A 63371-nucleotide genomic window follows, 5' to 3' on the forward strand; every position below is an offset into this window, starting at 1 on the left:
CTAAAGGTCCCGGGTTTCGGCACCAAATCTGTTATGCGGCCCGAAGAAGGAACCGAAATATCGTGGGAGAGCGTATCCTTCCTCAGCTCCGCACAACGACACAAATTGAATTTGACCCGAGACCAAAAATAAATAAACGACTAAGATGCAAATACTTCGAATATAAATACTCACAACTATTTATTATGTTACTTTCGTCTTTCCTATTTATCGACACCTTTTACAATTTCGGGTTCTAGTTCCTTCCCCTCTTGGTTTCCCAGGTGCTCTCCGACTAGTTCAGCTATGTCTCTTATTTTTATACTATCCAAAATTTGGTTTCCAAGGGACTATTCTCGTGACCAACGCCACCGCATTTGGGGAGGGCCGACGACTAACCTCGGGACCTGATTCGCCCACCAGGCCCCCAAGAATTAATGTTCTTAGCAACCTGGTTAAGAAACAAGCCCGGAGTTGTCTCGGTTTCCAAACACGTAGACGTTGACACTTGACTAATCCCTTAGGATTTTTCTATTGTCTTGAAAACTAACTCCAAAATATTTCTTATTAATCCGAGACATAAACTGAACTAGTAACAAAGGCAAACAACATTAAATGACCGCAAAGCCAAAACTTGCCCGTTTATGAATTCCTAGTAAACAATAACAAATCTACATTGAAAAACCCATTAGTAAAACATGCCCGTTCTGGATTTCCTAGTGAATAGAGTTGTATGCATTGTGAACATACAACTGCTATTGAACTATGCATGTTTTATAAATATAAAAATTGGCTATCATAACAGTACGGTTACCATGACGTGGACGGGTATTTTTAAACATACCTTGCTCTACTGAATTAGAAAAAAAAGTCGCAGTAAATTGATCGTTGCTAATTATTACAGTGAAAAATAGCTCGCTATTCTTTGCGTCGATCGATACTTTTCCCTCTTACGCGAATCAAGTTAATCTCCACATTTCGGACCTCACAACGTTCAATTTTGGTTACTAAGATTTCGTTTCAATTCCAAAATCCCGGCATCATGCATTCTAGGTATTCTGGTAAAATTTAAAAGTTCTCGAGTACCCACTACAACACGACCTTGACCTCGTCAAGTGACGCAGAAATATAGGGGTTCGAACCGTTCGATTCTCGCGCAGTGGGCGGACTAGATCGGAATCCTCTATGACGACGGAATCTTCGAGCAGCATCGGTATCCCGCGTATGAACGCAATATCAAATAGACGACGTGTCAAGGTCATTCCCGTTGTAATCGAGGATGACGGCGCTTTAATTGGAAATTCATCAGAAGCAGTGCCATGAAGAACTGGCGTGCGACACATTGCGTCCCTTTAATATTACAACTCAATGTATAGCTCATCCCCTCCCGCCCCCCCCCCTCTCTCACCATCTCTCTCGCGTTGTAGTTCTCTCTACGGCAAGTCGTCACAAACCGACACATCAAGCGTATTATCCTATTCAATCGTTCGAGTAATGATATTTTTTCTCGTAAGGGAAAACGCTTCTCGCAGCGATGCCAGGAAAAACATATCTATATATCGGAAAATTCTCTTTCATATCGGACTTACGTTCCCGCGGCCCCGAGGGTCGTAAGACAAGATCCAATGATCTGGCTTCAATTAATAAACCGGTCCAATAAACCGAGTCCAACATCCTAAGTATATGAAACCATGGTTTTCAGTGACAAACAGTGTTTGCGGACGATCAATTGGAAATTAAAAAAACCCATAGAAATATCAAAGAAATTGATGGCTAGATACATACCAACAAAACGTCAATGCATTCAACGATAAATACAGTTGACGGATCAGTTGGGGCTGATTGAATCCACCCGGTTTATGTAAAAATCGGGATTACGCGTCTCATGTACATGGTGGACCGTAAACTATTTCGTAAAAATATCACGATTGGATGAAAATCCGGATTAGACTAATCTGCGGATTAAGCTGTTTCCGACTGAACATTGTAATTTGGAATATTTTTTTTTTCGGTTAAATTGTTGGTTTTTACCGATTACATTTTTCAGGGATAATCGCGTAGTTCAACAGTAATTTCTGCCGACTCGTAGCAGGTAATTCTGTTTGTAGTCGTGGAACTGTAAATACAGCCGCGCGGCGGTCTACTACGACGACAACGACGAATGGAATGAGGCACTAAACCTTGGCGCGCGCGAGTAATGCTGAAAATTAATTCTACAACATCATCAAATAAGTGCGCGGCGTTATAACGCAATTAGCGGCCTTGTTACTGAAATAAAAAGCTCGATAATTCCCAATTTTAGACTCGGTACATGACGTTTAGCCGGCCATGTACGGTCTCCGGGGATGAAAGATAAATATTCAAGAGTAATGTTGTAATGTGGCAGACCCCCGTGTTGTTGTTGCATGTGTTCGATAATGATCATTAATTGGATTTCTAAATCCTGCCGTATTGAACACACGAAATCCATCGGGATTTAAACGACTCAAATCGTCGCCGCCATTTTGGAATTGACGGACGTATGCATGCGTACATACGCAATGCATAGATATAAGCGAACGAGAATGCCGACTCCTCAAATATCCGCCAGGTGCCGCTAGTAAGTCCCGACGACCCTATTTTCAACGAAAAAACGAATTATTTAGAAAACAAAGTTTCTCAATTCCTCAATTTGATGTTGTTTTTTTTCCTTAGCTACCTTTGACAAGTCCTCGACCCCCGATTACTGTCAACCCAACGATGACTTGCTTAGCTTACAGAAGTCTTGCACATAGCCGTGCGATCTTTTTCGACGTGACTAAGCCAGATTGGTTGGCAAACACAACATAGGATTTACATGACAGACCGTCGAAGTTTATAAATCCGCTGATTATCTTTTGTTGTAATGTTCGACAAGCCCCCATCGCTGGTTGGCAAACAAAGACGTCACATGCAAGATCTACCCAAAATCACTCCGCGGTGCGACGCACAACGCGGTCACCATCGGGTTTGACAATTTCAGTCGGTGACCTTGAAGACAAATGTCGAACGATTGTCCAGAAATAGAATGTAAATAACGTCCATATTTATGTTTCTTCCAGCCGCAACACGTAGACGTCTGGTCTGCTACAGGTAGTTCCAGTAATTCGCGTCTATGGATAGAAGCAGTTTTTGTTGTTGGCTTCGTGTATTTCACCAATAAACCATCGCACATTCGATGGATGATACGCGTATATTAAAGTATAATTCTATAGACAAAGGAATTTATTTTCAATATGAAAAACATTTGTATATATACACGTATATATTATAATATATATATATTTATATTTATGTTATCATTATCAACGTTTGTTTATAATCTTTACATATTACAATAATTTTTGAATGGTTTAGTATATTTTGATCTACACGGAGTTGAAAAACGTGAAAATTAAAATCGTGTTTTTTTTATTTAGAAAAAAATGTGGTATTATTATCGGTAGCGGGGAACTATCGGAGCCGTCCCCGTCCAGTCCAGTAGGCGGGACATTACGCAATTCGAAAATGAAAACGATTATGATAATAACTAGATGATGATGATAATTAACGCTATCATCGCAAGTGTATATGTTCGTCACAGTTACAAGCGGAGCTGTTAATTTAACCGTTTTAAAAATTGATGAAACGTACACATTTACAATGCTCGCGAAATAACACTTATGTAATATCGTTAGTCGATAAAGCAAGTATTTCCGACGTTCAAGTATATTACGTTATGCTAGATATTATAGACAGCATGGAGCTAGGCCTAAAACCTGTTTTAGAAAAAATGCCGCATACTAACACAGCCCAGATGAGAGCCGTGCCATCGTGCACGCGATTCACCAAATTCTCAAATATATAGACTTTATAAACGTTTTAAGCAAAAACAGGGTCCAGTTCCACTGTTCTGGGTTAATTTTGACTCTGAATTAACTCATTGAAAATTGACTAACTTTAACACAGAGTTAACTCTAACCCACAACTGTGGAACTGGGTCCAGGCAGGGAGATTTTATAAGTGAAAGATTCGTTCTTTTTCCACCGAACACATGTCTGTGTATATACGCTACCTAAAGCTGGGCACACCATCACATCGCTCCCAAGATCTAAGCAGCTCAGATTTATACCGAACGATTCAGACAAAGCGAACAGAGACATTCATCATTTTCATTCCAACCGATTCAGATCATTCGATCACGCTACATCGCTACATACGCGCGCAAAGTCTACTGATTCATTCATCTTCCTAAGGCATGAAAACAAACTTCGACAGTCGTTCTGGCTAGCACAGTCAAGGCGAACTCCGGGTTTTGTCGTTTAGTCGACTAATGGTCGGAGCTGATAACCGAACGCACTATAATTCGGTCGTAACGCATTTCAGAGTCGGCCATTTTGTAACTAGGTCCGAACTACAGCGACCGTGCTCCGTTGCGTGGTTCAATGTTTCCGGACTATAGTCCCGACTAACTGACATTCGGTTTTACTTAGATCGCGAAAAGTCGACTTACTCCGATAACCGAAGTTCGCACTATCTGATATAATGTATATCTCGGAGAAAGCAATTTAAAAAAAAATGAATTTCAAGTTAGCAAGAAAAATGATTTCCCGAAATTCTCGTAGTTAAAGCTCAACGATTAATAAATACCTCGTAAAATCAGTGAAATTGATAAGAATAGTGGAACTCGATTTTCTTGGTAAAAATAATATGTATTATTCATTCGAACTAGCATAACGTTACATTTCGATGGAGATATTTAGGGTTCATTTTGTTCAACCCGATATGCGTACATGTAATGTAATATCCTATTAAGACCATCTCAAATTAGACTACTTTCCCAAGTAATCGCGTGGTGCATTCAAGTCTTCTCGAGTTGGTGGTTAGGCTGGCGGGGGTTGAAGTGCTGGTATATACTTCATGCAAATCGACGAGGCTCGGGCGTTAACGAGTATAAACGGCGTCACAATATACAAACATGGCATATTCCTCCTACAAATCCGCCGCATACACAGATCCGAGATGCATTTACGAACGAATGCAATCGATTATCATTAAGGCGACATGTCTGGGGGGATGTAAACATAAATCATAATACAAAACATTCATTCGGAATCACAGATCCAACATACAAGCAAATAGACACTTAAAACGCTTGATTTGATATATGCGTGGCCATAACGTCTAATTCGTCCGTCATTCGCCATCATATCACAAATTAGATCGACGTGTGCGCGGTGGATTTAACTTTGTTTATAGATATTAAATGGAATAGACTTACTACAGCGTATGTATGTTTATATGTATATATGTATGTGTATATGTACACGTATATGCGATTAAAATTTACGGATATCAAATCTGCATTTTCAAATTCACAAGGAGATGATACAAAAAATGATGATATAATATATATAACGTCTTTTGGTCGATTAAGAAACGTTCTGCACAAGACACTTATGCGCGTAGAGATATTCCATGTTTTTTTTCTCATTGCAATAACGATCAAAGCAACATCTTTCCTTTGAACAGAAGTCCGTCTATTAATTCAAATCTGTTTGATCAACCCTAATCTGCTTGCTAAAACGAATTGACAATTCGTTATGGCAGTCTATGGCCAGAGACCGATACGCTGCATCGTTGCGTAATACGTTTCGCTGTAACCATTAACCGTATTCGAACAACGACTCTTTTAAATCGTAAAGCACCATCAACTTTATCTCAATAACGACATTCGTCCATTAGCTATCATCATCATTGATAGTTCTACGCTCGTCGTTTTCGTTGTTATCCGAACGCGTTTGTGCATCGTCACTTGTAGCCGTTGTCGTCGTTGTCGAATCAATTTTATCGATTTTATTCGCTGCAGTGGAATCGTCCGTTACTACTTTCGCATCCTGAGTTGTGACGTTTTCAACAGGTTCTTGTGACGTCACGCTGCGCCTTTGCTGCTGCTGCTGCTGCTGCTGCTGCTGCTGCTGCTGCTGCTGCTGCTGCTGCTGCTGCTGCTGCTGCTGCTGCTGCTGCTGCTGCTGCTGCTGCTGCTGCTGCTGCTGCTGCTGCTGCTGCTGCTGCTGCTGCTGCTGCTGCTGCTGCTGCTGCTGCTGTTTTGTCGTGACGTCAACGCCGTTCGGTTCGAACGCCACTAACGGAACGCCCGGACGTGTAATGACGTCATCGGGAGCATCCGCTATCGGGGCCGTATCGTCTGAATACGGCAAAGAGTCTCCATCGGAATTTTTCTCGAGATCTCCATTTTCCATGTGATGCATATATTCTTGTTGAAGATCGTAGTCTGTAAAATATAAAACATTTGCTCATTATATGCGGCGCTTGTGAAGATAGGCTAACCGTGGGTGGAAAATGATGGTTTTAAATAATATCGAAATGAAAATGTCATTAGTTCATTTCAACTTTGGGGAATTGGGAAACCGATTTTACTATTTCAATCTAGGAATTCATCTTATCGCAAGCTATGGTCCACAAGGATGAACATCAGTACGTTTTCGTTAGTTGTCGACAATTATTCGGAGATAATAATCGAACGCACTTTAGTTCGGTCTTACCGCATTTCACAGTGTCGGCCATGTTAGGTCCGAACTAACAGCGGCCGTGCTCAACCGCGTAGTCGACTCAACTGCTATGTCCGGACTATAGTTCCGACTTACTGACATTCGGTTTAACTTAGTTCGCGAATAGTCGACTAACTTCGATAACCGAAGTTCGTCCATAGGCTCGCTGATAGTTACTCGGTCGCTGCGGTCTCATAAAAATTGAAACGTTAATGATATCAGGCGGCGTATCTAATATGTATAATTTATTGTCCATCTCTCATCGTATTATCGAACGTAAAGACGTGTTTGCATTATAAAGGCAGCGGCAGCCTTGCTGAGACGCCTCCATGGTGACACGGAAGTAACCGGTGGTTGCCATGGCCAGAGATGGGCATTGGAAGATAGCTGTCGGTGGTGGGATGCAGCGCATCCGTTGATATATCGGTTTTCATTTAGCCGGTTTACCGGTTCCCCACTCCATCACCGACCGATGCTGCAGCGATATTTTTCTGCCGAGTCTATTAGTTGAATGGGAAATGCATTTACATTCGCTAACAGTATCCGAATCGACACCATTTCGAAGCATCGGCCGCAGAATAGTTCCACACGATACATATGGTAATGACAATGAACATTTGCGAGGGATCGCATTATATGCAATCCGTATATCTAGGGATTACTTCCATTTATGACATCTATTTCGGCAAATGCCGGTCAGAATCATAATCCAGCTATATTAGCGGTAAATTATCGCCCGGTTTACTCGAAATGTTCACTAAGGTTAATCTCAAGCGGTTTCGTGGAAATGTTTAAGGCTGAAATCGGTTTAGTTTGAATTGTTGCCGGCATCAAAAACCTGAAGTTACAAATAGCAATCAAAGCGAGCATTTGAGTTTGACTTTTTGCGAAACTGTAAAAGTTAATAAAGTTGATGTATATTACTATTTATTTGATTTGGGATGTTTATTTTGGACATAAAAGCCACACTCTGGTACACCCCTCATATACGAGGTAACCAATGAAAGCCACTAATACTGTTAAAAAAATTAACTGGATATGATTCCCTTGTCGCGCAAGCATTACCGAATCGCGTTAGGCAAAATATTGGGCCTAATTTACTGAACGCAAAAACCGGAATTGAAATTGATCCACAGAATTCCCTGGGCCGCAAACATCTCTACAGATGCCGTCACTAATTGTTCGTCGGATCATGAAATATTCAACCGACGCTCCGACACAGAACAAAAGGCAATTTTCCGGCAATATTGTTAATTTAGCCGGCTCTAAAACCTATAGTTCGCTCATAATTTGTCTTGACAAATGCGTCCCCAGCATCATAGCTATTCTTATACTGTGCCACGAACACTGAATTCTGGACCTTCGTTCCAAAGTCGTGACTTCAAATCTTAGCCTTAAGTCGTTAGATTGCCTATACAACTAAGAAGGCTTTAATCTCGTTTTAAATCTAAGTCATTACTGTGCAAATTACCCCAATTAGACCCTACTATCTTGAAGGTATTTTTGCAACAAATTCCATTTAAATTCAAACACGCTATAGTGCGGTCGCTTCTTCGGATCCGCGCATTTTCAATAAGAGTGGTTTATTTTTCTCATCCGATTTTTCAATTTGATGGTTCTTGATTCGAATAATACATAAACGATATCATCGAGGCATATTTCTTATCTTAGACGAGGAGCATCAAATGTAATTAAGCAGTCAACACTTTTTGACTTTCTTAGTGTAATTAAAAAGTTTAAAAAAAACGAAAAACTGCCAGGGACGAGCAATGGGAATGTTCGGGTACGAACGAGGAATTGCGCTGTATCACTCTTCGTTATTGCTAAACATGATTTATAAATCATGATGACATTTTAATTGCATAATAATAGCTCATTTCCAGCGTCGGCGACACTTTCGAAGTCATTAATCTATATGCGAGCATCTTCCCGCAAACGAGCGAAATGATTGCGTCGTCTGACAAGACGCTTGATACGTGCACCTCGCTTTATCGCGGATAGCTCAATATAATGATGGAATAAGTCTCGACAACTTAACCCGTCGTCGCTGTTAATTATTTTGTCGTCGTATCGACTTTTCAATTTTCTTCACGGTTGGAATTCTGGATTTCTAGAGTTTAATTAGACTTCGGAATGAAACATTTTGTCCTAGATATCTTTTAATATCCGAACCGCATGCACGAAGACTAATGTAGCTCATCAATGGATTCCGTTCATTTATATTCTTTTCTAGTTCATCGAAATCTTTTGATTACACACAGTGTAATCCTCCCCGAGCAGCTCATGTCACATTTCACGAATTGCTGTATACAGCATATAGAATATCGTATTGAATCGTGTTGGGCTCGTACGCATTTACGATCTACGGCCAAATTCCCACAGTGTCGCGACTCAAGCCTACGCACACAGCAAGAACAAACCTCGAAACAAGAAACACTTTATGCGTTTTGTTGTTTAGATCGTCTGCTATCGCACACGATGAAACAAGGATCGTACCTTAAAGCCCAACGCACACGACATAGGGAAACACGAAAAAACATCTTCTGTTTCCTCCATACATTGTGCGCGCGTTGGCCTTTGATAAATCAGTTTACGAATTAAAGCAAAATATAGTTTAAAACCAACAGACAAACTCGGTTGATAGTGGTGAATTCTCAGCTTCAATATAACCGGGTTCTCAATTGGACAGAGGTAGAGTTTATCATTAGGGATTTGGTATTAAGATCGTTGGTTTATTCATTAATGCTTCGCATGAATAAATCACGAATTGACTGTCACTCCCGGGTTTAATTAACGTTGTACATTATTTGCAAGATAATTAACTTAATCGGGGGAGTAGTCAGTGCTTATCAGCGATGAGAACCCTGCGTTCGACTGTGGCAATCGAGTATTCCGCTTGTGGCAAACGAGGATCCACCAGGTGGCGTTAGTGTGCATTCGGACGTCAAGTCCAAGTTCACAAATTCTAGGAATGGTGAGTAAAATCAGGCTTTATAAAATCAAGAGACCAAGATTTGCCTAATTCCTGATGTGGGAGGCTAAAACTCTAGATTTAATACATCGAAAGATAGTTATCGTATGATACGCACGCCATCTAGTGGGATAACTGGCGGCAGGTCGCTTTGAACTTCCGCGATGGGGTTATAAATACGACGACCCCCTTACGGAAATGATTACCCCGTCAATTGAAGCACGCGCGTCTTTAAATAGATTTCCTCTTGTGAAATTGTCTCTAACAATAACCATCATATTCTGCTTATAGTCATAGATATATAGACAGAGAGGAATAGATTAAGACTTCATCGATCGGGACGCGGACGTCGCTCCGGACAAACGGATACATATAATGAAATTATTCGGTCATTTGATATAAAACTACGCGTAATAAGACGCTTTATTCACGGCCATTACCTAACGAACGAATGGACTTCACGCCGCCGAAGACACAGGCCGATTGTATATACGGCCGGTCAGCTCGTATGTATGCGCCTGGAATAACTAATTAGAAATCCCCCGAAACGCGGATGATTTATTACTCTCAACCCGCCTTTGGCATCGCGCGATCGAGAAATGTCGAATTGACCGCGGAACGACTTGCGATCCAAGGACAACAACAACAACAACCACTAAATCCTGCGATTGCGGAGTATATTTCTTATTATGATAACTTTTCCTTGGAATTCAAGTTTTTTATTTCTCCTCAACGCAACTCAACGCAACTTGAATATAAACCAATGAACCGCAACACCAGCTAGCTGGCCTGACGAGCACTACAACCCCAGATAGCTGGCCCACGAGCACTACAACACCAGATAGCTGGCCCACGAACACTACAACACCAGATAGCTGGCCCACGAGCACTACAACCCCAGATAGCTGGCCCACGAACACTACAACACCAGATAGCTGGCCCACGAGCACTACAACGCCAGAAATAGCTGGCCCACCAGATAGCTGGCTTGATGAGCACTGCAACACCAGATAGCTGGCCCACGAGCACTACAACACCGGCTAGCTGGCCCACGAACACTACAACCCCAGATAGCTGGCCTACGAACACTACAACACCAGATAGCTGGCCCACGAACACTACAACACCAGATAGCTGGCCCACGAGCACTACAACGCCAGAAATAGCTGGCCCACCAGATAGCTGGCTTGATGAGCACTGCAACACCAGCTAGCCGGCTTCATGAGCACTACAACACCAGCTAGCTGGCTTGATGAGCACTACAACACCAGCTAGCTGGCTTGATGAGCACTCGGTCTTGCGTTATCGAAAATTAATTCATTATCAATCAACTTTGAATTGATCTTTAGACTCCCGAATCCATATATCACCTTCACAGGACCCACTAGAAATAAATCAAATTCATTGTTCTTTTCAGTGCTTGGTATAATTTTCATTAATAATTGATTTATTCGAGAGAAAACTTCATCACATTTCAACTGAAATGTAGACGAAATGGAATCTGGGAGACCGAACAACAACTAGTGACACCTGGCGGATCTTTGCGTGCCACGAGTGAAATCCCCGATTGCCACAGTAGCGTTGGAGGTTCCTCATTCCTTTCGCGGCGTTATTTTCTATAAACTAAAATGGACAGATTTTGGTAATGAGTTTCTAATGGTGAAATAGATTGCGCGTCAACACAGTTAGTTATGTTTTATTCATGGATTTCATTAACGGCTTCGGGATATGAAAAATATTTCCCCCGGGTATCTTTTTCTCTCAGCCGCTACATCCAGTATTAGTGCAGTGTGCAGCTAATCTATATCCAAAATTATCATACCGTGTTTGATTCGATTCTATTTTCGGTTGTCAGTTCTAAAACCGGGCAGGTGCAAACCTAGCGAGGTAAACAGCGAAAAACATGCATAAGACGATACAATGTCAAACGTGTTACGTATGAAATGCGTTCGTTAGAACGATGTCAAACGCATTTCGTAAGGTATGAATTGGGTTTCCGAAATTGCACAAAATAGACCAAAGTTTTGCACACGTGCTACCGTTCATTAAAAACACTATGCCCCTGTTTTAACTATATTATACGTATAGTCTCGCTATGATAACGGAAAATAGAGTCAGAAAAGTTTCAACACCAGGACCCAGTTCCACAGTTGTAAGTTAAGATTTGACTCGGAATTAAAACATCGAAAATAAACTAATCTTAACTCAGAGTTAACTCTAACTCACAACTGTGGAACCGGATCCTGAATTAACGACTTGTTCAAGCAAACTCTTCGGACATGTTAAGTTTTCAAGGTTAGCGTGGAATTCTATATCATCTGGAAGACCTGGCATTTTCTATTCGTCATAGGTCTACCAGAGACAACCATACAATGCAATGAAGATACAATATATATGCTTATGTATCTAATACATTCAATTCTGATAACAATTTATGAAACATTTATTTTGTCCTGTTGTAACGATGATATTACAATCCGAGAGTAAATGGAAAAAGGGCCCGAACAAGTTCGTTTAGTAAATAATTCATTTTCAGCATTCCTGGAGATGAATATTAGGATAAAGTAAAACCTTGAACAAAATCCATTAATTTAAGGAAACCTTTTCGGACTCATTGTTTTCTTTCTGCTCGTTGTATTATATTCTATACAACACTCGTTGTTGCGCCTGGCGATGGTCACTTCCTGCCCTTTCAAATTAAAATTTTTGATATCTAATATCAAATTTCGTTTTCGATATCAATAATTGGTACATATTTGGTTTTTAGTGCGCAGCGTCCGAGTGTGACTGTTATACAGCATGTTTTAATTGTAAAATTCGTCGCCTGTGTTTGCTCGGGTTGTATATGAAGTGTGCAGAAAAATCATGCAGGGCGCAACCAAGGACGCGCAATTGCCTTATTATTGAGTGTATGGCAAACAAGCGCATCGGCTTTCTTTCTTATATCCGCTCGGAAAATTATATCAGAACCATAATTAGGACTTCGAAAGCTTTTTACATAAAAATCTACGCACTCATTATAGAACTTTCACGTATTAGATAACGCATCGACCCAACCGGCTTCCCCGACCGGTGTTACTATGGTAATCGAGGATCCAGCAGGCTCGTCGATTGAAACTCGGTCAAAACTGATTCAAAATCAAGTATAAAAGAAAACTATACAAAACACCGAGTAATTAATTACCAATCTTTCGCAATCTTATGCTGTTTATACTTGAGATTCAAGGGTCAGTAATATAGCCATGACTTAGATTTAAGACCAGTCTGGGACCATCTTAGTTCCATCGCCAATCTATCACTAAAAGACGACTCGGTTGGGCCATGGTGCCATCTCTTATGCAGCTTGGTTCTTCTATAGGCTCTCTAACAAATTAAGACTAGTCTAATGAATAAAGGCCATAATTGGACTTAAAGTTATGGCTGTACAACTAGACGCCTTTTACAAAACATTCATTGATTGGAAAATGAACTAAAATCGACCGCTTTTAGGCAGGGCAGATGGATTACGGGAAATATTATATCATTAATCCGTTTCGACTTCGAGCGTTGGTTAAAACGAATTTCAACTGTTCAAATCAAATCCTCAAATATCTTACCTGCACAATCCTGGGGACAGTCGGCAGTTGGCTCGCCGGGATCGAGACCCAGGTTTACGCGGCAGCAGAAACTACAGCTATCGTAAATACGAAACAAACAAGCCGGCACCGAGAACAGAATGGAAGTAGACGACAGAAAAACTCGCACTTTAGCGCCACCTAGGTTGCCAACGTCACAATAAATATTGTTGCCGTAGATACTCGTACATTCAGCAGCGGATAACGGGAAATACTGGGACACAGCGTCGAGCATGATATATCCGAGATACACGTTGATAAATAGCAACGCCGCGCAGAAAATGGTTAATAGGCGAAACGGTCGGTTCATGACCAGGCAGTAGCGAGACATGTTTCCCCAGTCGCGGCCTTTCATCGCCAGTACGAAGTTAAACACGATGCCCGCCGGCTGGATGAGAAACGCTTCCAAAATCTCGTGTCTCGGGAACAGGCCCGGGTCGTAGGCCAACTGCGTCACGACGGTCACGAAGAGTATCATCGAGGATAGAAAGTGCGCTATGCCCGGCAGCCGCGCCGCTAGTCCGGTCAGCCTCTCCCCGCCGAAATATACCGTCCTGCCTTCCATGGTTGCGCGCACTGCAAACGTTCTCTCTCTCTCCTCTCAGGCAAAACCTGGAAAATCAATTGAAACGAAATAATGACGTGCAATTAGTAAGTTGAAATATTAAGTGTTTATTTTAGTTAAATCGGGTATTTTTAACTCTTTACGTGCCAACTTTATTAATTTCAAATCGCTAAGTGATCGAGTACGGAACAGGGGATGATGTCTGTTGTCGGAGCTCATTATGCGATATGCGTTCAGGACATCTTTTTTGTTATCCTCGGAAAAATTGCTTATCTTTTTCAAGTAACTCGAAACCTGGAAAGTAGTGTTTACGTGTGGTTCTGTTAGGGGCTAGATATCGACGATTCGTATCATATCTTGTAAATGTCTTTATCATAAGTCAAATCATTCATTCAGTACGTAAGATAATGAGGGAGTTCTTTGTCGGTAGATATACAAACATTATTTAACGATATATCGTTGTTTAAGAGAGACAGAGCTTTGAAAACCCTCCTAACTTCGTCTATGGGGAGCGTGGGATATTATTAATCATGCGAACAGCGTCGAGAATGCGTTTCTAATTTCACAGTCTAAAAGTTAAACACGATACGATACACAGATTAGACGCACTCCGGTTAATTAAAAAGCACACCCATACACGACATCGCGCTGAAACCAGGTTCGCTTTAATCGGATCGGCTTTTCGAGTTCGCCGAGAAACAACATTTGTTTCGAAAATTCAATGAGAATGCGACACGCCAGTCACTCTATTTTTCGTTAATAGTTAAGCGCAATAGAAATTAGTAACGTGTTTGAATCCTGGTGTAAGCAGTCAGTCAGTCAGTCGTCAGTCGTCAGTCGTCAGTCGTCAGTCGTCAGTCGTCAGTCGTCAGTCGTCAGTCGTCAGTCGTCAGTCGTCAGTCGTCAGTCAGTCAGTCAGTCAGTCAGTCAGTCAGTCAGTCAGTCAGTCAGTCAGTCAGTCAGTCAGTCAGTCAGTCAGTCAGTCCAGGGTTTATGTGTTTGAATCCTGGTGTTAGCAGTCGGGCTGTCTTTCACTGGTCTCTCATCCCAGCGTTCATAGATTTGAAGTCGTCCCTCGTCAAGCCAGGGTTCATGAGTCTGAATCCTGGTTTTAGCAGTGGTAGACTTTTAAGTATACTGTTCTTATCGACCCAGGTTTCATGGGCTTAGATCCTGTGGTAGCAGTCAGTCAGTATTTCACGCTCTGTCGACAGGGTTGATGGGTTCGAATCCCGGTGGCGGCACGGTTCTTCTATATGACCTTCCTTCTCTGCACCAAACGAGGCGAGAGAAACGTCAAAGTCACTAAAATGACCTGAATATAACATTCGGTGGATCGAGCTTGAAAAAAGAATACCCTGGCCTTGAAAGTACGTATCTAGTAGGATGGCCGATCGATTCGCTAGGGATCACCGAGCTGTACTAGTACACGCTCGGGTATCGAGTGCATTAAACGCACGATATACATGACGAATATCGTAATAATTCTGTATACGGATTATCGATTATCGATAACAGGTAAGGATGACGATGAGCAACGGCCGTAAAAATTCCTCGAATCAAATATCGCGAAAGTCCAAGAATCGAAATCGTCTGAGGAAGATTAGATATTCGAGGTGATAAAGGGAATCTCGGAAATAGCCGATAACTGTGGAACTGTGTTTCCTGGGGTCCACTGTGGAAATGGGTTCACTGTTATCCACAGCGGAATTGGTTCTACGGGTATCTACTGTAGAACTCGTTCCATTGGTGTGCATTGTGGAACCGAATCAACTGGGATCCTGAGCCGACGGGTATCCACAGTGGAACTTGGTCTACTGATGGCCACTATGGAGCTGGGCGCAGTCGTGGTCACTATGGAAGTTGGTGCAATGGCCTTCACCGTGGAAGAGGGTCCACTCGGGATCCACTGTAATCTAGAGTAGAACAAGATACCGAACTCTCAGTTTGAGAAAGAATTAGGAACGATATGGGAACCAACCAATTATTGAGATGGAAAACGCAGTATTTTAAAGGTTTTAGGGTCTGTTTCGCGATCCCTCGGGATTCACCTGTCATTCACCTATTCATCAATCAACTATACTAACAACGGGAAGCTTAAATCATCGAAGTATTCAATTCATTTCCAGCGATTTTTCTGCTACTCAATCATCATCTCGAAAATTTCCCCGTAAAAACACATCAACGTATCGTCTATTGACGAACAAGGCTCGTATTCATTCCTCCATCGCAGACTCGACAAAATCACAATTGCTTAAGTGTTTACTCAGAACGGGCAACGCGGATCAATTCTTCAGTCGTCCATCGCCGCGACTGTTTGCTCGGAGTCCTTTCAGAGATAAACACGACGGCAAACTCCGTCGCTCGTAGATCACACCGTCGTCCGTCGTCGACAATGCACGCCCTGTCGGCTGCTGACAAAACGCCTGTCGTTTCCGAGAGGAGTCGGGAAGATGCGTTACTTCGACGGGTATGACAAACACCGCCGATAATGAACGGCTTTGTCGTCGGTAAAACATATACGTTCTCTAAAGATTTCTGGTCGAATTTCGCGCCGTCCCTAATGGGAGCAGACGAGACTGTTCTCCGGTTGGAAAGTGACGCTTGATCGCGCAAACAATCCGCAGTAACTGGAAAACATCGCAATTCCCAAAAAGCCTGTCAGGTTAGATTCTAAGATTGTCACCAACGTCATTCCTTGTCAATAAGGTTAAAACCCACAATATACAAATTTAAAAGATTTGAACATATCTATTTCTTAAAAATTGAATCAACAGACACAACAATTCGGACTCTCTCTCTAGAGACCAAGTGTCGTAGTAGGTTTTAGTTTTACAATCTATTCTCTACGTCGGCGTTTGGCTTATTCTACTGTCTTGACAAAATGCCAGGTTCGCATTCCTAAAATGCGTTTAACTCGTCCCTTTTGAAGTCAATCGAAATACGATACGAAACTTTATTCGGAATTTGAAGCGCGCTATAAGCGCGTTTATCGATTTAGTTTGGATCCGACTCGATACGACTCTCAGGTGTCAGTCTGGATGCGTCCGGAAGATGAATCGATCTCGTAAAATACACACCATCATCACGCGAATTATAGATGTTCAAAGATGATGAGTTATTCAAGACTAACGGATTACGCAGACAACGACGGCGCATTTCTGTAATAACAGCGCCACCGTGCGGCCGCGATTAGCAGTAGTTCCCGACAGTTTGTTGACGTCATAAGAATCGTCGCGGGGTCTTCGCGGCGTCATTTCGTTCGCGAATTCTTCAATTCGATGACATTAAAATCAACGAGAACCACAGTAACGTTGAGATATCCGGAATCTTTCAAAGCATGACAGAAACGCGCCCGCTGTGGCCCATTATATACACTAATACATACATACATACATTCACTTCTTATTCAAGGCTGTCACAATCATCGTATACCCCGACAGCGGAGCGAACTAACCTTAATAGTTCAGGTTACAAAGTGCCCATAAAAACGTTCCGCAAGACACAAGTGCTTTGCTTTTCTCAAGGGCCTGGTGTCATGGAAACGGGGCATATATAGTAATTTAGGATATTTCCGTTTTGTACTGCGCGTGCTGCAAACTCATTTTACATAAAATTGAAAGCACTTTTATCGAATACGTACATTTATATAAATGCGTATCTATCTATATTTTACATTTTGTTGTTCTCAATTCTCTACATCCCTTTTCAGTTTAAACAAACCTTGCTCCCTGGCTTTATATAACAACACGATACATCCATTGTAATTCTACAAATAGTTCTATTTTTTTACAGTTTTCTATGTAATTTGAATGAATATACCCCGGTATAAGTGAATTTACTGTATCCGTATCGGAACTGATTTATGTGAAGAATACCCCGGAATATCTTCCGAAAATATGAGGAAATTGATCCCGTTTTTAGGAGGCAACGATTTGGTAAATTGATAGGCAATAACAAAGTATAGCAAGCTTTCACAAGACCACACCCCTTAAAGCTATCTATTCTGGGGAAATATCGGAATATTGTCGCTGGAGCGATTTTTTTTCCGGCTAGCGACTCAAAAAACAACATTAGAACATTGTGTTCTTAGAGTGCTTTTACCGAATATCGGAAATTATCGGTTTTAGACAAAATTTCTCGTGATTTTGAAATGATAAATGATTCAAATTGACGCAACGCGTTGTTTTAAGTGCTCGTTCCGAACATTGAAATTATTGTTTTGAAACGTTCTCTGATAAACCAGGCGCTGGGAACCTGTTTCTTTTCATAATTTAGAAAATTCCTATCGACAACTACGCGGGGTTTAATCAACCCACGGAAAATTCTAAAAAAATGTGGCATTATATCGAAGTGAAAAATATGTTGTATAAGAATTTGTTCGGCTTATTTTGGAACAGTGCTTCACGTCTTGGCGATAAACAACTCGTAAACGGCGCAATAAAACTGCCGCAACAATTCCTCCATTCCTACGAAGGCGAACGATTGATATGATGGATTTTATGATGAATATTCTATTAGGTTGATGCGTCGAGCTGGTATAAGGCTATCACACCGGATCAAAATATTTGGTATTGTTTACGAGACTAGTAGGGTGACTTATTCGAAAATCGATTCGACAAAGCCTAGGTCGTGCAGCAAGGGCAAACTTCGGTTATCGGAGTTAGTTGCCTATTTGCGAACTAAGTGAAACCGAATGTTATAGTTAGTCGGAACCACGCAACTGAGCACGGTCGCTGTAGTCCGGACCTAGTTACAAGATGGCCGACACTGTGAAATGCGTAAGACCGAACTAGAGCGCGGTAGTTCCGACCAGTAGTCGACTACTAACCATAACCCCAAATTCCTCCATGCATTTTTTTCACATGACGATGCCATATTATCTTCGGATGTTCGGATACCGAAAAATGATTTGTTGGCTAGAAATAAGATAATGAACTATAATCTAGCTCTTCAGAAGGACCAAATTCAGCTGTATGCTGCTTAACTTCGATATAAATAACAGTCGTATAGGTCCGCTTCGACTTCGAAAAATTGCATGCCATCGAATGTAACTGCATACATTCCGACGATCTCCGAAAAGCTTCGTCGCAAGTTACACAGGGCATTTTAAAGTAATTAACTTGTCAAACGGCATGTCGTTATCGATTTTCGCTCGGCTACTGAGAAGAGAGCTACAGCTTCCAGCGGAATTACTCTCGGCAATCTTCGAGTACGCGCATTATTGAAACGCTATATTCGTAAAGATTCAAGTGGATTCGACGCCTTTTAATTCGATCCCGACCGAAAATGTGATTATCCCCGTCAACCTAATTCATCCGTAACCATTGAAGAAACACTATTCCGTGCTGTAACGGTATAATAGAGAATCCCACACTGATAAAACGAGAGATGAAGTCCGAAAAATGTTTCCTATATAGCTGATGTGTTTTTATTCATTCGACTATAACCTAATAGTCATCTTCAGGAATATTGCTGAAGATGACTATTAGATTATAGTCGAAACGTCGAATGAATAAAACAACATCAGCTATATAGGAAACATTTTTCGGACTTCATCTCTCGTTTCATCAGTGTGGGATTCTCTACTAATTCATCCGTGTTAAACTTCTTTTTCTAACAGTGAGATATTCGGGTTTTTGTTGAGTAGACTGTTGTTTCTTTGTCATGCGAAGTACAACTGTTGTTACAAATGTGCCGGTAATGGTACTGTGGCAATCGAGGATCCACGGTTCCGCAGTTGTAAGTTAGAGTTAAAATTAGTTCATTTTAATGTGTTAACTCTGAATCACATCTTAACACAGAACTGTTGAACTGGGTCCAAACTTTTGGATATTTCTTTTTAATTGGAAATTTACATTATCAGTGGAGTCTACACTAAACAATAGGAAAATGAAGCTTGGAATTGGGTACGGTGATATTGGATTCAGGGGCTTGAATACTTAATTCAAAATAACTTTTGGTAACGTAAAACCGACTGATCGTCGCGCCATCTGTAGGGCAACGATTGCTCATTGGCTGACAGCTGCTATACTGTTTTAACTACACGTATCAGCCAATGAAATCACTCGGCCGTACCGAGGTACATCCTCTCTTTACATATTAAGGTATCACCCGAGATCTTACTTCAGTATTTACTTACACAGTATTTGATACAATCACGAAATTTCCGGCGTGTTTTAATTCGCTGACACATTATGTGTGATAGATACGTACAGGGCGTCGATTAATCAAATCAAGGTGCGACAAGCACTTGTTTTTCAACGGAAATGGGCTTCGTGTCTGGCATGTACAGTGAAGAATTACTATCCGACCTATACGATATACAGTCAACCCCCGATATACCGCCCACATCGGTGCAGAACGATTTTGGCGGTATATCGGGGGTGTCTTACTATGTATTTGTATAGAGATGTACATTAAACAACCCTGGTGGTAGGCGGGGGTGGCGGTATATGGGGGGGGGGTGGTATATCGCAGATACGATATATTTTATCCAGCGGCAAAAAATTACCATCGTTAATTCGCGTATCTAATTGGAGTTTATAATGACTGAGTCGTTGTTTGTTTGTGGCTGATGAATCGCGGAATGGCCATTAAAGTCGAAAGCGGTATTGTCGCTGGCAGGAAGCAATTTTAAATTTTGAGCCATTTCCCTTCGACTGATGACTTCGCGTGCGATCGATATAACGGTCTTGATGTTCGCGCAGAAACAGAAGAAGATATATGGTCGGCAGCGGAATTACTCGCGTTGTAAGTGTATATAGACGCTTGCAGTTTCTCCATCTAACCAACTGTACCGCGAGACATTTCGACGAATAAGCCGATTTCGAGCGCCTTAGATCTTTATTTCGCGTAGGCACGCAGTATATAAGGCTGCCTGGCGATCGTTATTTAAGTCGTACCCACTGAAAACGGATTTCACGATCCAGGCAACGATGTCGTCTGCGCGACGAGCGGAGAGCGGACGAAGTCTTGTTTTATTTACATATGACGATCATTATGCAGACGGCTTCTTTATCGTCAGGTGCGCCGCCGACGTCGCTGGGATCAGCAAGACGCAACTGTCAGATAAAGGTGTCTTTGATCGCTATAATCCATCGTCTTTCCATCGGGCGAATTATTCCGGCGACGGTAATCGGAATAAATTAACGAGTAAGCCAAACGTAAAGACGCTAGCAAGCTGGTCACGGAGATATTACATCATCATGTGTATATCGCAAAGAATGACCAAAACATCACTCAAGATCTAATACGTATTATGACCTTCGATGAGAGCATTTGGTAGAATTTTGAAAGGACATTCCAAGCAAGGCTGCATACCAAAAATGGGGATGCCTAATGACCAGCTTGCCAGGCAAGAACTTTGGGGCGACTGGGGCCAGTTCCATAGTCGAGACTTAAATTCAACGTGTAAAATCATGATGTTTTACATCTTAAAACTGGTACTTAGATTGGCTATATACAGAATTTTTGTGCTGGCCTTAACTGGTCTTAAGTATAAACTCTGACAATACAACTAGATCCCTTACGCCCACAAGTGATAAGGAGATGACTACGATTTCTCCGCGAACGTCGCCCCCGACCGACCTCGATCGCCGGGGAATGATCCCCGCACCAAGCCGCGTTAGTGCCCCCATAACGAATGATGATGTAGCGGTAATGTACCGTAAACGATCGACATAAAGGCTATCGACTATTTTCATTGAAACGCCCGTAAATGCTAATAAATAAATGAAAATTTGCGCAGGTTGATATTGTTGCATACGCGAATAGTGAACGACATCGGGTGTTTTGTTCGGTGATGGATCCAGTTGCACGAGTGAGTATATGTTAAATTATTCATTCATAAGCGGGTGTCTCCAACGTTCTTATCGATCCGAATTTTCGATGTTGCCAATCATTCAAAGTTTTCGTATCTTTCATCGGGTACGATGGCGGCCGCGTGGCGGAAGCGGAAGTTTGATTACAATCGCATTTCGAGATGATATTGTGAAAATGACGCGGCCATGTTTGCGCATGGGAATTTCCAATATGTAAACAAAAACAACAGTTTAATCGGAAAGCCAATAACGTTCGGTCATGTGGTTTTTCTTAAACCCGTCTCGAATCTAAGTTATGATTCTCTCCTGCTGGCGATGATTTGCCACGAAACGTTGGATGAAATGAGATACATCGTATAAACATCGCAAATTGTGGCTTTTTCTGGCTTGAATGCTATCAATTCTGAGCCACTGTGGAAGCTGCTTAGCCTCAAGGTGGAGCTGGCATGCACGCACTGGTCTTCACTTAAAAACTACATAGCGCATGCATGCCGACAGGGACACCCTTCCCACTGATCCACTGATCCTCCTGCCAACAGCAGCTACCTATTAAGCCCTCCAAACACTTAGAAAACACGCAATAATGTATCCAAAATAGACTGTAAAACCAAAGAGTGTCATCTATTGGGACGGGTAGTTATGAATTAAGCATGGCATTTTTCCGTTTCAGACCAGGATTTTTTTCCATGCAGTTGTGAGTTGAGGTATAAACTCTGAATTGATATTAGCTTATTTTCAATAAGTCGCATGTTAACTCGGAACAATGGAAATGGCAATAGAACATGTTCAGACGCACTCATAACGCACCGGACGTAAACAAAAACATGAAATGTGAAAAAAGATCCGAGGTGTCGCAAATGATCGACACAATTATTGGTGTGCGAATGTTTCATATTTTTTCTATCACCGGAACAAAAACGGTCTCTGTTAGAAACGTGTTTTCCGACTGGCGTGGTGCGTCTGGCGCTTTGCATTATTGATCGTTAAACATATCGCGCAATTTGTTGAATAGATTCGTAATAATTCTAAGTGATAAAAAGCAGTTTTTCCAGACGATGAAGAAATTCAAATTTTACACCTACATATCTTACCTCAAAATAAACACACGCTAATCACCGACAACGATATATTCAAACGTCGCTAAATCCTTTGCGTGCATCTTTATCGCCAGTAAGCTGCGCGATCGCAGTCGTCGCATCTCGTCGGCGTTCATTTTGAAAGCTAGCGCGCGCCAGAATCATCGCAGATGTAACACTACGCGCGAGGCGCGGAGGAGAGATGCGGCGGATCGATGGACGATGCTGCTGCAGACGATCACTCGCCTGGGAGCGCTTACGCGACGGACTGACGACGCTTTCCGACATTCAATACATACATCTTGCTTGTCCATGCCAGAAATTGGTGATCGCCTTCGCATATCTAGATACATATACGTGCATATACTTGCATTAATCTTATATATCAATTGGATCTTGCAGCGACTGTAGTCGGAATTATTAGATTATTCACCATTACGTTATATTCTTCATCACCTACATTACGGGTGACCGATAGATCTCCCCGGAGAATGCGGAGGACGTCACCGCCGCCCGACATTCGAGTCAGATGTAACAAAACTATGCAAACGCAATTACGACATTGCGTAATTTATGGACGTATATAAATACGACATATTGTACATGAATGCTGAATCTCTATGAGCTAATCAGTACGTTCGTAATCTATCACGAAACATTTTGGAAATGAGAGGAATTTCTCATCGGTTTGAATATGAATACATAGATAACGTAAGATAATGGTTCCACTTACACAGTTAAACTGAATTAAATTGATTCAAATACATAAGTACGATGAACGGTGGTTTGAGTTAAAATCAATATGAACCTGACTTTTTCATAGTTTTTAGACGTTTTGATGAAGCCGGGTTTATTCATTGCATCATTATACGGCGGCTGATATTTTTTGTTCAATATCCGAATTTTTTTTAACTTGATTTAGTTGAACGACTGTAAGCATCCGATATCTGGTTCGCGCTTTTACGATACATAACGACAGTACGACAAACGCCAATCCGTCAACGTATCAATTGAATTGTTGATATTCCCCAAGCTAATATCGAACCATAGTTGGCATGATAATTAAAGTACCATATGTCTGTAGTGGCCGACTTGGGCCATAACGTAGATTTCCTAATGCAAGAAGACACTCCAATGCTATAGAAGGTCAATTAAAGGAATGATGAAACCAAAAAGTATCTGTTTTGGCGAGCAGAATTTCTTGTTTTGGTATCGTGGTCAACATGAAATGTTATTTGAATGTTCTCTGGTTTTTGTGAACAGATTTCTACGATTTACATTACATTTAGGCAGGTTGCCCTAAGTTAACGCGTTAATTGAAAAATAAAACACCTGTGCTTTTTCCATCTAATTAAAAATCTGATAAATTTCTGATTATCCGACGCCGATATTAAACATAGACACACTTGCGCTGATAACGCAACCAGCTACAGGCTACAAATCGATCGGGCTGAATATAGGAAAACATTACGAAGAAGACGCCATGCAGCGATCGATTCGCGATATCGGCGTCGTATCTTTCATCGGGTACGATTGCGGCCGCGTGGCGGAAGCGGAAGTTTGATTACAATCGCATTTCGAGATGATATTGTGAAAATGACGCGGCCATGTTTGCGCATGGGAATTTCCAATATGTAAACAAAAACAACAGTTTAATCGGAAAGCCAATAACGTTCGGTCATGTGGTTTTTCTTAAACCCGTCTCGAATCTAAGTTATGATTCTCTCCTGCTGGCGATGATTTGCCACGAAACGTTGGATGAAATGAGATACATCGTATAAACATCGCAAATTGTGGCTTTTTCTGGCTTGAATGCTATCAATTCTGAGCCACTGTGGAAGCTGCTTAGCCTCAATGTGGAGCTGGCATGCACGCACTGGTCTTCAGTTTAAAACTAAACTGCAGGCATGCCGACAGGGACACCCTTCCCACTGATCCACTGATCCCTCTGCCAACAACAGCTACCTGTTATGCCCTCCAAACACTTAGCAAACACGCAATAATGTATCCAAAATAGACTGTAAAACCGAAGAGTGTCATCTATTGGGACGGGTAGTTATGAATTAAGCATGGCATTTTTCCGTTTCAGACCAGGATTTTTTTCCATGCAGTTGTGAGTTGAGGTATAAACTCTGAATTGATATTAGCTTATTTTCAATAAGTCGCATGTTAACTCGGAACAATGGAAATGGCAATAGAACATGTTCAGACGCACTCATAACGCACCGGACGTAAACAAAAAACATGAAATGTGAAAAAAGATCCGAGGTTTCGCAAATGATCGACACAATTATTGGTGTGCGAATGTTTCATATTTTTTCTATCACCTTAACAAAAACGGTCTCTGTTAGAAACGTGTTTTCCGACTGGCGTAGTGCGTCTGGCGCTTTGCATTATTGATCGTTAAACATATCGCGCAATTTGTTGAATAGATTCGTAATAATTCTAAGTGATAAAATGCAGTTTTTCCAGACGATGAAGAAATTCAAATTTTACACGTACATATCTTACCTCAAAATAAACACACGCTAATCACCGACAACGATATATTCAAACGTCGCTAAATCCTTTGCGTGCATCTTTATCGCCAGTAAGCTGCGCGATCGCAGTCGTCGCATCTCGTCGGCGTTCATTTTGAAAGCTAGCGCGCGCCAGAATCATCGCAGATGTAACACTACGCGCGAGGCGCGGAGGAGAGATGCGGCGGATCGATGGACGATGCTGCTGCAGACGATCACTCGCCTGGGAGCGCTTACGCGACGGACTGACGACGCTTTCCGACATTCAATACATACATCTTGCTTGTCCATGCCAGAAATTGGTGATCGCCTTCGCATATCTAGATACATATACGTGCATATACTTGCATTAATCTTATATATCAATTGGATCTTGCAGCGACTGTAGTCGGAATTATTAGATTATTCACCATTACGTTGTATTCTTCATCACCTACATTACGGGTGACCGATAGATCTCCCCGGAGAATGCGGAGGACGTCACCGCCGCCCGATATTCGAGTCAGATGTAACAAAACTATGCAAACGCAATTACGACATGGCGTAATTTATGGACGTATATATATATATATATACGACATATTGCACATGAATGCTGAATCTCTATGAGCAAATCAGTACGTTCGTAATCTATCACGAAACGTTTTGGAAATGAGAGGAATTTCTCATCGGTTAGAATATGAATACATAGATAACGTAAGATAATGGTTCCACTTACACAGTTAAAATGAATTAAATTGATTCAAATACATAAATACGATGAACGGTGGTTTGAGTTAAAATCAATATGAACCTGACTTTTTCATAGTTTTTAGACGTTTTGATGAAGCCGGGTTTATTCATTGCATCATTATACGGCGGCTGATATTTTTTGTTCAATATCCGAATTTTTTTTAACTTGATTTAGTTGAACGACTGTAAGCATCCGATATCTGGTTCGCGCTTTTACGATACATAACGACAGTACGACAAACGCCAATCCGTCAACGTATCAATTGAATTGTTGATATTCCCCAAGCTAATATCGAACCATAGTTGGCATGATAATTAAAGTACCATATGTCTGTAGTGGCCGACTTGGGCCATAACGTAGATTTCCTAATGCAAGAAGACACTCCAATGCTATAGAAGGTCAATTAAAGGAATGATGAAACCAAAAAGTATCTGTTTTGGCGAGCAGAATTTCTTGTTTTGGTATCGTGGTCAACATGAAATGTTATTTGAATGTTCTCTGGTTTTTGTGAACAGATTTCTACGATTTACATTACATTTAGGCAGGTTGCCCTAAGTTAACGCGTTAATTGAAAAATAAAACACCTGTGCTTTTTCCATCTAATTAAAAATCTGATAAATTTCTGATTATCCGACGCCGATATTAAACATAGACACACTTGCGCTGATAACGCAACCAGCTACAGGCTACAAATCGATCGGGCTGAATATAGGAAAACATTACGAAGAAGACGCCATGCAGCGATCGATTCGCGATATCGGCGTCTCATTAAAAGGAACGCCTGTTTCAATATTAATCCATTTCAGTTCGGTCGATTGACGATCAGAATAGACCACATCGATCCTGATATCGCGCGCTAACGATAATACCGCAGCCAGCAGCGGGACGCTGTTGATCCAATTATTTTCGCGTTGGTATGCGTAGGCGCTAGGACATAAAGACAGTCGTGCAATTTGTTGAACTGATTAGTACTATTTACGCAACAGCTGTCTGAGTGCTCGAATTCACACTAGTCATATCATGAAAACTAGGTTCGTCGATTGTGTTATCAAGGGTTTCTAGTCTGATGTGTGTAAACGGTGACTTATCATTTCTGTTTATAGTCGAGATATGTGGCAGAAAAGCCACGTGTATTTACATGTATTATCGATGTGATTTGGAGACTTTCAACCAAACTCACCGGGAATTAGTCATTCCCGACACCGGACTAATCTATAGCCAATTAGCCAATATTCTGATTATTTTTAAATTATTCATGTAAACCTCACAAATAATGCGGCATTGAGATGCTATCTTTTTTATATCCGGGCGTAATTCGTAGGCAGTTTACAGACATTCCCCAAGTGGATTCCCGTCATGGAACACCAGTCAGCCAACCATCGCGTATACTCAAAACGGCTGTCGACTTCATAAATAATGCTAATTTAATCAAAGGTTATTATCTTAAAAAATACCACAGAAGAGAGGTTGGCGCTGTCATCGTCTACACTTTTATGATGATCTCCAACATCTCCACCATCATCATCATCACCATCATCACAATCACTAACATCACCATCACCGCCATCCCGCGGATCACCTTTATCTTCTCTAGCATCACCATCACTCCCATCACCATCACCACTACCATCACTAACATCACCACCATCTCCATCATCACCACCTTCATCACTTTCACCACCAGCAACTTCATTATCATCACCATTACCTTCTCCAGCATCACCCTCACTAACATCTCCACCATATCCACCTTAACCTTCCCCGGCATCAGCATCACGAACATCTCCACCATCTCCATCTTTACCTTCTCCAGCATCAGCATCACGAACATCTCCACCATCTCCACCGTTACCTTCTCCAGCATCACCCTCACTAACATCTCCACCATCTCCACCATTACCTTCTCCAGCATCACCCTCACTAACATCTCCACCATCTCCACCGTTACCTTCTCCAGCATCACCCTCACTAACATCTCCACCATATCCACCTTAACCTTCCCCAGCATCACCATCGCTAACATCTCCACCATCTCCATCTTTACCTTCTCCAGCATCAGCATCACGAACATCTCCACCATCTCCACCGTTACCTTCTCCAGCATCACCCTCACTAACATCTCCACCATCTCCACCATTACCTTCTCCAGCATCACCCTCACTAACATCTCCACCATATCCACCTTAACCTTCTCCAGCATCAGCATCACGAACATCTCCACCATCTCCACCGTTACCTTCTCCAGCATCACCCTCACTAACATCTCCACCATCTCCATCTTTACCTTCTCCAGCATCAGCATCACGAACATCTCCACCATATCCACCGTTACCTTCTCCAGCATCACCCTCACTAACATCTCCACCATCTCCACCGTTACCTTCTCCAGCATCACCCTCACTAATATCTCCATCATCTCCACCATTACCTTCTCCAGCATCAGTATCACTAACATCTCCACCATCTCCACCGTTACCTTCTCAAGCATCATCACTATCACCGAAACCGTTTTAAAGCATAATCATTTTACCGTTAATACAATATACTCAATGTTCTCTTATGAATATACAATTTGTGACAGTAACACTTATCTGATTATATATCACTTTCTATGCCACCAATAACTTTTATAGATTTCTATTTTTCTGCCTTTTATTCGTAATGTAATCAAATTTCAGCGTTATTAGTCGAGTAACAGATGTTTTGTATATTAAACACATCGCGCCAGATTGTACCCCGAGTTTAATGACATTTTCCTCTCATTATCCGTATTCAATCGATACTTAGTAGTAGAGTTTATCAACAGATTTGAACAGTAATTAACATACCAGGTATATAGTTAGATATAGAGCCGTGTTGCTTCTTAATGTGGCGTATGCCGATCATATACATGAAAGCAGATTTACGAATTTCCGATAATAGCCGCAGTATATTATCAATACAAAGAACCTTAGTGATGAGATCGCTGCCTCCAAAGCCGCGCAGATACATGGAGGCCACCGCTATGAACATTTGTGTCCGAATTCCCCTCCCCGCCAAATGAGTTACCTCGTACTTCAAACTGGCTCGTATATAGCGTGGGTTCTGTTGGTTCGAACGAGCAGGAAAATGAAACAGATATTCAATTCTCCGTGCCAGAAACCGTGAAATTGCACCTTGGTATCTAATTCACAAAACATTTCACCCCTATGACCCCCGACCAAAAAATTACGAGGAGTTTTATTGCGTGGGAATCTAACAAAATGTCCGCTTTCGTGGAAATTGAACCCTCGGAAGAGATGACTTGCTACGGGACTGTCAAACATGTCTCATCGAAAATCGTTAACAAGTTTTGGATTGAACCGATTTTTCAGGTGCCTCATCAAAACGACATGGTTTGGTCGTTTGATGAATCACTGAAAATGAATCGGCATGTAGAAAATACTCGGTTCTGCCACTTATTGAGTTTGACGTCAAATATTAATTTGCCGCGTGACAAAGATTAAATTCTTGCAAGCGCTCCGAAAAACCATTTTGCCGCTTGCGCTTTTTCGTCGATCATACAGGGAATTTGCCAGTAACGGTTTGTACGTCGCAAAAAAAGAAAGCAACTACATCTCGACGACGGAAATAACCAGATAACGAAGTTACTGTTTTTTGGGGAATATGCTCAGTATCGAATTGTCACGTTCTCTAACGTTTGGTAATACTGCAAAAAAGTAACTAACTCAACGGAAATAACCGGATAACTAGGTTATTTTTATCATAGGCTCGTGCTGCGGCGGGCTGTCTCGACTGCCGCGAGTAATGAGACTGACAATCGGCAAATCGAATCTTCTGGCTGAACGACGATGGATCTCGACGATAGAAGCATCGCCAACCGACACTATTTCCACTGACAATCGAGGCGAAAGAGGCGTCCAGTGCTGTATAGACGAATGCGTATGTAAACATGCCCGTAGATATGCACGAACCACGAACTAAAACTATCGCCAGATTCAAAGAAAATGGATAAAAGACGTTCCCCGATCATCATCTGAACAACCACTGATGAGTGTGTGTGTGTTTTTTTTTCATATTGGAAAGAGTGTCGTTGGATCATTTCCTTACTTTCCCAGGCATATTTCCTTGATTCGTATTTCACGATAGTCGTTCAATCTCACGCATACAAATAGCTCAGCGCCAGGTTGTTTTTAGACAAGCAATAAGTTAACTAACCCCGCAGGGGTTGACCGAGTTTATAGACAATTCCGTTAGCCCACGGGTTTTAACTGAATATTGGTCTATAAAACCGGTACATTCAATCACAACGCGCAAACAGGGACTTGGTGAAAATGAAACCGACTACCAATATCCGCATTGACGCGATGTCACATGCAAAAAACAACGGATTTGATTATTGCTCTGACCATTGACTTCGTGGTCTGCCTAACAAAATTGAGAATGTTTTATGGACTGGATTTTGACCGCAACACGAAATAAAGCAGAGGTATTTTCCCAGGTTCATGTGCCATATACGATTTGTTCTATGCAGTCGATAGACAACCGACTACATTTTTGTTCCGAAGCGGAATAATTATGACAAATGTCAATCGTCTTCTTTCTATCGAATATATCGGTATTCGTGGAAATCTAATTAAAAACCTGAGTTCGTTAATCGACATGTTTTTCGTCACGTAGTAAGTAGCTGGCTTACAAGACCCGTTATTTTGAAATATCCCTATCATAGGGTGTATGGGGTTCAAATGATGATGGATATATAGGGGCCATCTGTCGCTCGGGGCCCAGTGCTTCGTGGTGTGGTACATCCGCAAACGTTTTTGAAATGTATCCCTGGTTGGTAACAGAGTCGAAAGCCTATAAATCCGTATCCAATTGTTTCTACCCGCTCCTGTAACGAGCGAAAATCGATCACGCTTCTCCACGACACGATGCCGAATGGACGAATAGCGTTTTGAAGACTTATTCGTGATCGGAATTTAAGAGCGTCGAAACAACGTCGAGACGAATAAATAATTTAGCGAGCATTCACTTTACGCGCTGACTGGCGAACGAAATGGGGATGATTTGATTTTTCTAGACATAGATAGAACTGATATATGCATATATACACACGAGCCAGAGCTATCGACGTGTCTGTGTAAAGACCGCTCGACTTTGATTTCATCAATGCCATCGTCATTGATTTTGACCGCGTCGCAATATACCGGCATCAGTCGCCATGCGGTAGTTCTCTCACACAGTATCGGAGCATAGTCGACGAGCAGTACTCACCACGCGGAATAAAAGCCAGATTGTGACTACTCGCTTGTGGCTGGTACGCGCTTCTGCGAGAGTTTGTCCGGTGCAATTCGATGGGAAAAAAAACGTCCGGATCTGTATCACAATCGACCGACGCCTTCGCGATTATACTGTAGATACTAAACCAGCTGAGCGTTTTGAGACACTTGATCGAATAGTTGAAGTTGCAAGGGTGATTACTTGATCTGTGGCGGCAGATGTGTTGGGATCGTCAGATGAAGTCATTTCGAGTTGATAATGCTTCGATATTAATCGCCAAATCAATCGTACTTATATGCATTTAAACTGTGTTGCCAGCGATTCGGAAATATAGACAATTTTCGTTTTATTTCGTATAAATATCGAAAAGAACTTTATTGGAAATGGTGCTGATACAAAGTCTGACGAGTGGTTTAGTAAACTTACGGCGGGCGTTGTTTCGCGTTAAGAAGATACACAGATCGCAGGATTACGGGGACGCCGGCGTTTCCGACCTTTCGCAATGTCTGTCGACGTTGGATCTAACCAGTTTGGGAATAGGAAGTATTTTAGGCGCCGGCGTGTACGTGGTAGCCGGGCAAGTAGCGAAAAGTATAGCAGGACCGGCAGTGATATTATCGTTCACAATAGCGGCTTTTGCGAGCGTCCTTTCTGGTAAGTCTTTCGAATATCCCCTGCTAATATTTCGAATAAGTTTTGTGAAAAACATAGTCTATTTTGATGAAAAAAAAACCTATACAGTGTGTTTTGGGGCGTTGGGCTTTGGCTGAGTAGCTTATTTCTACAAAATTCATAATTTGTCATTCTCGTTCTGGGATTTATCTATTCTGACTTGACAATCTGATAAAATGAAACACTAAGACATAAATGTCAAAGTAAGTAACGTTGATGATCAGAGAGTTCGCTCTAAAATATTCAACTCCGTGTATTTCAATGCTTGATTAAAAGGGGTTTAGATAAGAACCCGTCAAAAATGTAAACGGCAAATACATGTGCTCATTAAAGTTTAATTATGCTATCGATAACAGAACGGCGTGCTTCGAATAGGATTTCTCAATAATCAAACGGGTTTACGTGAAAGTACCAGCTCCATTTCTACACGTTCTGATTCTGTATCAGTATTCGTTATATTCACGTAATTCCTTCACAATACTCATCGCCCTGTCTCTTCGAATGAAAGTATGTTTCATTTGAATGACGCGTGATGTTCGCAGAAAACACGATTCGAACAAACAGATCAATTTGGCGAAACGAGTGACGTCAATGTGAAAAATTCGAAACGTACGTTGTAAACTAGCGCTGATCTATTTCATCTACGCTATCATTTTATTTGCCTAAACCTTTCTGAAGTTTAAAATTACTAATAAATACACTTTAGGCCGGGGTGGAGGCTCGATCGTGTATCTGTTGTTAAGTTGCCGTCTGAAGATGGATCTGTTTATAGTTTTAACTGTCATGTACGGTCTAGACCTATGTCGATGTTATGCTATATGTATTGTGTTCTTTCGATTCATTGTCATCAGCGTAGAACATAGGTTTTCCGAATGATATATAATTTATTGGACGAGATCAATGATATACAACCCGCATGGAACAGGTGTTTTGAGATGAAGAAACAATCTAACTTCGTTAACCCTTTATCCGCAACATACGCGTTCTGTGACAATCCCGCACTTCTAACAAAACATGTACTTCTCTGCTAACGGCTGCCGTGGAAACTGCGCTAGTAGTGGAACAAACCTAGTACGATTCTATTTAAACGATACCCGTTGATTACGATGATCTCCAGCATGTCCCAGCTAACATATCTATATCAATCAAGATTTGGATAATACGAAACCCGTTAAATAGGAGAATTTCACTTTTTCCCACAGGATTCGTATCAACAACGACGTTTCGTCGTATCAACAACGACGTTTCAGTCCTATGTGTTAGTTACCACGCTTCAATTTCTTCTATATTTATTCATTCGAATTCGCATCAACTTTTCGGATAAGTCGCCTAAATTTTCAGTGAACACTTTCCCAAACATCAGTAGAGAAGTCAGTCAATCGCATCTAGTTTGATCACTCGTTTGATAACAGGCCTTAGCTCTAACACCATCGACAAACCGATATTGACTACGCTACAACGACCGTACTGTGCTGCCATCTGGTGTGTGCGGGATTCCGCCATTCGATTTTGCATTAAGTACGAGTCCCACATTTTGACAAAATCATTTTGAAATTGCAACTCTTTATCAAATGGTCAATACGTTTGTTCAGATGTGAATATTTTCAGCGCAAATCTATATTCTGCTCTCAGCCTGTTTAGAGAAAAACATCTGCAAATGTGCATATTCTTATTCGAATTGACTTACATACGCAACACCAATTCTCCACTGTTGAGGGTATATATAGGCTTAATGGCGTTACTTGACTTCATTTGTTCGTTAGAATTGCTATTAAGACGAATTTCTAATATTAATTTTATAACTAAATCATTTTGATGCACGACTGGGCCCCAAGGGTAGGAATCTCACAAAAAGTATAGCATTTCAATCGCAAGTCAGCTTTGTAATTTCAGACGGACAGCGAAGAAGATACATCGTAACTTTTCGTAACTACATGGCTCAATTTTTGTTTAAAAAAAAAACAATCTAAATCTGTTCATTGATTTCATTTTGATTAAAAATCATCCTGAACTCCTGGTTTGAAAACATGCCGTTCTAACTGCGCAAATACGTGCCCCTCTAGGTAGATATATTTATGATAGATACCTCACGCAATCGATAGTATTTCGATGCCGTTAGCTTGAGGACTTTTTGATTCGTCGATGACTCTCGGTTATCGTTTTTTGTAGGTACTTTTTGTTCGGCATTGTGGGAACGTAACACATGTGTCGACAAAACAAACTGTCACCGGATCGATTCATTAAACATATATCTATGTATATCTAAAGAAATGCATTGTTTTTGTGTCGTCGGCTTTTCTCACACGTTGACTTTTGAATTTCGAATTAACAACGATCGATATTAACAAGTATAAATCGATTAGGGTTCATTTTCATGTCAGCGTTTTTTTTTCAGCTATCTCGCTAAAATTGTTTGCTCTGCAGAAAACAGGGTAGGGCCAACCTCGGATACGTGCATGGGCGCGTAATGGGGGCCCTACTGTGTTGAACTGTACCGCAATTTAACCGCGCGTCTCATCTGCCCGCTCTAAATACCGCATAAGAGACCCTCATTGTCTCTCGCACTCATGTTCGCAATCTCTTCAGCTGCGCGTCGTGCTATAGATTTTACTTGATTTCTATTAGATTATTAAATACACAACCGCGATATATCTATTCTGCTGCACGTACAACCAGCCGCGGGCTGACATAAACATCTAATACAATCTACACCCGACTCAATTGCTTCGCCAACGCTTCCACTCTTCGATATTAGATAACTTTTTATATGTGGATCTGCATCTCGATTTGCTTCGTCGACAATGACCATTTCTGGTCTTTTAGTATAGGGTTGCTGTTGTACATATTCATTTATTCCTTTTACGTTTTTTTTGTCGCTGGTTCGTTCAAACCCATATTTGTTCGCTTTATTTGCCAAAGCAAAAATACTATTCGCGATTTTCCCACAAGGCTCTGTAATTACGGTAAATGAATTGGACTGGCTTACGTCACATGGCTAGAAACCTCGCCGATATTCGTCGGATCTCGTATGATTTTAGATACGCGATATTTGCTGCTCTATATACAGGAAAATTCCATACCAAACCCATTTCGGCTAACAACACTGTTAGCCATCATCAGGCGTACTAAATGCAGTACGCCTGATGATGGCTAACAGTTGTTAGCCGAAACGCCGCTCCTAAAATTTATAATCATTCTGATATAGAATTTTTCAATCTTGTCTTCATTATTGTGGGATTTCTCTCGTCAATATGAATTTATGTTAAGACCTAAATTGACCTCATTGACCTTACCGAGTAACTAGACCTATGATATATCGTTATTTCTATTTCAGGGCTGTGTTATGCAGAATTCGGTTCCCGTGTGCCCAAAACGACCGGGTCAGCCTACGCCTATAGTTACAGCACAGTCGGAGAGTTCATCGCTTTCATTATCGGATGGAACCTCATCCTCGAATATATGATCGGAACGGCCGCCGATGCGCGCGCACTCAGCGGAAGTATCGACTTCCTGACGGGAAATCGCATCCGTGACGTCACGCTAGAGAAAATCGGCCGAATTCCCGGTTTGGACAGTTATCCGGATTTCCTCGGATTTCTAGTAACGATTTTAATCACGGTTGTTTTGGCGATCGGCGTCAAAACGTCCGCAGTTTACACAACAATCTTCAACGCGTTGAATATATGTCTAGTCGTATTTATCATAGTATTGGGACTATTCCATATTGACTTCGCTAATTGGACAGAACCGCCTGGCTTCTTTCCTTACGGGGCAAACGGGGTAAGCTATAATGTCAATGAAGACTTAGCGATCAAAGATTCCGCTTGCGTCGATCCAAAAGGGTGGTAAATGTGTGTGCAATGCATGTTCAATTGGAACATGATTTTTACTAATAACTGATAACTAATAACTTTGACCAAGAATGTCCTACTATCGTGCGCGCCATCTGGTGGGATAAGCAGTAGAACTAGTTGCTCAGAGCGTAGAACTATAAACGACCTGAAACGCCGACCCCCAAACGTCACAATACATCTTCCTTCGCAATCTTCAAGATTTCGCGCCCAATTATCTAATATGGTTTATAACTAACGGTGAGGGCATCGAGTAAACGCAAGGTAGCTAGCGGTACCTGGCGGATTTTTGAGTATTCGACGTTCCCGGTCGCGCACAGTTCTATGTTCAGACTAATAATGATAATAATGTTTTATTTACGAATTAAATTACAATATAAAGTAGTAGGAATTAGTACAAAATATTGTAAAATAGGACGTTGGACGACAGGTGACTAACAAACCCCCTTCATCTTTGTTTGCATATATACATGATAAATCCTTCCTAAGACCGAACAATATCTCAATGATGTATAACTATATTCTAAATTATTGCCATTGTTCAATTAAGCGACGGTTTTAATGGCCATATTTATTCCTCGTGGCTCGTATGCAAAGAGATTCAGTAAATCGTGTCTAGACGATGAACAATATATACACACTAGATATATCATCATGAAGACGAGATTCTAGTATCTCGTAATTCTATCTAGGCACACGACATGCTCGGCAGCCATCCCTCTGTCCGTTGCTTCCCAACAGCGAATAGATGATCTTAGTATTACACGCACTATACCACGTTGCATTCCCTCGAGTCTGAGTTTCTCCTTACTGCGTCTCCTATTTCTTCACGCATCCGGCGGAACGAAAACGAACGACGAGATTACATTCGAGATAACATAGCTTTTAATATCGACATTCAAGACGCTACTTAGTTTTATTGAATAACATTCGTTCGTTGGAATGGCGGTGCAACTGTTTCTTCTAAACTTAAGGCCCATAACATGCTCTCTACCACGGACACGCTACACCCCTGATAGATTATAAATGCATTTCTTTCAATTATATTTGTCCGAAAATGGGTTTGATTAAAAAGGTTTTACCGTTTTAAAACGTTTGTTCCTCAACCGACCGCCAGTGAGCGCTGGTGGTCGAACTGTGTTTTGTAAGGGTCTTGACGATTCAAACACCGTGAAAAATAGAGAACTTTTAAATTAAGCGTTAAAGGTACCTACAGGTACCACTACACGTATCATCATAATATATGACCTTGATATAATGACCGAATTCCCGATACCGTGGAACTAAAACGCTAAAATCGTTCTGTTTTTATAATTTCAGGTTTTATCTGGGGCCGCATCTTGTTTCTACGCTTTCGTCGGTTTCGATATAATCGCTACGACTGGCGCCGAAGCCCGCACGCCCAGTCGATCAATCCCGATCGCTGTAGTCGTATCGCTCGTCTTCTGCTACATATGCTACGTGGGCGTGTCAGCTGTGACGTCACTAGTCGCCCCGGTCACCACGCTCGCGTCCAGTTCGCCGATCGCGGAAGCTTTCGGCGTCATCGGAATCCACTGGGCGAAATACGTAATCGGCGTAGGCGCCGTTTTCGGATTGTGTAGTAGCCTCCTAGGCAGCATGTTTCCACTGCCGAGGATTATATTCGCTATGTCGATCGACGGGCTATTTTTTAAACAGTTCACACAAGTTAACGAACGCACGGAAACACCTTTATTGGCTACGGTCGTACCGGGCGTGATCACGGCCGTTTTTACGGCGCTTTTCAACTTGCACGAATTGGTCGAAATGATGTCTATCGGCACACTGTTGGCGTACACGCTCGTGTGCACGTCGGTCCTCATTTTACGATATCAACCGGACGAAATGACGACCGCGTGCGGCGAAAATAACAACGCCAGACCGAAGCGACGAACGCTGCCGAAAAAGGTGACGAAGCCCGACGTGGCCGAGGCTTTGAAAAGCGATCTCTACGCGATTAAATCGTCGATTGAAAACTCGAGAATCATTCCGTCCAGACGCACTGCGAGACTAACCGAACGCGATGACGACGGGGCCAGCGTATCCGAGGTGAAACTAATAACCGGACTGACACCGGACTGCAGCCCGGCGCACAACGGACACGGACCCGTTAACGACGCCGATAGTAATCGCGCACAAACGATAGAAGATTATTCAGACGATGAAGACAGTAGCGAAAGCGACGAAAATGCCGAACTAATTCAGAACCCGAACGACCTGGACGAGGACGACGAATCGTCCGATCTGGATATAGACGCGATCGTCGACGAATTCCGACGAAAGGTCGGTACGAATCGATCGATCGACGATCACGATCAAACGATCGGTCGACAGCCGACCAGACGATCGGGTAAGTTCGTCTGCTACGCGACTTCAGCGTTGTGCGCGTTGTTTTTACTGTTCTCGTTATTGGTGACGTTAGGAATCGAGCAATTAGAGGCGAAACATCCCGGTATTATAATCTCTATAGTCGTCGTGATCGTATTGATCGTTACTTTGTTCGCATTTATTTGGTGTCAGCCGCAGGATAAGATCGGACTGGCCAGACTTACCTTCAAAGTGCCGCTGGTGCCGTTAGTTCCGATCGTAGCCATTTTCATCAATATTTACCTCATGGTGCGTCTATCCAGTGTCACGTGGATAAGATTTCTCGTCTGGATGGGTTTAGGTACGTATATGCTAATTTCTCTTTTTTTGTTCGAATGGATTGCATGCATACGAAGCCCCGAAGGTGGCATTGTAGAAAAAAATAAACATTGTTTTCGTTCAAACGAAGGTTTTTCGTGGTAACGAAATTATCTTTCGTTTGACCAAAATGTTTTTCGCTTCTTGATGTTAGGCAAATCTGCCTGACCCTGAATCTATGGAGGTGGTCAAACGGAATGATTACTAAAGAGATATGGGCCATTTGGAAAGTCATAGACCGACTGCATGACTACCTTATATCCATTAATTCTCCCAATCTATGTTACTAAGCCTGTATGTATAGAAAATAGCGAAATTATTGTATTATGATTCTCATTTCGGCTTTAAAGTGTTGAAATGATTCAGGACGTCGAGTGTCAACGGTCTATAAATCAAAATGGCAAAACTAAATACTGTTGTTGATCAATGGCTGTCGTTATGCAGTGAAATGATAAGTATGACAAGTATTGATAGTGAAAAAATAGAAACGTTGAAACCGATCTGCGCGAGTGAGTCCATTAACACCAGACATTGATTTGTGGATCTGACCGCGAACTGTGAGACTGCGAGTAAAAAAAGATATGAACCAATAAACCAAACATCGATCAACTGCGCTGTCACCGGCCACGGCGAATTATTGAAAAAAAATCTAGCTTCCTCGCCGCCAAAGCAAACATAACATGTTAATATATCATAAAATCAGTGCGCGCTTCCCAGCGCGACGATTTAGAACACAAGAACAAGATATTCGGCTCGGCGTTGCGTGCTAAGAACGAACGCAAACAAATGATCGCAGTACTAGAATATATATGAACGTATAGGCTATTTCAGGAGAACTTAATACGAGCGTGTCTTTACACTGCCGCGCCACACCGCCATATTTTATTCAGGAACCTGACGACCAGTGTTTGTGTGCCTAATCGACGTCGATATCGCTGGGGGAAATCGCAACGAAAACACGATTCAACTCTCTGGCTCATTGAGAAGGATACACGGCGCGGATAAAAACGACTACGGAATTCTATCAAGAGAGCAAAATAGAAGGACGAACTTCTTTGTTTTTGATATTCACATCAGAATTGGACCAACGGAGCGCTCCTCTTTCCTGAGGTCAGTGCCACAAGCATTGCTGTTCTCTGCGACAATAGCAACAAAGATAAAGTCTGCAGTGAGAATAGTTGCTTCCTGAACCCCACGTTTCGCTATAACGTGGAATTGGATGTCGGTTGTCCTTTAACACATCGGTGGGAACGTTCAGTATCATTTCCATGGAATAAAAGCGACGTTTGGAATCTAGACGGATACAGCGCCTTTGTTACAGCAGCAGGGACTCATCTGACGTTAAATTTAGACGAGACTCTTGATCCCGAAGACGTCGTGGAATGCAATAGAAAGTCTGTAAAGATATTCGGTATAAGCCGCGTGACCTTTTCAGGCAGGCGAATTACTCTTTATTGAATTTTCGTCATCAACAGTCGACAGACTGGGATGAAAGGAATTTAAAAGTCGTTCGTTATCGCCGGGGTGAATCCGAGTAATGTTGGCTGTTAAACTGTGATAATGGATTAACATTGTTCGAGAAAGCGTCGCGGCGGAGCAGGGAGCGAGCCATTAACAGCAGCAGCAATACACGGGCGTTAATGTATCACCTGTAGCGTGTTGACGGTAATCGGGTCCGTAATCGAACATTTTAAGCGTCTGCAATTACAAAACGGACCATAGATTTTTGAAATATATCAACGATGTCGTCGTACCTCGGACCAGAGACGCCGAGGCCGTTCGCCGTTATTTCCGAGAGTTTCCAAGATCGGTTGAAAATTCCGAAGTTGCCCGAATGCGGCACGTTCAGCTTCGGCGAAACGTACGAGAAAAGAATGTGCGAATTGATACATCGTTACCTGGAGCTAGACACGTTCGAACGGCTTTGTTACGTCGGCGAAATCAAGGGCAGTCTGGCGCCGATGATACAAGAACGGTTTTGCTTGCTGGAACCGGTCATGTCGGTAGCGGCCGGAAATTTCCACTACGAAAAGACCGACTCGGATAAACTGTTACCGTTCCGTATCGCGTACACGGGCGCCGAGGAATACTTCGAAAAGCTGTACGAAGAAGAACCAAACCTGTGCCCGCTCGAGGCCGGCGGCAGAAAACCCAAACCGACCGAACCTCTACCGCTGTTCGATAAAGTTCTACTGCATAACGCGACTCAGTATTTCCAAAACCCGCGGGCGACTTATAAAAACATAATGAAAAGCGTCGCACCGGCCGGTAAAATGGTCATCGTTCACCGGGCGTTTAATCTGAACACGCTGCCGTATTTCGAGAACGCTAAAGAGCGGATAAAACAGTCGGAATCGCCGTATATCGATATCGTGAAGGATTTACAGGCGTGCGGATTGGACGTGCACTGGGATGTCGAACTGGTGCCTATCGTCATGCCGAAGGTGCAATGGTTATCGATGGTGAAGGGTAAGTTCCCGTGCCAGCTCGAGGTGATCAGCGACGGCGAAATAACCACCGGCATTCGAGAAATCTCGGAAGGCATGTTGAAATACGAAGGCCAAGTTGTCGAATTCACCGACAGGCTGATGTTTATTACGGCTTCGATACCGGTGAAAAAGACCGATTTGCCGAAAATTCAACGCCACGGTCAAAGCGACGTTTTGCCCAACCCGCCCTCTAACGGGTTGAAATTCCGCATGGAAGTTCCGCCGGACCTGAAAACATACGTGAACGCTAAGAAAACACCGGAACGAAAAAGACTAGAAATGTCATCGTGGAATCAATGTTGATAGTGATAGGAAAGTTACTTCTGTTATCGAGCTTGTGACAGATTAGGCGAATTTCTTTGGTGAATCCATTAGCCATTTTATTCGCCTGTGATTAAATTCGCGAGACCTAGGTTGATAAATTAAGGCGATTTCGATGCGGAGACTGATTCACCGATTGGAGGATCACATTGCATCGCGTCCCGTGGCCAAACTATAAAATTCGCCTAGTCTGGCACAGGCTGTCACAGCCTTCAGTTTCCTTCACTGATAATTCATAATCTATATACTCTTTATTTTCACAAAATGAGAGGAATTTTTACAGAAAAAAAATACAAATCTGCCAAAAAAAACTTGAGAAACTTATCTTTCTTCATTGGAAATTTGGGCTTTGAGGTATTCGGGCAAGCGAAATTCCGATTGGGACTAAAACACGGTTTATGAACATTCCGATGAACAAGTTTTTATCACCAGATACGAATCCGTCATTCTGGTGTTGAATACGAAAACAGTTTTCGTAGCTCGCAGCGACTTCAGTTCGAATCGGTTCCACTGGTGCTCTCTTGTCATTCACGCGCGTCCCCCTGGGATCCGTTATGTGTATATCTGGGATGAAATCCACGAGTTGAGCCTCGGAGTGTAATTACGCGCCGAGGGTGAACGCTGTGATGAGGCAGGCTATCTGGCATCCCACTCGTTTGACATCTCATCGCTGTGACTGTCGGTGGCACTAATTCACGCGGGAAACCGTAGCGTTTACCGTCAATTCGTTATTTCCGGATTTGGTGATCGTTAAGGATCGTCGAGAACCGCCACCGCCGCTGCTGCAGTAGATCATTGGTTTATGCGTTGGTCGTGCTAAGGTGATGATCCTCGCTTGCTACGAAAATCTCGTAGGGTTATGGTTCGGTAGTTAAAGAATACAAACCATAAGGACCCAGTTCTATGCAGCTGTAAGTTAGAGTTAACTCAGAAATTCATTCGTTTTCAACTAGGTAACTCTGATTCATGAACTGGGTTCAGGGACCAGTCGCTCAAAACTTGATAAAAGTTAACCATCGGATTTATTCATAGTTGCACTAATGTTATGTAACTTTAATTGCCACTTGTAACAATATTGTAACTATCCATTGTCAACTGTAAACTTGAGCAACTGGCCTTCGGGTCTTATATTAATGAGTTTCGTTACAGATTCAGGACGCTTCGTTAAATATTGTAATGATGGGTTTGTTATCTTCTTAGAAAAAATCCAAACATAAGATGTATAAAACCATGATGGAGGAATTCTCTGTTTAGAATCACTTAAGAAACACTTAATGTTCTTAGCGTCCGCGATGACCAAATCTGAACCATTTAATACGTCATGTTATGACGGCGTGCTCGTGCCGCACTTAACCTATTTTTCGTCCGACGAGTCAATACGTACTTCCCCTTCGACGGTCAAGGACGCTAATTTGAATATTCAAATGAGCTGTAGAATGTCAGCGCATTATTGCTACCGACATTGCGCCGCCTGTACGGGCCATCGACGAAGCTTTATAGAGTGCAATAGAGACGGCTAGAAGCGGAAAGCGGATATTACCGAGTGACTGGAAATCACCCGAATGAGATTCAATGTATCTGGCATTAATGGAGGCATAAATAACTATTTAGTAAACATAGCGGTCAAACGGGCGCGTTCTGTGATTGATAATAACTACTATATTGCATATCGATTCTCTAGCATTGTATGACACATATCCATTCGATCTAACCTTTCGAACCCAAACTATTGATTAAAACTTAGGGTGAACTTCATTTACCGACTATTTGCGAACTAAATGAAACTCAATGTCAGTTAGTTGGGAATAGCGAACGGGATTGAGCACGGCCGCTGTAGCAGTGTGTGTAGTACGGACCTTATAGTTCCGAGATGGCCAACGATGTTAAATGCGTATAAAACCGAACTTTAGCGCATTTGGTTATTAGTTCCGACCACAAGTGGACTAACTACGAAAATTAACGTTCACTAATGTGTATCATGCGAATCGTCTCGCTCTGCGCAAGGAGGGAATTTCGACGTTCAACCATTGCGTATGTCATATTCGGTGACTCCAGGCTCCGTGAAGAACCTTCGATTCGATGAAAGATGGCCGCCTACTAAACCCCCTTTTTCCTAACAATCACCTAGTCCTGGAAGTGGTTTGGTAACCACTGTGCTCCACGACACGTAACGATCCCAGTGTACCCAACTGCGATAATATCAGAAACTAAGGTTATTGGTGAAGTCTACGAATCATCAGATCTTTACACCGCCATTCTGGGAGAGTCTAAGCTCGATGTCGGTGATTTCCGGCCATTTTCTATCACTGATAGTGAATTCGATGTTTCGTCTGAATTCGACGATGACAGAAAATGCTGCCGTTAAATTCTAAGCTAATTTTCGTTAGTCGTCAATCGAGTTTTTGCATCAGACGAAAGCTGTTTTCACCTAATCATTTGTTCGTTCGATGTCGCAAAACTGCCGGCTATACCCGGCAGCACTGCTGACTGCTATATAATCAATTACGCATCTCCGCCGTGAACGAGAACGGAGAACGCGAGCTGCATAAATATTTCGGGGGTTGTTCAATATCGATTCGCCGTAGGCAACTGGGTACATACATTTTCAGTGAAATCCGTAGATATGTGGGGCGATGTATTTCATATCCCATTTGACGTCGTCAGATTTCCTACTACATGTATTCTTTGGAACATAAAATTCACATTTGGGGATGTAAAACATCCGGGATTTGTCATGTAAATCACTACTTTCTGCTTCATCAACTTGGATTCGCTTACAATGGATCACATGCCATAGCTCATGTCGGATGGATACGACTATATCGTGGGCTAAATTCGATCGTGCAAAAATTTATTAAAACATCCGTTTGTTTATTTTTCAGGCATGGGTATCTATTTCTTTTACGGTTTGCGACACAGCACCGAAGCCGGCAACGAGATCGTCGACGAAGAACGAGTCTTGCTCAGCCCGTTACCGAACGAAACTTCCGATAGTCCACTCATAATCAGCGACCATCAGCAACAGCAGCGCGACCTGCCGGCCTCCAGCGCAGACACAGAACGTCTGCTTATGCCATAAACAGTTAGAATAAAAACACAACGAAGACAAGTGCTTCGAGTGTATTTTTAATTAGTTTTCCTGTATGCAAAACGATATAATATACATTAAATAGTTTTAAATATTTTCACGTTAAAAATTCAAATTTTAAATTATCAGTGTTCGTATCATAATCAATATAGATAATATGATTTCCGTTGATAATCAAAGTATATAGTTTAATTGAAATCAAAGAGTATACACAGAAAAAAGACGGAGAGGATATACGACGAACTTATGTTTTTGTTGTTATGATTGGTTGTGGTTTCTGGTGGTTTGTCTCTTCGGTATTCTTTCCAGATTCCGACGATATCGCGAAAACCCTGAAGATCAATTCAAAAAAGGATATGTCATTATTTATTTCACCCTGATTAATTTATGTTATATTTATGATATTATAGCAGTTTTCTACCTGTCATTTTTCACTTTTCTCATACAGACAATTGCCAACAAATCGACGATTTCTACTATAGTAAGTACACTGCCGCCGAGCAATAGCCCCAACAAGCCCCCGAAATCGCCTGAAAAATATGATTCGAAATAGTATTTGTAATAGGTATTCAGCATTTACGGCTTTACGAAAAAATGTCCTTTATATTATTAGTTCTAATTCAAAGAAAGTGAGAAGTGAAAAGACTAGATTACGGTCATGGTACGGATTTTGCTAACCGGCATATGCGCCAGGCATTAGGCGTTCCCCACTCGATTGGACCCAATTTCGCTCGTCAAAAATCAACTTTCGCTAACCCGTCGATTTTCAAAACCGTAAAACAAATCGGTATCATGATGATGAGGTATACTTACTGAAAAGCATCCCCAATGAATAAGCCCTGCGTATCGTAGATATGAAGACGGACATCTTGCCGAATTTAACTTTGACTCGTAGGTGAGACGTACTACGTAAATCGAGAAAGTGGAAAGTGAAAGAAAACATTTGAACGTCGAGAATTATAAGTAACACAATAATGCAATGGCGAGCGAAGAACAAGGGTACATCACAGATTTATAGCAAAAAAATGGCCCTGTGATAACATATCGTTTCCCAAACCGGTGTCATAAAATAAGATACCTCCTCTTATTCATAGCCCCTTGTAATAGATATCAGGATTAAGGGTTAGGCTCAGCCCTATTATGATTCTTCACATAATCCGTTGTTGGGGGGGCATCTGACATCGGGGCATCCGATGACACCGAACTAGCAAGCTCATGATACAGGGACAATAGAATCTGTATAAATCCGTACAGGTTTTAGCTTACGAAACTGTTCGTTCCTAAACGAACTGAGGAGATTATTTCAATTATTTACCCTGTGATAAATGCCACCTGTTTTTCTGAAGTGTCAAATCGTTCGCGTTGGAACCATTTCGATTGGCTCACAACGCGTTCCATTGCCATCAACTCTCGAACATTAGCGTCGATGAAGACCGGGTCGAACTCTTTCGTCTTATCCTCTGCTAGCGTCAGATTCCACAACTCCTCGACGTCGCGCAGGAAGCTGTTGAATTCCGCCAGCGGACAATGAGAATTATTCGGTTCGGTTATGAGTACGAAAACCCACAGGGCGATGTCGTACTGTTCGTCCATAGATCTATTCGGTTTTCGGCCAGAATTCGCTTCGAATGTACAGTTCACGAATAAACCATCTCGCAGTCGTCTCGCCAGCGCGGACACAGACGCGTTCGATCGATTTGCGGCGGATAAAATCGTCAACGATTTAGAAAGATCGCTCAAATTCGAGCTCGTGTTTCCGATTCTGTTCATCAGGTCGCTATCGCTCTTGAGGTGATACAGAAGACCCAGATTCTGAAAGTACCTGCCCTGTCTGTGGATGGCTGTTATATATGTAAGAAAGTTCTTCATCCTGACCTTATCGAACTGTATGATAAGGCTGGTGTGCTTCAGTGCGTCGATATTCAGATCTGAGATTTGATGGTAATATTTGTATTTTGTGGTCATCGACGATACGCAACAGTTGTGTTGACCTACTTCTTCGTCTGAAACATTTAGATATTGGACATGTTTCGTACATCAGCGGAGATCAGGCGTTTGCAAAAGAAACGTGTCTAGACAAAAAGAGGAACTAAAGCCCAACGCACATGACGCAGGAAACAGGAGACAGAAACATGTTTCCAAGCGGTTCCATGTGTTGTTTCATGTATTTGTTGGTATTTCTGCGCATCCCTATTTCCCTGCGTCTTGTGTGTTAGGGCTTAAGAAATACCTTTCGCACTATTTACACATTCTAATTCGTCGATTATGGTACAAATACGAGTCGTTCTTTTTCCTGTGAAAGTCAAGTACAACAAATATTTTAATTGCAGCAATAGATTTCGAGATTGGACATAATTACGAAGAAATGATATAATGACAGAAATAAAACCGGGTCATAACTAGCAGGATACGATGACTGCATATACACGTTTTTTAATTTTGATGATTTGCCACAGTAAAACCTCATCCAACTCGGCCGACGACAAACTTGAACCAGTAAAATTGATCCCAGCAAAATTGAAGTCTTTACCGGCTGATTTGGACCGCACGCATATTCATTTCAAATATGACCAGCAGAACGCGCAAAAACAGATTTTTAGCACGCACTAAATTTCCTTTGTCCATCAGGATTTTTGCTTTTGCGCAGTAAAATTTGGTTTGGCGAATTCCCGCGGGGTATATGATGAAAAAATACAAGAAGGTGGCCTAAAAAGCCCATACATACGTACGAAGGATCTGGCATGCAAGGGAATCCGTAAAACGATTTTGTTTCGATCGTAACGAGACTTACCCGTTTTCCCGAGCTCGATCTTGTCGAATATCGGGTACGTGCAGTTGCAGCGTTTTTTGATGTGAAGATATTTCATCAGAGGGCGACACATGTTCTGCGGGTAGTTGTTCGGCGAGTCGGGAAACTGATCGACGAGCTCGGATACGCGGATGCAGGTATCTACGTTGGGAATCGCGTCCTCCCGAATTTTGATCTAGAATCAATTCGACATACGATTTAAAATCTCAGTCTAATTCATTAGATATATTATATTCCATGATTAAAAAGATCGCTTAAAGCACCGATCTGAATGTGCACCAGGCCCCCTGGTTTAATTATTTAATTACCCGCTGACATTTTATATAATGATATAATTAAACAACGACGTGATGATTTAAAAGACAGAAATGCAAGAATTCATTTGGCTTAAAATCATACAGCGTTTTACAATGCGCTGGAGACTAATGCGTTAACATGTAATGCAGTTGGCGATATAAAAAATTGTTCATCGCAGCATTACGATACTATTACAATTCATTAGGATGTGTTTTATCTGAATTGTGTGTATTCCGATGGGATTGAATAGATGGATATTATCAAAAACGAATTATTGCGCAACACCGTTTTGACACAAACGCATTTCAAACATAAAAAAGAAAAACGATGAAAGCTTAATGCTGTGCCTGCACCACCCAGGCTTGAAGTCAAGGTTCGGCTGGGGATCGAACCTGATGGCACCGTAACCAGAATTTCGAATATTCAAGCTCTTAAAGTCTTACTTGAATTATTTTCATTACCTGTTTCTCATTCAAGATGATTTTGTTGTCGGTACCAGGGCGCAGACGGATGTATTCGGCATTACCGAAAGGGATACTACCAGGAGGATGGATTAATAATTTCACCGCCGAGCTTTCAGTACGAGCGGTCGATAGAGTGGGGAAACCGCTTATATCGAACTGCAATGACGAGTCTGAAATATGAATAACACTCACATACTTACATTACTAGTTCTAACAGATGTTCTGATTACGAAAAGAATATTTCAATTGTGGATTAAGATTCGATTTGAAAAAAAAAATGATGAAGCGAAACACAAATATCGTAGTTTTTTACCTGTTGACTTGATCTCTTCAGTTGGCGTGTACGTCACGCAAACTCCATCTTGCGTTAATCGGAATTCTGAATCTACTTTACGGCTCATCGTCTGCCCGTTCCAGACGTGTCTTTGGGAAATAAATGAAACAAAGATAACTATTTTTGAACAAAACAACAGCGCCTTTCTATTTCAATTGAATTTGCGAAAACCTGCAATGATAGTTGGTAGTTGTATATGGTAGGAAATATCAAAAAGCAATGCTCAAAACATTTCAACTTTCTCTGGATTAAGATTATGAAATAATCAGAATTCAGGTTTAACATTTGCTCGGGTTTGTACAAACTGCGTATAAAGGCTTTTCCTATATATCCCCATCGTTTGTGAGATCTTCGTGATGCATTTGTATGATTAAAAGCAAATAGAAACCTATTGTCACGATACAAGCGTATTGTTTACGATAATGAAACAAACACAAGATGCATTAATGATAACGCAATATCCGAACGATCATAAAATTTTTAACGGTTCTGGTTCTGGTTTCCCTGGGCTACTGAATCTGGTTTGCTATCAAATATATCATTTGTTCAACGCGTGCGGTTTAAACGTTCTCCTGCGATTCACATTACGAGTATCAAACAAATGTCCTGCTGCGGCGGCTCCGAGATTGCCACCAAAATCAAACATTTACAACCGTTTGATATGGTGAAACATGCAGAAAAAAGGGAACACGCTTCATTCGCAGTATGAAACATCCTGACCGTACTGTAACGATAACACAACAACAACTTGTGAAAGTATCAGTAAAGGTTATTTTGAATTTGATCGAACATATCGACAATTGAATTAGATTTACCGGTTACCAGTCTAGCCCCAATGTATCGATGCCGTTGTGTGAAACCGCTCAAATGTTCATTATCAAAATTAAATGAATATTCATCATATAGAAAATAAGACTCATACAATTTGATTAATTACAAAATAAGCGCCAATACTTTATTTGTTGTAACGCCATTATTGATGACGTAGTGCACATCGAATCGTACACAGACCTCCTAAATAACGCACGTCAGTAGTTTCCGATATATAGATAGTTTTTTCGTAACGTCTCAACGGCGTTAAAAACAACATTCAGAAATATTCACTACGATTCAAATTCTCGTTACCTCGTGACGAGCTTGTGTTGATGGTAAGAAGCGTATTTGTAGACATCTTCGTAGTCAGTGTTAACTGTATCTCCAAACAGTCGGGTCAATTCACCGCATGATTTCTGAGAGAAGTAATTCATCGCGTCCAGGCTTAACTGCGCGGCCACGTGCAGAAAGTAAAGGTTTTTCGACCACGGCTGCCTGTTCGATGTGACGTTATACAAACCGATATTTCTATTTTAAAAAAAAACATCAGATCTGCCGCGTGTTTCGTAACGTTTTAACGATTTTAAAATCGTTGACTGACATACAACCGGGGACTATATTGAAGGAAAAGACGTGACCTCAGTCCAAGTAGTCTCAAATCTTTATAATGGTATCAATTTTTTAGATTAGCTATCGAACCAAGATAAGCTTAGACTGGCCTCAAATCTGAGTCTTATCCATTTAAGACTGGACTGGACTGGACTGGACTGGACTGGACTGGACTGGACTGGACTGGACTGGACTGGACTGGACTGGACTGGACTGGACTGGACTGGACTGGACTGGACTGGATGAATTCCAATATGATAGTTGGTCACGCGGACGAAGTATTTGTGTGACTAAAATTCTTAATCAGTTTTTCATTATCATTTTTGAAATTTTTGTAACATACGTGAACGCGTTTTCTTGGCAGATCGTTAACGACGGGAATTTCACGCTGGCTCTTTCTATGATCAGCTGATTAGAAGTATTCTCTCCGAGCGTGTATGAATCGATGCGGTCTTTTATCAGGATGATGAAACCAATTAGCGCTGCTACTAATGTGACGCACCATAACAGCCTGAAAATTCAAATGACTGAGCCGTTTTGTCCCAGGTTGTTCGCAGAAATTGAAATCTAACATTAGTGAGTTATTCGTACCTTCGAAGAACTGTTTTTCCAGGTCCGCAGATGTGTGTAACGCCTGATATTGATATGTGATCGCTAACTTCTATCCGTTCTTTCATTTTGCTTTCATCAACCAGAATCATCTTCGAAAACACGTGATCACTTTTGAGAGTACGATTTATTTTTCGGAAGTCGAAACTAGTTCATTCTCGAATAACGTTCACCCGATTCAAACGCACCCTTGTTTAACTGGCGAACTGTATTTCTGTTTTGTCTTATTACAATGAAGTATCCTTATTACGAACCTGTATCTAAATCCGAGTTATGTTAACTGTGTAAGAAATGTGATCATTTTCATATCGAATATAACAACTGAGTTCGTGGTATCGAGGTTTTACTTATTTGGTTGATACCTCGATCATCCCGTTTATCACTGCCATGCATCACATGTCGTACGTATTTGAACGATGGTTATCAACACTGTCACTTCATTCACCGAAATATTAATAACAACGAGATTGATGTTTGGCGGAGGTAATCGACTGCTGTTGATTTTGTATTGGCATTTACCTTTACTTTGCGTGCCGTGCAACTCTAATTTACCGTCATGCGTGAGAACATGGGTGTATTAACTTTTTATTTAAAGTTTATACATCCATAGTCAGAATTACTTAAAACAAGTAAGGCCACAAGTTCAGTGAAGCAGCAATCTGTTTAAAATGAGTCGAGAGAATCTTATGGAAGTTTTCACCTTGTTGGAATGGAAATTGAACCACGAAGGCGAGAGCACTTTTCATGCGACAGAGCCGTCGAAAGGAATTTTTCAGTGGCGAGGCTTATTTCTGAAGGGTGATCTGGGGGCCCTCCCCTAGAAAAATTTTGAAAATTCAATCGCCGGAGATATGTTTTGGGGCCATTTCACGGTCTCATTCACAGAAGCATGAGAAGTCGTGAGCCATCCACCTAGTACAGAGAACGACGAGCTGCTACGCGGTACAGCGTGCTTTAAAAAGAAATTTTGTTAATCAAAAAAGTGTTCGGACAGCCCTGTGCGATCCCAATGTTAGGGTCTGGCCGGTGGCCACACGGTCTCTCTCGGGTAGATCCAAACCTACCTAAACGAGCAATCTTGCGAGGAGAAAAAAGAGTTAGAATTTCATAGCGTGTGCATCCATAAGTCATTTTTCTTAAATCCGATCCTTTTTGTAGTAAATTTCGCACGGTTAAAAAGAACTTCGCCGTTCGTGCCGTAATAACGTTGATCGCGTAAGAACGATCAAATTCGTCCTTGAAAAACCGAAATGAAAGGAAATGAAAATGTAGCTAGTTAGGGCTTCAGGCGTGAGGCGTGATCGCTCTTTTGACGATTTGAGTGAACTTTATTTTTTCAACCTTGTCGTGATATTTCTCGTTGGATGATAACAACGCTAATTTGAACGATGTTTACCCCGCGCGGCGAGTTTAACAGAATAGAAACGACTGCAGGATGTCGCTAGCCTTCATACATCGACTATCGGCCTTATACCTTGGTGTATTGGAAAACAGCGCATAACCCATAGCAAATAAACCGACTGTTTCTTTTGCGGGTGCAGTCAACCAGCGATATACCAGCCACATAGGTAAAGAAAGATTTTGGCGGTATAGAGAGTATGGCGGTATATTAGGGGTGTTTTACTGTGTATTTGTATCGAGATGTACGTACAATGAGAAAACTTGGCGGCAGCGGTAAATCGGGGGTCGACTGTATTTCAAGAACCGGTTTTTTAAATCGCACGCGCCGCGTGGGACATACTGGTGAAACGTCCGTATCATGCATGACGCCAAATAACCACTATACAACCATCGGATCTATAGGAATTTGAGGGCTTGGCTAGTTTTCAACGTCAAGGAAGGGAAGCCAATTTTTGAAGCGAGATCGTGATACTGGACCTCTAGCAAGCGAGGATAGGGCTGCAAACGTTTTTGTGAGCCGATTAGATTGCACGCTGGGCTGAATCAAAACCTTCGCATTCCATGGTAAGACTTAGCAAAACCCTCGCATACCAGGGTCCAGTCTCACAAATAGGTATTAACTAATGGAAGATTGTTTTTTTTTTGTGTGGAGCCAAACCAAAGGCAAGAATAAATGAAACCCTCACATACCAGGTTACAGTTTCAATTATTTGAAGAAGACAAGAGAATTATGTTTGCCAAACCGATCATGGGGTTGCTATCTTAAATTGATAAGTTAATCGCATATTTCTGAAGCTGGCTGTACCACCGGGTAGGATTTGGTCAATGATGCGAGAGTTTCAATCAGTTTATAGTAGCCTGCAGTTTCATACACATACACCGAGTACAGAGTATTTCATTCTCTGCAGGGTCCAGTTTCACAATAAACTTCTAATAAGTTGATTTAGGATTAAGTTCAACTATGTTAGTGAAACCGGGTCCATAGGATCCGTTTAACAAAAAGGAACCAATGTTTGGATTTTTTGTTCAAAATAAAATGTTTTAACGCAATTGTTGGACCTTCTTAAAAACTTAAAAAATATTCATTGATCAGGCAAATAGAAATTGAATCGAGTTAAGTTTTTGAGAAGGTCCAACAATTGCGTTAAAACATAGAAATTGAATCGAGTTGAGTAAATCATTTAATTATGAAACTGAACCTGTGGGATGTAGGTACATGTATATCACCTACGTTAGTATTATCATGTACGTGACGCAGAGTCTATGAAACTGCTGGCGTCTGTAATCATAAATGGAACAACAGAGAAAATATATATTTATTTCAAATAACAAGATCACAACAGTTCATACAAAATATAAGTCCCATGATAAAAGAAAACCAATGTCAATATTTGTCAACATTCATTGACTGTGGGACTACGTATAAGCCCATTTACAATATAGTCAACCTCGCTTAATTCGTATAACTACCTAATTCGTATAAAAATGAAAGGCAAGATTTTTTCCTTCGCTATTCACTTTAATTTCCGTCGATTAATTCGTAATTCGTAAATCGCAGCCGTATCCACGGTCCCTTTTCTTAAAAACAAAAGAAAGTACGACGCGTAATTCTATCCCATTATTCCGCCTGCTGGCAAGCTTATCAATTACTTGTCAGTCAAGTCTGAACAATGGCCGTGGCAGCAAGTTTGTTCCAATGCCGTTGGAAACAACTTTTAGCTGGTTTTTATTCGTAGTTTATACGAATAGATAAATCGTCAATTTTACGAATTATACATAATTCATACACAATACGAATTAACAATAATCCGTATAATGTCTAATTCGTAGAAAAGAGATACGAATTAAGCTGGTTTATTGCATTATACAAGTTAATACAAACATGTCCAGAACAGTGGAACTGAATTCTGAGGTAGAAACTATTACAAATTAATGCAATTACATGGAATGTGTATAATATCACTTGCCCTTGATCCATCTCAGAAAGCTCATTGTTAAGTCTTCAATTTCAATTTTCAGTCAAAATCAAAATAAGATGAAAACCCACTGTACAAATTCAAAAGAATTATAAGACACAACGTCACAACGTTTTGGAGTCTCCCTAGATACCATTGTCAGATGTGAAGAAATAACTAAAACAGGGGAACAGGAAGAAAAAGTGAATTGAAAAGTAGAGCGGGGATGTTAAGTGCTTAGGTTGAGAGGTTTTGTTATTTTGTGCATAGGTTGTCCTAGTTATTTCTTCATTTACTCAAGTTTAATTTGATTCTGATTCTTGACGAATAAATTACGTGTCTATTAATCTTTTAAATTTGTATATAGCTGGTTTTAATCATCTATATCTACGCCTGAGTTAGTGAACAGGCTATTCTACTGCAAAAATGACGTCACAGCATTGTGAGACGGATCAGGGGATGACTCCATTGTTTTTATGGATACATGATTCGCTATCAATAAAACCATTACAAACAGAACCACAGTGTCTGTACTGGTCAGCACAATATAAGAATTTTCATTTGGATTTAAAATTTAAAATTGCAGGCACTATATAAAAATTTTCATGTGTCATAAAACTTTAAAATTGCAGAAGTCCAAAGTAAGTGGCAGTATATCAATGTCAAGGTAGATGGCGTATTGGTCCGTGTCCCTGTCAAATGGCATATTGGTCCCCACTTCGTCCTAGAATAGAAAAAACTTGCGTCTGCAAATATTACATCGAAAATGTTGGATTGAATTAACAGTCAAGTGGGAATTTCATAAGAGTTTCATAGTTACCGTATAGAACTTCACATTAATAAACCATTATTCAATCTTTGATCAACTTTCAAACTGTTTATTGAAAAAATTTCATGCTGCAAAAAATCATACCATGAGAACAATTAGCATCAAATTTACAAAAACTCAGTCAGAAAAAGCAGTGAGAAATTGGGGCTAAATACTATTAGAAAACCAACCATTTTCAAACTTGTGTTTATTTGATGGCAGTCTTCTAAATGTTGTACCATTTTGACCATGCAGACCATTTCCATTTCTAGCAGAATTTCACTTCCAAGAGCCATAATGTCATAAACTTTAGAGCACTGGGGATTTACTGGAAGAAAATGAATTTACAAGTAATTGAAATTGTTTTATAACAAGCGAGAACCAGGTTGAATCATGAAGAGAAAATTACTTGGTTTCTTATAGAAATAATAGCATCTTCAGCAACGAGCTTCTTCAATATTTGAAGGTGAATATTCTCAATTTCTCAAGCTGCAATTCGTGTCTTGTGCATTGCATTCTGGAAAGAGAGAAGTTATGCCAGAAAATAATTGGTGAAATAAATAGAAACTGCAGCGTGTTTGTGTTCGATTAAAAGAAAACCCACCAGGCTTTTGAGGTGTTCATCACAATCCGTTGAGTGTACGCGGATTTTTGACCGACCATTTTGCTGACTTGAAGATCTTTTGAAACCGGACGAAAAATGATAAACATATTTTATAACTGATAAATCCCCACAAATTACTGCAATAAATCGATATAAAACTCACTGCTTCTAACTAGTGTTTGATTTGTAGGATGTGATGTTTACTGTTTGCAGCAGTTCAGCTTCATTTTGGCCCCTAAAATAAAAAAGTTGTATAATTTTGACTTGATAATTGTAACTTTGAGCAAGAAAAAAGTGATCGAAAATTCACCTTATCTGTAATTCCATGGTGTTTAATTCGAGTGCAATGATTTCAAATTCTTGACTGTTTCAAGCTCAGAAGTTATTCATCATTATAGTGTTGAACTGGATGGTTATAAAACACAAAGCTCTTTAACAGGAAATGACTTTATACATTCATTCACAGTCAATCAGCAGCAAGTCTTTAGATACTGGAATCTGCAGAGATATTCACCGGTGCTTGTTTCGAGGATCAAAAGCAATGTACACCATTAACAAATCTTCAGTGAACTCCTAGCATTTAGTATTCACAGATTCTGTCAGGGGTCCGCTTATTTCGGCTCCTAAAATACAAATGTATTAATGTTAGATATTGTCAGTTAAGTTGTTATGAAATAAGAGCTGTTTCAGATTGAAGCTCACAGCTTTCGTCTCGCTTGTTTGCAGAATTGTTAGGCTACGTGTGAGGAGAATCTAGCGATATGTTCGAAGTGAACATTGAACCAGGTCTTGCTGTAAATTTCAGGAGCTGTAAATTCTAGTGATGAACTTTATTCTGTCAAGAGAAAGAATTGATTAGTGAAATAAAGAAACATCACATGTATGTCTGCAACCGGTATTCTGAAAATTTCTATTTTTCTTACCTGTTTTGATTATTGTAGCAAATTGCCCACGATATTTCCCGAGGAAGAGATTTTGATAGGGGATCCAGCAGCAGCACTTCTTACAAAGCTTTTGAGAGAATGACACATAAAAATTCAGTATAGAATAATATATTGCTAGGTTATCATCAAATTAGAGAAAAACTCACCATTTCCAGACTTGTATCGGATTAGTTTAGTGCCTTATGACCATCCATTTCCAGCAAGATTTCACTTCCCAAGAGCCATAATGTCATAAAGATGAGAGCACTGACGATTTCCTGAAATAAAGAATACATGAATGATTGAACCGTACAGTTATATAGTCTACTAGGTTGAATTGGGTAGCGAAAATCACTTAGTTTCTCATGAAATAGCAGCTTCAGCAACAATAACAAGCTTCCTCATTATTTGATGGTGAATATTTTCCATTTTTCCAGCACAATTTGTGATGGGCGCACCGCATTCTGGAAAGAGAAAAATCATACCAGAAAATAATAAGTGAAATGAATAGAAAATGCAGCTTGTTTGTGTTCAATGGACCGAAACCCACCGCATGTTGAGTGTATGCAGATTTCTGAGGAGTCTGATGGTATCTATAGAATATACTCTAAAATAAAATGTACAAATTCGATTCATCATTTATGGAACTGGATGGTCATAAAAGAAAAACTTTTTATCAGGAAATTACTTCATACATTTAGTCAAACAGTAGCAAGTTTTATAGAGACTGGAATCTGCAGAGATATTTACCGGTGCTTTTTGAAATGAGAGGATCTAAATCAAAGTCAATCATTTACAAATCTTCAGTGAATCCCTAGCGTTAGTGTTCCCTGATTCTGTCAAATGTTCTGCTTATGTTGGCTCCTAAAATACAAATGCATAATTGCTATAAATTGTCAGTTAAGTTGTTATGAAATAAGATCTGTTTCAGATTGAAGCTCACAGCTTTCATCTCACTTGTTTGCGGAACTATTGGGATGCATGTGAAGAGGATCTAGCAATCAATATGTTTGAGGTGAACTTTGAACTTGGATCTTTTGAGCTGTAAATTCTGGTGCTGTATGGGTTTCATTCTGTAAAGAGAAATTGATTAGTGTATTAAGAAACATTACATATGCGTCTGCTTTTCTGGAATTAACTATTTTTCTTACCTGTTTTGATTATTGTCGCAAATTGTCCACAATATTTCCCGAGGAGATTTTGATAGGGGATGCAGCAGCAGCAGCAGCAGCAGCACTTCTTACAAAGCTTTTGAGAGAATGACACATAAAAATACTGTATAGAATAGTTTATTTCCAGGTGTTTATCAAATTAGAGCACGGTGGAGTGAAAAACTCACTTGACTATCGGATTAAGTTTAGTACCATTTTGACCATGCAGACTATTTCCATTTCTAGCAGGATTTCACTTCCACGAGCCATAATGTCATAAGTTAAGAGCACTGATGATTTCCTGAAGAAACTAAAACATAGATAATTGAAGCACACAGTTGTAAAACAAGCAAGAACCAGGTTGAATTATGTAGAGAAAATTACTTACTTATAACACCACAAATTACTGCAATAAATCCATATAAAACTCACCACTTCTGACTTTGATTTGTAGAACGCAATGTTCCAGATTTTGTTCACCTTCATTTTGTCCCCTAAAATACGAATGTTTTAGAGTAGCATACAAGTTGTTATGAAATAAGAGCAGTTTTAAACCGTATCTCACCATTTTCTCAACGTTTTTAAGCTAACAGTATTTGAGGTCGGCTGTTGGTTGCTAAAACCTCAAACGCTCTGTCCGCTGAAAATATGTATGAAAAGCATAACACGTCGATAATTTCAACTTCGATCAGGATTTAAAATGATTGAAAACTCACCTCAAACTGCTGTGATATGAAAAATAAACAGATAGATGATGAATACTGATGATAAATTACCAAACTGGGTTTTACCTGCTGCTGGTCCTGTGTGTTTCTGAAATGAGAGTAAAACAGCAGATGAGATTAAAACAGCAGTTTTTAGTTCGTAAATAATTCAAATCGTCGACAGAGACTCCTGAGAATTCTGTAGAGAAATTCATCTCTAGCTTTGAACTTAACTTTCAGATAGTAGATTCTATTGGCTTTATTTGATGCTGAAAAGAAAAAGAAACAATAATCAGTGATCACAGAGCAGCAAGCGACATCTCAAAGCTTTCAATCAATCAGAAACTGGTGTCAATAACAGTTAACAACAACTGTCAACAACTGTGATCAATTATTTTCCTTCGCCACAATCAAATGTGTTCACAATTTTGCTGTAGATCTCAGACTGATTGAACAGTTACAGATACATGTAACATCGTGTACAGTTATAGAGTACAGATTACTGCATTAGTTCATCCTGTGATTGAACAGTGAATTGTTCTCTCATCTTCACAATTCCCATCCGTCTAACTAAAACATCGTAACACTTCAACTCATCTAACCTCCCGTCCCGACCCTCCCAGACCCCATCCCTCCCGCCCTCCCAGACCCCTTCCCTCCCGCCCTCCCAGACCCCTCCCCTCCCCCCTCCCAGACCCCTTCCCTCCCCCCTCCCAGACCCCTTCCCTCCCGACCCTCCCGGACCCCATCCCTCCCGCCCTCCCAGACCCCATCCCTCCCTCCCTCCCAGACCCCATCCCTCCCTCCCTCCCAGACCCCAACCCTCCTGCCTCCCTCCCAGACCCCAACCCTCCTGCCTCCCTCCCAGACCCTAACCCTCCCGCCTCCCTCCCAGACCCCATCCCTCCCTCAATGCCCACCCACCAAGCCCTCCCACAATGCCCACCCACCAAGCCCTCCCCCAATGCCCACCCACCAAGCCCTCCCCCAATGCCCACCCACCAAGCCCTCCCTCAATGCCCACTTATCAGGTCTCCTCAACTCTTTCGTCTCTTCATCACTCATCTGTACAATACCTCAAAAAAGGACTTGCCATTTTTCACGATCATATCAATTGAATTAACAAATATAAATACTTAATCGATTGCATCATTCACAAGGCTCAGAGATGAAGGGATTCAAATGATCAAATACCAAGTTCACAAACTAATCAGTGTCGAAAATCACAAGGCCTCATTTCTATCATGTTTCTATAGATGATTCCTTTATCAATAGGTCAACCAGGGCCGTGATAGATTTCATTTATCAAATGGAGTGAGTTTCAGTTGTAGAGGTGTTTATCTCTAAATTATCGAACCAAACCTAAGAAACTAAACTAACATTGCTGTAAAGGAGGAAGGTATGGAGGGTTCACGAGAACCAGGCCGAATCTCTACACTCACAATGCTGTGTGGAGGGCAAACACAAACCAAGGACAAGAATGATGGCTGATTCGGATACTAGATCAAAAACTAACAAGGCTATTCATGTTGCTTCACGAATTCAACAAGTCATCATTCTCATTATGAAACCATTGTGGACTAATGACAGTTGGTAGTCAGATTAGACATTTCTATCCCTCTATCACTACTACTGCTAGAGGCTTTACATGAGCAAGTTGTTTTATGGAATTCTTTTCATAAGATTAATTAATCAATGTTTATGAACTGCCTATGTCTATATGCTACAAAATAGATAATAAACGATCTGTCTTTTCAAGTTACACATGAACCCAGTGGAACGAATAAAACTACAGCCATATCTCATCGTTTGCCATTTTTTCCTATTTTCTTTTTCGGTCTTTTTTGTTTCAGCACACATAATTCTTTTTTTGAGTCGAGGCAGGAATAGACCCCTGCCCGCCCTCTGAGCGTGCAGGACACTAAACCTTCGAATTGCTCTCGGACCACACTCTTTATATTCTTCTTTGTGCTTTTGAGTCGAGGTAGGAATAGACCCCTGCCCGCCATCTAGGCCAGCAAGACACTAGACCTTCGAATTGCTCTCGAACCTCACTCTTTATATCAGCATTTTATGCTGTTTTACATTCGCTTCATATCTTTCTTTACATATGGCTTTTTCTTATTGGCTTTTCCCATTTATCTTCTCACTGGCACTCACCAGTTCCAACTGGGTTCATATTTATACGTCAAATTTCTTGTAGAGATAAACAGCAATAAATCAATGACAGTAACATGTTTTTGTTGATTTAGAGAATCCCTCACAGCTGCCAATAAAACCAGTAGTAGCAGTAGCACTGATATACAATATTGTATACAGATGATTCTTACATTAACAACGTCATTAGTTCCACGTAAATCATTTCATCCTCAAATAGATTTGTGAAGACAACAGAAATAAATCATGTTTTTATGGACTTTTATAGCTTAAGATATTTCATTCATAGCCCTGGTTTGGTGACCAAAGAGTCAAAGTTTGGTTCACAGCCCTGCTTTGGTGACCAAAGAGTCAAGGTTTGGTTCACAGCACTGGTTTGGTGACCGAAGAGTCAAAGTTTGGTTCACAGCCCTGGTTTGGTGACCAAAGAGTCAACATTTGGTTAACAGCCCTGGTTTTGTGACCAAAGAGTCAGAGTTTGGTTAACAGCCCTGGTTTGGTGACCGAAGAATCAACATTTGGTTAACAGCCCTGGTTTGGCGACCAAAGAGTCAAAGTTTGGTTCACAGCACTGGTTTGGCGACCAAAGAGTCAACATTTGGTTTACAGCCCTGATGTGGTGACCAAAGACTCAACATTTAGTTAACAGTCCTGGTTTGGTGACCAAAGAGTCAAAGTTTGGTTCACAGCCCTGGTGTGGTGACCAAAGAGTCAAAGTTTGGTTCACAGCCCTGGTTTGGTGACCAAAGAGTCAACATTTGGTTAACAGTCCAGGTTTGGTGACCCAAGGGTCAACATTTGGTTCACAGCCCTGGTTTGGTGACCAAAGATTGGAACTTTGGTTAACAGTCCAGGTTTGGTGACCCAAGGGTCAAAGTTTGGTTCACTGCCCTGGTTTGGTGATCAAAGATTGGAACTTTGGTTAACAGTCCAGGTTTGGTGACCTAAGAGTCAAAAATTGGTTCACGGCCCTGGTTTGGTGACCAAACAGTCAATGTTTGGTTCACAGCCCTGGTTTGGTGACCAAAGCTTTAAAGTTTGGTTCACTGCCCTGGTTTGGCGACCAAAGTATCAACATTTTTCACGGCCCTGGTTCAATAACTATACTAAGTTGGCATTAAACTAAGAATAACTCAGATATTTGATAAATTACATGCGGAGCAGTTTTTAGCCATTAAATGGTCACCGCTGAAAAAATGCACATAACATGAAATTGAGCTTTGCATGTTTTAAAAACTGGCCATAATGGATAGATCAGACACAGTCACCCACATGATCACATGTATAAAGCTTAATCTAGCACACTAGCATCAAAGCCACCACAATAAGTACACCGGCGTCAAAATAACCTAGTGTGAGGGGGCAATTTCTAGGCATTTTTTGCTTGATATTTTTTGACGCAACGCGCCAAGTTCGCCTGAGTGTGCGCCTAATTCTGTATCAGTGCCGCAGGATTTAGTTTCAATGCGCATGCGTGACCTACTTGCCACTTGACCTACAATAGTGACAGATGCAGCGGTTGAAGCTGCATGGTTGTTGCTAGTGTGCGGGAAAAGTTTTCGGTGTCAATGTCACTGATAAATTGTCGCGGCGTTGTTGTTGCCGCAGCTTTGAGGCTAGTGTGCTTTTAGATTGAACCCTAAATGGGTTCACAATCTGTACTAATTAATGTCAAAAATTGAACTAATTAGAGTCTGGAATAATGCATCGATCAAACATCTAAGAGCTACGTCATATAAACTTGACAAATTGAAGCACTGATAAAATTTCAAATACTTAAACTGCAGAGGATGAAAATAACTTTCAAATAAACTGATATGATCGTGGAAAATGGCTAAATAATCTAACTGTCACAAAGAGAAATAAAGCTAACCATTGACAAAACACTAGAGTATCCCGCAATGAAACCAAAAATATATTAAGTTTGAAAATGTTTCTTTGGATTTGCGCAGTTCATTCTATGTTTCGACTACATTCTAATATTCATCAGGAATGAGAAATATAGCTGCAAAGCAGCGATAACGGATTTTCTGCTTTAATGATTTCGCGATCGCGATCAACTAGCGATAACGGGTTTTCTGCTTTAATGATTCCGCGATATTGAACAACTCGGAAGTGATAAAGTCCGTATTGAATTAATTCATCCAAATCTTATTCCGCATAATTCAATAGGTGCTGCCGATTCACTGCGAAGGGACATACCAGAAGCTAGTTGCTTATTGTCATGTGCTCTAGTTATTGCTAATTTGCTTATTCATAATTGCTTGTTCGTCTGCTAGCGCCACCTTGGTGTATATTTCTGTTATTAACTGCATGATTATCAAAAGATGATACCCAGTATAAAACCATCGTCCCGCGGATGGCATCAAGATTGCCAAGGTACAAAACCCTGCCATGGTCCTGAGGATGACAACAAGCAATTGGCAATTTGCAACTACGATAAATGTTTACGACTCTACAGCGCTTTCATGACGGTGATTCATCAAAATACAGCTGCCGCATTTGTAGATCTTAAGGATCCTTATGATTTTATCGGAATCATATTTTTGGTAAGGAACATATTTCACACGTAAGTCTAATGGGTTCGAAAGCCCGCTCGTAAACTTGGAAGTGATGAATATTTATGGGATTGCATTGTTATCAATGAATACGAATACTAATTACATTCCAACCATTTCTATGGTACATATATAGAGGAAAAAACAATATTTACAATTAATAACAACATACGCAATTACATCAAAATGAAGAAAATTGACGCATTTCAATCATACACATAAATCACTAAGATCTTAAATAATTCTCATCACAGAAATAATCTTAAATCCATAATTAAGATGTATAAATGTGCTTTCAGTATGTGAGTGAACCCCTAGGTGGCGCTCCTTAAAAGAGCCGTTCGTTCTTATGAACGGATATTGACGAAACCTAAGTACGAAATTCAATCCAGCAAGGCAGAAACCCGTTATCAGCTTAACAGCTATATTCTTAGATCCGTAACTAGGATGGATAAACGCGCTTTATCAAAGTGAACTACTCGCTCAAAGTAGTGGGAAGGGTCTGTGAGAACTCAAGGTAAAACTGGATCAGGTTCAAAAATATTTCCTGATATAAGTATAATCAGGGCCTTTTGTTCTGTTGAAAAAAACTAGAAGTCTCAGCTTGAAATACACTGATATCAAAAGAATCTACTCAGAAATATGAAAGTTGAGGATGTATGATAGAACAATAGTCACTCTGTCTTTGTCAATCCGTGTCTTCATTGTTCCCCCTATATATCGTATGTCCTATAAATCATACAGTTTATTTCAGAAAATGTGTCCCCTCTATGCGAAAAAACTAGGATAACTAACTACTATGGATATTTATCTATCTTCAAAAAGTGATATCTATGCCGTGTACTGCTAAAGGCAAATAAAGAGAATCTGAAAATTGATTAAGATGATTACTACCGGAAGCGTGCTGGGCACATCATTTACGAGAAATAAAAATTCTATT

At 41.0% G+C, this 63371-nt stretch overlaps 3 protein-coding genes and 2 long non-coding RNA genes across 5 annotated transcripts; 2 read left to right on the forward strand and 3 right to left on the reverse strand.

Annotated features, from left to right (window-relative positions):
* Positions 1–31057: 31057 nt before the first annotated feature.
* On the forward strand, positions 31058–44288 carry LOC141908331 (high affinity cationic amino acid transporter 1-like). Its single transcript, XM_074798338.1, has 4 exons — positions 31058–31762; positions 35115–35560; positions 36952–38320; positions 44030–44288. The coding sequence occupies exons 1-4, from the start codon at positions 31492–31494 to the stop codon at positions 44224–44226; spliced, it is 2283 nt and encodes a 760-aa protein (XP_074654439.1). The 5' UTR covers positions 31058–31491; the 3' UTR covers positions 44227–44288.
* On the forward strand, positions 39521–41369 carry LOC141908332 (uncharacterized). The gene is made up of 2 exons (XM_074798340.1): positions 39521–40438; positions 40484–41369. Exons 1-2 carry the CDS (start codon positions 40080–40082, stop codon positions 41127–41129), a joined length of 1005 nt encoding a protein of 334 aa, XP_074654441.1. The 5' UTR covers positions 39521–40079; the 3' UTR covers positions 41130–41369.
* Positions 44289–44479: 191 nt separating the features above from the next.
* On the reverse strand, positions 44480–50262 carry LOC141908497 (uncharacterized). Its single transcript, XM_074798582.1, has 12 exons — positions 50153–50262; positions 49905–50072; positions 49265–49447; positions 48119–48228; positions 47803–47975; positions 47027–47219; positions 46466–46528; positions 46111–46238; positions 45551–46020; positions 45049–45140; positions 44657–44765; positions 44480–44567 (listed from the first exon to the last, which is right to left on the reverse strand). The coding sequence occupies exons 1-12, from the start codon at positions 50260–50262 to the stop codon at positions 44480–44482; spliced, it is 1887 nt and encodes a 628-aa protein (XP_074654683.1).
* A 4375-nt stretch (positions 50263–54637) lies between these two features.
* On the reverse strand, positions 54638–54966 carry LOC141909300 (uncharacterized). The gene is made up of 3 exons (XR_012619684.1): positions 54939–54966; positions 54744–54851; positions 54638–54662 (listed from the first exon to the last, which is right to left on the reverse strand). It is a non-coding gene; the product is annotated as an uncharacterized LOC141909300 (long non-coding RNA).
* Positions 54967–56105: 1139 nt separating this feature from the next.
* On the reverse strand, positions 56106–56461 carry LOC141909325 (uncharacterized). The gene is made up of 3 exons (XR_012619688.1): positions 56412–56461; positions 56217–56325; positions 56106–56139 (listed from the first exon to the last, which is right to left on the reverse strand). It is a non-coding gene; the product is annotated as an uncharacterized LOC141909325 (long non-coding RNA).
* Between the last annotated feature and the right edge of the window lie 6910 nt (positions 56462–63371).

The sequence above is a fragment of the Tubulanus polymorphus genome, chromosome 7 (genome assembly GCF_964204645.1).
Source record: "Tubulanus polymorphus chromosome 7, tnTubPoly1.2, whole genome shotgun sequence".
NCBI lineage: Eukaryota > Metazoa > Nemertea > Palaeonemertea > Tubulaniformes > Tubulanidae > Tubulanus > Tubulanus polymorphus.

Coding starts and splice junctions, on each gene's coding strand:
- LOC141908331 (XM_074798338.1), top strand. CDS start 31,492: ATGGTGCTGATACAAAGTCTGACGAGTGGTTTAGTAAACTTACGGCGG. Junction 31,763..35,114: donor TTTTGCGAGCGTCCTTTCTG/GTAAGTCTTTCG, acceptor TTTCTATTTCAG/GGCTGTGTTATGCAGAATTC. Junction 38,321..44,029: donor TCTCGTCTGGATGGGTTTAG/GTACGTATATGC, acceptor TTTATTTTTCAG/GCATGGGTATCTATTTCTTT.
- LOC141908332 (XM_074798340.1), top strand. CDS start 40,080: ATGTCGTCGTACCTCGGACCAGAGACGCCGAGGCCGTTCGCCGTTATT. Junction 40,439..40,483: donor GAGGAATACTTCGAAAAGCT/GTACGAAGAAGA, acceptor GGCCGGCGGCAG/AAAACCCAAACCGACCGAAC.
- LOC141908497 (XM_074798582.1), bottom strand. CDS start 50,262: ATGATTCTGGTTGATGAAAGCAAAATGAAAGAACGGATAGAAGTTAGC. Junction 48,229..49,264: donor CAACACAAGCTCGTCACGAG/GTAACGAGAATT, acceptor TATTTCCCAAAG/ACACGTCTGGAACGGGCAGA. Junction 46,239..46,465: donor ATGTGTAAATAGTGCGAAAG/GTATTTCTTAAG, acceptor TAAATGTTTCAG/ACGAAGAAGTAGGTCAACAC.